The 59,272-nt window shown below is 37.7% G+C and overlaps 2 protein-coding genes and 1 pseudogene across 2 annotated transcripts; 1 reads left to right on the top strand and 2 right to left on the bottom strand.

Moving 5' to 3' along the window:
• The first annotated feature begins 2,307 nt into the window (after positions 1-2,307).
• On the top strand, positions 2,308-3,246 carry LOC114083582 (olfactory receptor 2AE1-like). Its single transcript, XM_027924867.2, has one exon. It carries the CDS (start codon positions 2,308-2,310, stop codon positions 3,244-3,246), a length of 939 nt encoding a protein of 312 aa, XP_027780668.2.
• A 782-nt stretch (positions 3,247-4,028) lies between these two features.
• Positions 4,029-27,161, bottom strand: LOC139702887 (cytochrome P450 3A4-like; annotated as a pseudogene).
• Positions 27,162-32,381: 5,220 nt separating this feature from the next.
• Positions 32,382-33,320, bottom strand: LOC114106091 (olfactory receptor 2AE1). The gene has a single exon (XM_027952881.2). It carries the CDS (start codon positions 33,318-33,320, stop codon positions 32,382-32,384), a length of 939 nt encoding a protein of 312 aa, XP_027808682.2.
• Between the last annotated feature and the right edge of the window lie 25,952 nt (positions 33,321-59,272).

Genomic DNA, 59,272 nt, shown 5'->3' with positions numbered 1-59,272 from the left:
AAATGTTGGTGGTTCATCGACATCAATCTTATAGGGAGAGAACACACTCTCATTTCTATCCATTGAATGCTTGGGGGTCTGATCCTATGAATTCTTGCTGTGGGAGAAGCAGTACCATAAATTAGATGCAGACATGGAGCATGTATCACATCCTGGAGGACACTGCCCAGCATTGAGAGGTGTTGCCACCTAGGTGTTGCTTGAGGCAGAGTCTTACATGGGTATTTCACCATTCTATCAGGTTCTGTGTTTCAGGAAGATGGAGGACCTATGTTAAGTATAACAAATCCCATGAACACAGGCCACATTGCACACTTGTTTGCTATGAATCGAGCTCCTTGTTCAGGAGCAATGCTGCATGGAATACCCTTATGGTGAATAAAGCATTCTGTGAGTCCAGAGATGGTAGTTCTGGCAGCAGCACTTCAGGAGAGGAAGCAAAATCCATACCCAGAGTGAGTGTCCAGTCGAGGTAAAAAAAAGGAGTGTCCCTTTCATGTTGAATGTGGTTCAATGTCATCAATGTGCTATGGAGGGGCTGGCTGATCACCCCAGGGAATGGTGCGATGCTGGGAACTCACGATGGTCTTTGCTGTTAGCCATGGATATTCAGCAGTGGCTTCAGACAGATTGGCCTTGGTGTGTATATCCATCATACTCAATCCAGGAATAATCTTTCTCCCTGATGCCATGTCCAGTTTGTTCATGGATCTATTGAGCAGATGCCAGGACTGAGTGAGGAAACAGGGGCTGATATCCAAACTACTGGTTAACCATCTTTTGGATAAGAAGATCTATCCCATGGGTGGTAGTAAATAGTATTTCTTTGTTGTTTCCATAAGAATTTTTTCATATATATCATCCAGAAAATTTTGAAGTTCCAGGATATTAAAGGGAACACATGTATCAGAGCAATGAATATCTCCCCAAGGAAAAATAAAGAACTTTGGATTTTCTCCTGGAGAAAGGGTTAATGTGTTTGCCTTCATGCTGGATGTATTGTATTTAGTTACACAGGTATCATTTTTGTATTTGGAGGTTACCCTGACTGATGGAGGTGTTCATGTGTACCAAAAGGGCAGAAAATGGATTGCAGTGACTTTGCGATGTGTGAGATTAGCTAGGATGAACTACATCTCACCAAATTCCCTCTAATCCATCATTTCTGTTTAAGGTGGGTCTCAAGAAGAGCTTCCTGGGAGATTAGAGGGCAGAAGGGAAGCAGCCATCCTGCAGTACTAATACATTTTTGCTGGTCTGCTGGCTCACACCTCACTGGTATGGAGCAGTGGCTGGGTCTGCAGTTGCTCTACCTTCCCCAGGATTCTCCTTTAGGCTCTTGGAATTCTGGGCTAGGGGTGTGCATTCAGCTTCATTAGAAATCTGACCTAAATTTCCCATGTGCCTGTATGAACATACCATATGGATTTCATCTTCATGTATAACCACAAGTAACTAATAAAAAAAAACCATAAATAAATACAGATCAGCAGAGTAGAGGGAAGGCATCAGAGGAAGGGAGGAGGAGAGGGAAAGGGGAAGTATGGGGACTGAATTGAAGCCTATTTTATGCTTTTTAATTATGTCAAAAGAAACCCTAATAGTTTGTAGAATTCAAAAGGGCCAATATAAAAAGAAGAACCTTAATCCCTAATTCCATAGGCAAGCAGACTGACTCTTTTTGTTTTCTCTTGCGGGGTCACAGCTCATGCTTTGGGATTTTGTCTGTCTCTTGTCTGCCCGGCTTTGTACTATTTTCCCTTTCTACTGCTTGTCCTGTAGACTTTAAGTTTCCACAGCAGACTTAAACATGACAGCTGTACACCAACTCCTTAACCAGCTTCCACAAAGAAATAAGGCCAAAGTTCTGTAACACAACCCTTAACAATTACATGCATAACTAGAAATATCTTAGTGGTTCAGCTGCTCGTGTTAGAACCTGCCTGGTAAAATAAGAAACATAATCCAACAACCATACAAACACAGACACACACTAACACAAATCACACATATGATTACACACACATATGCCTATATTTAGTAAGAAGAGTCATAAATTCTGGCCCTTAATAGAGTCTTGGAATTTCAAATGACCATGATCGTGATGACAAATTTTAGGTTTGTCTTCTTTTGAAAAAAATTGAATTTCAATAATTTCAGTTTCTGGATACTTACAAAGAGAGAAAAAGCTCTTCATAAATGTTTTCTTGCATCAAGAGAGCTTATCACCCTGTACACAGGATCCCATATTTCTGGCATCACACTTTGTCTCCACTCCCTGTTTCCCCCAAGGACTTTGAAGGGAGCATGTGGCTGAGGAATCAGACGTCTCTGGCAGACTTCATCCTTGAAGGGCTCTTCGATGACTCCCCGACCCACCTTTTCCTTTTCTGCCTGACCATGGTGGTCTACCTTGTTGCACTGAGTGGCAATACCCTCACCATCCTCCTCATCTGTGTGGATCGTGGGCTTCACACCCCCATGTACTTCCTGCTCAGCCAGCTCTCCCTCATGGACCTGATGCACGTCTGCACAACCATCCCCAAGATGGCTACCAACTACCTCTCTGGCAGCAAGTCCATCTCCTTCGTGGGCTGTGCCACCCAGCACTTCCTCTATTTGTCTCTGGGTGGCGCTGAGTGTGTTCTGCTAGCTCTCATGCCCTATGACAGGTATGTTGCCATCTGTCATCCTCTGCGTTACACTGTGCTCATGAGCAGGAAGGTGGCACTGATGATGGCCCTCACCTCATGGTTGGGGGCATCTCTGAACTCCCTAATTCACACAGTCATCTTGATGCACTTTCCCTTCTGTGGATCTCGGAAAATACACCACTTCTACTGTGAGTATCCAGCTGTTGTGAAGTTGGTATGTGGTGATGTCACCGTCTATGAGACCACAGTGTATATCTGTAGCATCGTGTTTCTCCTCCTCCCCATCATCCTGGTTTCTACATCCTATGGCTTCATCCTGCACAGTGTCATTGAGATGCATTCAGCTGGGAGTAAGAGAAATGCTTTTGCCACTTGTAGCTCCCACTTCATTGTGGTCTCTCTCTGGTTTGGTGCCTGCATCTTCTCATACATGAGGCCCAGGTCCCAGCGCACTCCACTGCAAGACAAAGTTGGTTCTGTGTTCTATAGCATCATTACTCCCACACTGAATCCTCTGATTTATACTCTCCGGAATAAGGATGTAGCTAAGGCTCTGAGGAGAGTGTTGAGGAGAGGTATTATCACCCAATGACTACACCTGTAGTTGGCCCAAGTATAGAGTGTTATTATGGGTAAACCTCTAAGAATTTTCAAGAATCCAGATCCATGACGTACTTTGACTATCCCAAGAATAAAGTGGTTTACGTATACCTTCACTATTTTAACTTAGTTGCAGGAATTCAAGTAGCATTGTGTATGTGTCTATAATCTTTCAGAGTATTATGGAAAAACCTTTACAAATCCCATTTAAAGTAGACATACGAAGTTCAGTGATACTCTAAAAATATTAAGATAAATATATAAAGACCTTTTCTATCATTATTTTTTATTGATAATACATATGTAAATCATGACAGCAAAGACTATTTAGGGAGTATAAAATTAGAATGTGTTGATTAATATTAGAAACCTGTGAAGTAAAGCCTGTTTTGAAAGAAAGAGTTGATGATAAAATATGTGTACTCAGATCTTTTGAGTTACTGAAGCAGTTTTTAAGAATTTATAAGGGCAAATATGAAGAGGTGAGGGTGCAGAGGTGGGTGGATAGAATCCCAAAAAAAAACAGAGAGGCTGAGTCTTCATATCTGGCACACAGATGGTTACCTCCTTTCCATCACACAACACATAATACTGTGCACAGACACTGAACAAGCCCAGCCAAGGTCCAGCATCCCTAGTAACTCAGGAGCAGCATGCACCCATAAATCCATCTTCAATACCAATTTTTATTCACAGAGAAAATCAATATGTCTTTTGTTCTGAGATACATCTTCTTTGAAGAACAGAGCAGAGATTTTTAGGGAGATTTAGACTCTACTTTCCAGGCTCATCTCTTGACACAACCTTTAGAACAATGGGTTTTTCTGGTTGAAGAAATGGTGTCTTGCTTAATTTCAGAGGAATCTGCAAACATTAAGCAAGTATATTTAGATGTAGTAAATGAAACCCGAACAACAGAAAAGAATCGGAAAAGGTACATTTCAGACAATAAAGCTATACAAACATATAAAAACTACTTTCAGCCTCATGTGTCTGGGATTCCTTACATTTATTCTTTAAGCTTTGACAATATTGTAGAATGAAAGCATACATGCCTCTGTCCATTTAAAGAAGTATTTCATGAGCATCTATTCTCTACCATCGCTGAGATAAAATAATGTTGGCTTGTGTTCTTTTTAATTTAAATTTTAGGAAAACAGGTGATGATGAGCCTGAGTGGTAGAACATTTGCCTAGCATGTGTGATGCCCTTGGTTCCCCAGCAACACAAATAAAAAATTTTCAGCAAAATAGATGAATTTAACTAATTTAAATTAGCTTTTTGGTATTATTTCAAACCCTTTTTTTAAAGCGAAGTAAAGTGAACTTCATGGATGTTTGCTCAGGTTGCTTCATGGATGGGTTTCATAGGTAACCCTGGTCAGGTTTTATAATTTGAACTCTATGAGCAGTCCTTCCCTTCTAAGAGTCCAGGCATGCCTCTTGATAGAACCCATGAAGTTTAAAGATGGAAAAGACCTTCAGGGAACAACATGCTTTCTCCCCCTAAAGTTTCTCTTCCTCTTTGAAGTGCAAATGGGGAACATTTGAGTCCTACATAGTTTTGAGTATCCCTTTAGTCCCATTCTCACCAAGTCATTCCTTTAGTGTTGGGGGTACCTCCAACAGAGTAATCTTCTACACCCAAGAGAGAGAAGGGAAGACAATTGTCATGGAGATTGAGAAGTTCCAATCTGGGAAATATTAGGAGCTTGCAGAAAGTACCTGCCCCATCTCAGATGTACTAGAGACCTACTTTCTCCAAGATTTAAGTTCCTTCCTGCTTACAGGGTAGCTACCTGACTACCCTGACTCCTCAAATAAAATGGTCACCACTTCTGTCTCCTCCTTTCCCATATGGAACATGAACAAATGGGAAAGAAATTGCATAATAAATGATCAGTCCCTAGAAATAAGCCATACAGAACCTTGTTTTTTGTGACTCAATGAAAAGTGTATTCTTCGCAGGAGAGATTCCACATAGTTCCATAAATGTAACACATTACTATTCTTAAATTTCAGATAGTTTGCAAATATTTTCTGCATAGAGAGAAACACAAACATTAGATTAGGTTGACATTAGATTAGAAGAGAAAGAGGGTGAGAGAGAGAGAGAGAGAGAGAGAGAGAGAGAGAGAAATGTCATTTGTTAAATTTTAAAATTAAAAAAAGCAAAAAATTGACAGCCAAGTACTCTAAATCAATGATGAGTCTCTCCTTAAATATTTCCTGAATCCTTCCATGAACAAGTTTCCCTCTAAGTCACCATTGAGAGTTCATGAAGGGCAAAAATGAGGTGATGTAGTTAAGTGGTAATGATGTAGTTAATATACAGAAAAAAATGGGCCTCCAAATGGGATGCGTTTGGGACAAAATGTTAACTTAGATGATCATAAAAGTTTGGAGTAACCAATATCAAAAGAGAGGAATGAATGGGTCTTGCATTGATGGGAGGACTCCTTAGAGGAGTTTGGGGATTGAACTAGAAGTTGAAAGATGAGAATAGAATGAGGAAAATGGGGAAATAAGATTCAAAGAGTTAATATTGAAATGTAAAATTAGTTTTTCTGCAACAGGACTCCAGGAAGGTTGGATCAATTAGGAAAACGCTGAACTGCATAAATCCTTCCTATCTTTAAGAAATGATTGATGTCAATGTTTCTCAACTTTGTCTGAGAATGAGACAATAGGGAGCTTTTAGAGTCAAACTCTAGGCAAGTGATTTTAGAATTTTGGAGATGACCCAAATATCTTGTATTTTTAAAATTCTATGTTGATTTCAATGTTCAGACAATAGTTGAGAAAAACTGTCACAAAATTTCCATAAGTTTTGTTGAGGAAAACAGCACTTGACATCATCAAAACATGATTTTCATAGTTCAGGATTGATTATGTAAAGCAGCCTCATCTTCATTTGAATTATAATCGAGTTTATACTTTGATAAAGTTCAAAAACACTGCACATAAGCATGTCAACCTAATCTCAATAGACTCTACCTGATCTTTAAACTCTTGTTTTTATAAAGCCACAGATATAGAGCTCCAAAACTGAAGAAGCCTAACATCGCACAAGTGTCTCAAAAGAGATTCTTTGAATGAGCAGATACTTTTCTTTAAGTAGGTTCCTCAACTAAAAGAAACTACCCACAAGACCTTACTTTTTCATAAAGTGTCCTGACCTGTGTTTCCTTGCAAGGATGGAAGGAGAAGTTCTGCAGTAATCTGTTGAGAGCAAGTTTCATGTTCATGAGAGCAAACCTCATGCCAATGCAGTTTCTGGGTCCATTTCCAAAGGGCATGTATATGTAAGGATTGATGCTGTCCTTGTTCTTCTTACTGAACCTGATTCCACAATAGTAGATGAAAACAAGTTATTGAGACATAAATCTATATAAGCTACATAATTGGGGTTGTCTCCTAAACATTTATAACCAGCAAAACACAGGATTCTTTTGTGGAATGGTCATTGAAATCCTGCTGTGACTGCTTATAAAAATTGAAACCTACAAAACTTTTTCATTCTCCTTACACTAGAGGAGCTCTCTGTCTTGTTAAGATGTGATGGATGCTATTTAAAAGAAAATGTCTTTAAGTACTGAAATTATATTCAGGATTGTGTACCATACACACTCTGAAAAATTAGAAAATGAGCTTATAAATGAAGAAAAGTGTGTTCCTGCCTCAACTCCCACTCCTGCATTTCATATTTTTATTGATGAAGGAGGAGAAAATGCTCCCACTATAATTACCTCTCTTCTCTATACTCCTTTTTTTCTCGATCTTCTTTTCTCCCTTCCTTCCTCTCTCGCTTCCCTTTCCCAATTCCTCTCTTCCTCTACCTCCTCCTCATTCTTCTTTTTTTCTCTTTCTCCTTCTGTCTCTGCCTCTCTCCCCATAGAATATCCTATCACTGTCTTCTGAGTCTGTCTCATCAGGTTACAAATAATTCCTTGAATGTTGAACCCAGATTTTATTCAAATCGAGTCCTAGTTATTGGATTGCTTTAAGGAGAAAGTGATAATGACAGTGTGATTCTTTAAAAGTATTCCTATATATTTGAGAGAATTTTGGCAAATTTACAGGTGATTGTGATTCAAAGTAAAATGGAATCTATTAGAGGGTGAGGTGGTGTGTGAAAGGTCTGCTGAGGTTGGTGGATAGTTGTTTGGGCAGATGATGAGCAGATGTTGAAGCATTTTTCCAGACTACTGTCTGTAGATTATGCTTGCATGTATGTCAAGTGTCCTCCATACTGTACATCTTTGTAATTTTCCTCATCCTGGTCTAGTCCCTGATGCACCTTAAGCACTTAGTATCTTATTATGCCTCAGTGAATCAAAGAGATGTGTAATCTCTGATTTTGTATCTGTGAAGTTCAAAAGTTCAAAGTGCTAAAATTGGAGGAAACTGGCACTGAGGAACTCATAACCAACAAGACAAGGTCACTCTAATCAAGAAGTGTAAAGTTAGGGGCCAAGAGAAGTCTTGATCCCATGCCACCTGACCCACCAGACACTGCCCTGAAAACTTTCTCTATTTTGCTCTTCAGTACAACAACAGGAAAACAGTAACTCTTTCCAGAGTGCAAACTGTGAGGTTGGATCCAAATATTCAGAAGACCAAGGTCAAGACATATCTAAGGATGAAGATCTCAGGTGTCTTTGGGGCAGGTTACTTGGCTTTGAAAGAGTTATCAACTGTGGAGAGTATGAGAAGCTGGCCCAGAACACTCCAGAGACAAGACTCAGAGGATCTGAGCTCTCTCCATCCTCAGTGAGGCTGCTTGAACCATCTGGGGTGTGGGGGGAATTCTCAGGCCTTAACTTGTATTTAACAATTGTGCTGGAGGAACCAGGAACCAATGTTTAATCAAATGGAAGACAGAAGTGCTTACTAAAGGCAGTAGAAAATTCAAGGAGCTAAAGTGAACAGGACAAAAACCCTAAAACGATTAAAAAATGTAAGCACCTAAAATAAGAGAGTGGTCAAATGGCAGAAAAGTTTATAGATTACTGTTAAATAAAATAAAAAACAGTTCAACATCAAATATAATGTAATAGCATTTCAGCCCTTAAAAGCTACACATTTATATAAAAATGTCCATACTGACATTTATCACATTAATAATAGATAGGGCTTATCTTGATGTTCTATGGCCTTAAAAGGCTATAGTCATTTATTTTTTTCTAGTGCTTGTTTTCTAAATTTCAAACAATTATCACTTTGAAAAAGACTTAAAATTTTCTTAAAACAAGAAAATTTTAAAATCACATGTATTTCATCTGCACTAAGAGACCTCAGAATATGTGTGAAACAGCCTCTTAAGGGTGGATTTCCTTTCTCAGGAGCCCTGTACCTTTCAGGGTAGAACTTTTCAGGTTCTGGCCAGTACGTGGAGTTTTGATGAAGACTATATGTTGGTATAGCCACGATTGTTCCTTTGGGAATGAGCACCCCATTGAGTTCAACACCTTTTTTTACAGACTCTCACAATTCTCTCAACAATTGGATATATTCTGAGAGTTTCATTCACCACCATGTCCAGATACTTCATCTCAAATAGTACATCGTATGTGACAGGTGCCTGGCAAGAAAGAAATTTTTGTAAATTAAGATTTGGAAATGACTTAAAACTCTGTTGACACAGTACACTGATGTTTTCAGAGCTCCTCAAATAACTCATATTGGTAAAATACCATAGCATTTAGAAAGCATTTAATAACCATCATGATTTTAGAACTGCCCAATGGCACACTGAGATGCCCAGAGATTGTACCTCTCCTCTCCCCTCCAGGTGCCATTCATTCACCTTATTGGGCAAAGTCTCATCAATCTCCTGCTGAAGCTTCTTCTGGACATCAGGGTGGGTGGCCAGTACATACATAATAAATGAAAGAGTGCTGCTAGTGGTGTCATAGCCAGCCAAAATAAAGATAATAGACTGGGCTGCAATCTCCAGATCAGATAGACCTAAAAGGAGAGGAAAGACAATTTAGTCTAAGCAGGTCCATGCACATTTTACAGTTTACATGAACATAAATCAGAATGATGATCCAAAATCCCATGAGGAAAAACTGGAAGAGCAATTCATAATGTTCCTAATTCTGCCACCCCCACCACCAACACAACTGGGTCATTTCAAGGGATAGTATGGATGTCAAACATACACAGTATTTTTCAAGTGTGCCTTGCATAATCAAGAAAGTTATTTAGCTATAAATATTGGGTAGCACTCTTCCCCTGGGGAAAAATAAACTTACTCTATCTAAAATGTAGGTTGAATAACCTTTAAAGTATTTGCAATACTGGCATCTTTGCAGGGAAAATAAAGGCCATGATTGACAGAACTATACTGAGCCACAGAGAAATTTTTCTACACAAAATGTGGTCCATGGACCAGCAGCATCAACAGCTTCAAGGAGTTTATTAGAAACACAGAAGCTCAAGCATTGCTCTAGAGATACCAAATTGAAATCTGAACTTTCATGAGATGTGGTCAACTCTGTCCACAAACTAGCCTAAGAATAATCAGGTAATAGAAGACCTGGGGCACCAGTCTTCAAAATGGATGATCTCAGGATGTGCAGAAACTAAACAGAGAAAAAACCCAGAAGAGTAGTAATTAACTGGAGTCTAATGAGTGGTATTAAAATCACACAAGAAATAATGTATTGATACAGGGCATTAGGCAGAAATGCACTTAGTATCTTATCATAGGAGGATGGGTTTCAGTGAGTGGAATTAGCATTGCTTATCAATCTTGGGCTGAATGTCATCTTCCCTAGTACATGTCCCCTCTATTTGCTCAACTTCATAATCATCAAACAGCCTTTGTGATAGAAGGTGTTGTTTCTTTTGACTTTTCTCCTGAAAAGTCACATTCAAGCATTCATCTCATCGATTGGAGAAATGATTAGGATTTGTTGATACTTGAATACCTTAAAAAAAACATGGTATACATTCCAACCATATAATTCATAACAAAAATTAATGCAAAATGAGTGTGAGAAAGATCTACATGGAATTCTAGCTTACACAAGCTTTCTACGATGCTATTGTGGGAAAACCTCAAACCGTGTTTTCCCTACTGCTGGCACAAACCCAATGATACTGAAATGAAATTGGATTATAAACTTAAGTTACAGCTGTTCAGTACAATCTGGTAGCCACTAACCATATGTGTCTATCTAAATTTAAATTTTAATGAATTAAATCTAAATAACAATAGAAAGTTCACTTCTTCAGTAATACTACCTACATGTCAAATGCTCGTAGCCACGTGTCTAGTGCTTACTGTATGAACAATACGTATATTGAGTACTTCCTTCGCCACAGAAAATTGTAGTGGAAGCAGGGAGAGGAGTACTGTTTACACCATGCATATGGACTCACATAGAAATATTTATATTGCTCAGTCTGCACAAATATATTTTATTTTCATATCTCTGTTCAGAGAGAGGATCTAGAAGAAACTACAGTAGAAATGGTCACATTACATTTCCAGATTTTGGTTTCTAATACTGTCTCTCAGTTAAAGGAGCCAGGGCTTCTGGAAAAATGGGTGGTTCCAGGCCTGATCAGAGGAAATAGACAAGGAACTTAGAGTTTCTTGCACCAGAAAGCAAGAATGTTCTCCCAAAACAATATGAGAAAACATATGCAATACTGTGTATGTTTCTATAATGTGGGGATATATGTCATTATATAGGTATCAAAACTGATAGAATGTACAAACTCAAGAACCCTTATGTTAACCTATGAACTTAGGGGTAAGGTGACTTATCTGTGATGGTTCATTGATTATGGCAAATATATCATTTTGGTGAGGGGTGTTTGTAATGGGGGCAACATATGAATTTAGAGAAATAATGGATATGGGAAATCTCTATGCCTTCTCCTCAGTTTTGTTATAAAACTAAAAGTTCCATAAAATATAGTCAATTTTAACAATCAAAATATAAGATGAGGAAGAGGAGATGTAGGAAGAACAGAAGGAGGAGAGAGAAGTTGTGAAAAGACTTAAGCCCAAGAGAATTTGACCATCAAAATAAAAAAATGATAGCAAGAGAATAAATTCATAGTATATAATATCATACTGACATAAATAAGAATGGAAGTCTCTTACAATCTAATACCAAGTCATATATGTACAGTAGATGATAGGATGATAAAGACTGCAGTTTGTAAACATCATAATACAAATGCTTTCTATCAAAAATCATACATGTATAATAAAACTAGTTGGTGAAAGTATGCTGAGGAATAGGATGCTTACACAGTGTCAGAGGTTTCCCCCACAACATTCTTATGAATTACATTGGAAAAGTTAATCTTAATATCAGATGAAGCTAGTGAACACATTTTCACCCAGTACTGCCAGTGACCCTCACCACTATTGGGATAGTGAACCTCCTGATTGGATGTACAAATGCAAATATCCAGGCAGAGATTCTGATTCAGTGCATCTGAATGAGGCTGCAGATCAGCATTTGTTCTGATGTCGATGGTAAAAAGACAACTGACTAACTTCAAGACTGAAATGCTTTCTCCTAGTTTCCCTTCAATTTTTGAGCCTTGTTACACCTGTATGATTCTAGACAGTACATATGGGCACCATTTGCCATATCCAAATGTGTATCTTCCTGCAATTTGGTGGAAATCTCTTTTCTCTAGAAAACGTGTGTATTTTCAGGATAATTTGCTTATTTGAATTTCCCTGTCAGTAGACCATGAAACGTTCTTGGTTACCTTTGTAGGACTCCTTGTCTTGGGAATTCTGGGAATCAATCATTAACTGGAGAAAATCAATGCAGTGCTGGAAGCAGAAATGGAAATGGAAATGACTAAATCAGTCATAAAGTCAGAAGTAAATCTGGAATGTAGCGTTTCACCTCCCTTCTTAGAATATGGCTCCTTTAAAGTCCAGAAGTCTGGTAGGTTTGCACAACCCACCAGTGAACAAAACATGCATGTATAAACCATGGAAAACAGGATATATTTGCTATGGTGTCCAATATCTGTTGGTCTTTGCTCTCCCTAATGCTGGGTTTGTCTCCTTCTCCTGTCACACCTGATTGCCCAGGAAGTGGTCCTGGACTTCAATTCTTTTAGTTTGCCTTAATTCTTATTCAATGGCCACACTGAATACACTTGGTATTTTCAAAGATGATTACTAGCTTTTGTTTGTGTATCATCAAATTCTCCACACATTAGGTACATGATTCAATCTTCAGTCACATTTGGGGACGGCTGTCCTGCCTCCCTGACCTGGAGACATTCTTTTGCCGACCTCCAGGCAAAGCAGAAGGCAAAGCTGGGTTAACCTATCACCTTGAAGGTCACTGAAGAGCACGGCCTGATTGTGGACAGGAAAGGACTCAGATTTAACATACACATACTTCACCAGGTGCCCAATAGGACCTTCCTTTGAAGAATGTGTCAACTAAGATGTAAAGGGCTTCGAATTGTAATGATTGTTCACCAATCTAAGATTAGGGGAATACTTTTTAACAGTAAAATCATTTTGAAATAGGATTTTTATTTTGACAGTTTACTGAATGGCAGGTGAATGATAAGGTTTTTATTTGAATGATATTTATCTCAAGACATAACATCACATCTGTTATTGTATCAAACATTGTCAGTCTTACTCATTATCAGTTTGCCTTTTTAAAATTTCATCTTCATTCTAACCAAAATGTAAAAATTCTCCAGTGCAAATCTTAAAGTTTTCCATCAACTTTAAAAAATGTACAGAGAGGGGCTGGGGAATGAAGCTCAGTGATAACAGTATTTGTCTAGCATATATGAGGCCTTGGGTTCAATCCCCAGCACCACTTACAAAATTACATGTATATTTGTATATGCACAAGTCAGATGTACACAGCAAATAAATGATCAGAAAGCGAACATCGTCATGTCACCAACACCAGGTTTTACCTTTTCTTTATCTTCTAGGCGTTTTTGTTTCATCCTCATTACAGCACTTAAAAAAAATCCAGAACCCTTTTTGAAAACCTGCAGACATTTAATGCTTGAAACACTGGTCTAAGGAATGGAAATAGCACTAGAAAGAAAGTGAAAGAAAAAATAAAGAGAAACCTTGATGAAAAGGCAACATCCCAGGAGCATCGATCATTTTCTAAAAAATCATCATTTTCTAAAAATCATCAGTTTTCTCAACCAGCAGCCATTCCCTCTGTGGCCAGGACCTGATGTCTGGTTCATGGCTGAGCAAGGGCACTTCATACATGGGGTTGCAGCCACCATAGCAGGGGATCAGTGGCCCCATCAATGCCACTGGACTGAGCAAAGGAAGAGGATTAAATTCCCTGGCCCCTTACCCTTTTATGTATTGGAATAGGGTCTCTGGGTAAACCAGTCCATAGTCTGTGCTATAATTAATTATGCATTCAAGGAAAAGTAGGCAGGATAGGTACAATTTGGCCTATTTTCCTCAGCTGTCAAGAAATGAAACCAGAAATCAATAACAGATGGAAAATCAGGAAACTCAGACAGAAGTGCAAATTAACCATAAAACTTCTAGATACAGTTGTCAAGCATCAAAGATGGTATCCAAAGGCAACTAGAAGTTGTTTTTAGGTGAATTAAGGTGAAGACATGTTATATCACACTTAGGAGAAGTAGCAAAAGCAGCGCTCATAAACATATAGCTACAGATGTATAAGTTTTATAAAAGATAGCTCTCAAGTCAATAGTCTAAGTTAAATCATAAAATGGTGAAAAGAGGAAATTAAACAAAAGGCAAACATAAGGAAAAAAATCATAAAAACCCAAGTTGAAACAAATGAAATAGAAAAGATATAAAATCGACGAAAACAAAAGGTGTCTATAAGTCACCTTACCCCTTTGAAAATGTCATAAAAATCGCCAAACCATTAGCCAGATTGACCAAGAAATACAAAGGGATAACAGTTTCATATGATGATATTTCTTCTCAATATGTACTAGAAGAGGGCATCTGGATCAGAAGGTATATCTACTTTTATTTTGGGGGGGACCTTCACACTCTTTTCCAGAATGGTGTACATTTCCACCTACAATATGTAAGAGAACTTTTTCTCCACATCTAGCCAGCATTTGTTATTTTTTCATTCATTCTTTCTTTTTTTGATAATGGTCATTCTAACCAGGGTGAGATGATGTCTTATTGTAGTTTTGATTTGCATTTCCCTGACACCAAGTGATATTGAAGAGTTTTTTCATGTATTTTTAAGTCATTTGTATTTGTTTTTTTGAGAAATAACTATTTGGAGCATTTTCCTATTTTAAAACTGGATTCCTTGGGGGTTTTGGTCATTAAGTTTTCTAAAATTTGTTATATAATGGAAGTATATATCATTTATAAATGTAATACTCTATAGATATATAAAACATATTTTATATTAATCTATTTTTATCTAAATGATTGGAACATCTGTACATCCAGATTTATTTCTATACTTCTCTGAATACCTGAGATGTGCATTAAATCTAGGTATCCATCAATGCATGGATAAAGAAAATGATATATATATGTATATATATATATATATATATATATATATATATATATATATAATATTATGTATTATAATATAAAATTTATGTATTTCTAATATATATATACACACACACACACATACATATATGCCCAATGGAACATTCATTCATAAAGAAGAATAAAATCCTGTATTTTGTAGCAAAAAGTGGATGGAATTAGAGGACATTCAGCTTATGAACTAAACTAGACACATCAATACAAGTACCACATGTTCTTTCTCATATGTGGAAGGTAAAATATTTGACCTGAATGTATAATAGTGATTATTAAAGGTTGGGAAGGGTTATGGCAGAAGGTGGATAAAGAAAGGCTGTATTTCATTTGTGTATGCTGTATACATGTGTTGAGACATCATACGGAACCCCATTTATTTGCATAACTCATACATGTTAATTAAAAAATAAAATAAATATTAAAAAAGAAATGAATGCAATGAATAGCAAGAGAAATGAAAGGAAAAATTATTACTAACATTGGAGACAGATTTTGAAAGAATTCTAACAATTTGATTGTTCACATATCTTTGTGCAGAAAATCCTTAAAGACATAAACTATAGAAATTGATTGAGAATTAAATATACAACCTGAATAAAATTGTAAAATGTAACATGATTGCATTATAAATAGAAAATTATTCACAAATACAAGCCGAGATCTGGATTGTTTTAATAGTAGATTCTATGAAATAAAGAACTAATAACAATTATTCACAAACACTTCCAAAATTAAAAGAGCATTTCTAAATATATTCTAAAAGGCCAGTATTACCCTAATACTAACACAAAGCAAAGACAACAAGGAAAAGGTTGTGTACTACACCAAATCCATTAAACAAAAAGTCAACACAGAGGATTGTTTCAATTGATGCAGAAAAAAACATTTGATAAAAATCAAAACCAACCCTCCCCCCGGAAAAATAATCCTCAAAACCATTCTTTTGTGATAAAACACTCAACAAATTAGAACTAGGATGAAATTTTGTAAACCATGATAAAGGATATCTATGAAAACTTGTAGCTTAATATTTCACCCCAAATCAAGAACATGACAAGCATCTCTCTCTCACACCACTTCTCTTGGAGTATTGCAAGTAATAACAAGTTCACCAGCATTTAAATATGTAAGATCAGTACACAAAAATAAACTGCATTTCTATATACTGTAATAACCAACCCAAAAGAAAAACTAAGAAGTTAAAAAATAATTCTATATTCAATGTCATTAAAAAGAATAAAATACTTAGGAATCAATTTAACAAAGGTGCAAGACAAGCACAATAATAACTACAAAATACTGTTGAAATAAAAGAAAGAGGATCTACATGACTAGAAAAACATCTCTGGTTTGTGGATCAGAAAACTTAATATTACCCAAATGGAAATAGTATTGAAATTGATTCGCAGATCCTAATGCATTTGTAACAGAATCTTAGCTGGCTTCTTTGAGGAATTGACAAGTTGATTTAAAATTCACATAGAATTCAAAGGGACACAGAATAGCTAAAATGATGTTGGAAAATGAGATTAAAGTTGTAGGACTCACATTTCTTGATTTCAAAACCTACTCCAAAGCAAAAATAAAATGTGGTCCTGGAAGATGGGTAAACATATAGATAAATGGAATAGGATTTAGAGTCCAGAAATTAACCCACATGTCTATGGCCCATGGAATTTTGAGAAAGGTGCCATGGCCATTGAATGGGGCAGACACTCTTCAAAAAATGGTGCTTGAACAACTGGATAGCCACATGCAAAAGAATAGCATGATGTCCTCACCTGGCCCTGTATGTAAAACTTAAATTAAAATGGTTGGGCAACCTAAATATAAGAGCTAAACTACAATTTTTAGTAGTAAACCATAAAAAGTGTGTAAGTTCATATGGTTTCTATCAATTCTTAGATTTGATACTTAAAGCACAAACAATAAAAGGAAATGACATAAATCATATATCATTTAAATGTTAAGTTTCCAAGTCCTGTTGAGTTTTTAACATTTATATAAATGGCATCAAATTCAATGCATCTATGTCAATTGCTTTTCTTTTGTGAACACTACAGCTTTGAAATTAATACATTTTAATATTTTGAAATCCAGCTCATTCATTTTAATGGTTGGGATATGTAGTACCTCCCATGATAGGAATAAACTGCAAAAACCTAAAAACTTTGTGCTTCAATGGACACTATCAAGAAAGTAAAAAGATATCTATAGAATAGGAAAAACATGTTACAAATCATAATCTGGTAAGAAACTGTGTAAAGAATATATGAAGAAGTATTTTTTCAATTAAATTATTTAAAAATTTTTTTTTCTTTTATTTTTAATTTGTTCCAATTAGTTATACATGATAGTAGAATGCATTTTGACAGATTGTACACAAATGGAGCACAAGATTTCCTTCCTCTGGTTGTACATGGTACAGACTCACACCAGTAAAATTCTTAAACTTCAAAACAAAAAGACAAATGCTTCAGGTAATTGTGGGCAAAAGATATAGACAGATAATCTTAAAAATAGTGAATCTGACTTATCTTTCCTATGTACATAGATGAACACCTCATAGTGAATCTCCACATCATGTACATACACAAGCCTGGGATCCTAATTAGAATAAGGTATACTTTATGTTTTTATAGATATGTCATGCATATCTTAAAAGAACAAATAAAAAGTGATTAACATTGCTTGTTATCAGTAACCAACAGGAAAATGCAAATCAAAACTACATAAGATGCCATCTCACATCCACTACAATGTCTAAAATAAGAGATGGAAACAGGAAGTGTTAGGAAATAAGTGAAGTAATTGGAAACTTCATACATTTTTGGTAAGAATATTAAATGGTACAGCTATTATAGAAAACACTGACAGAAGTACTTTGTAAGGCAGAAATTTCACTCCTGAGTATGCACTCAGATGAAATTGAAAACTAGAGTTCACAAACAAGTTTCACACTAATGTTCATAATAGCCAAAAGGTGGAAATAACATAAATGTCTATCAACTGATGAAAAGATAACTAAATTGTAGTATATCTATACAATGGAATATTATTTGGCCATAAACATGAAGTACTGATATATATTTCACTTAGAAACAGAATGCTAAATGATATCACTTTGCATCTCAAAAGACCACATATTACATGTCTCCATTTTTATAATGTATACATCATATGCAAAGCTAAAGAGATAGAAAATAGAGTAGTGTTTGTTCAGGGTAAATGATTTTGAAAGCTGACAGTTAAAAGATAATGAGTTTTCTGAGTTTTGACAATGGTGATGGCTGCATGTATCATTTAACATGCTAAAAATTATGGAATTTTACATTTTAAGGAATCATATAGTATGTAAATAATATCTTAATGAAGTTGTTATTTTAAAAGAAAAAAGAAATGGTAATCCACATACTAATTATAAGAAAAAATGTTTGAAGGACATCTGAACCAAGGACCTTCTTGGCTTTTTTCACAAATGGATCTTGTGGATTGTTGAGGGAATTGACATTAACTCCAAAGGAGGTGCTAATGATTACGTCCATGTTGTAGCTCCCCAACATTCTGAGTAAAGAAAGAAATGTAAGATTTTAATCTGTATTGCTTTACTCTCCTACTACACATGCTGGAAGAAGTGATATGAGCACATTCACACACTTTCAGAAATATCTGTTGATAAAATGACTAGTCCATGTTCCTATCAAATGCCATGAGGCAGCTGCCCCTGTGCCAGGGGAGTTAGGGACACTAGGGTAGTGAGCTCAAGGAGTTCAGTCACAGAGAGACAGACACCCTTAATCAGACAAATTACACCAGTGAGTGGAGTGTAGATGATAAAAGTGATTAAGTACGGAGCTTCAGCAGGACCAGGGTGTTATAATTGACTCCTGCTAGGGGATCCAAGATAGGTGACCTTGACCTAGGTCCTGCCTAAGCACAGTCTGTACCCAGAGCTGATTCCTCTCTAGCACATCACATAACAGCAACACCCTGTTCTGAGAGGCAGAAACATTGTCCCCCACCTTCTCTGCACCCACTGCTATAGCTCCTGAGAGGTCCTGCACTCCAGGACCCAAAGTGGCCCCAAGGACAGAATCTCCCAAAAGGGAATGAGTAAGAATATCCTCAGTTAAAACATTGAAAATCTCCTCAAAATGTACTTGGATGAGCTCACAACTTGGTGAACATATTCTCTCAGATTTCCCAAGACAGTATCAGTGGTTGTTCATGGGTCAAAATAACCCATTTTATACAACAAATGATATGGTAGTTGTAATCCAATCCTTTCAGGACCTTATCTCCGTTGAGACTGGAGGAAGAAGTGGTGAGAATATTTCATATTTTGTATTTTGCTGATATTCTCAGTGCAACCATGAAGAGATTTGTTGTTCCATAGCCTGCATTGTATCTTTCTTTTTAAAATTTTTTTAAATAATTTTTTAGTTGTAGAGGACAGCATGCCTATATTTTATCAGTTTATTTTTATGTGGTGCTGAGGATTGAACTCAGTGCCTTACACATGCTAGGAAGTGCTCTCCCACTGAGCTACAACCCTAGCCCTGTGTTATATCTTTCTATCCCTGCTCAATAGGTACCAGAAACTTCCCCCCATCCAACATTCCCTAGGCTCTACCCTCAACTTCTGAGTGATCATGTTCTTCATTGTAAAACATGTGTTTTGACTTACATAATATCCACATTGATGATCAAGCAGATAAACTAATTCTGTTTTCTGTACACAGATGTCCCAGCACCCTGCCTCATCGTAGGAGCCTCTCCTCCTTGGGTGGCACATTGTGGTTGTGATAACCCCACACTTACTTTTGTCTAGTCAGGGGAGTAGCTCAACAGTGGTAATTTCAGTTCCCTGGCAGGCTGCTGGAAGGTCTTAAAACAGCTCAGAACCCCAGAGCTGCCTGCTACTTACTCCTTCACAGTGACAGGCTTGCCTTTCTTCACTTCCTGGCTCAGGTACTTCACCAATGCGTCTCCATATTGGTTAATGATGGGGAACATCTAAGCACAAACACAACTCCAACCACAGTTAGAGGAGAATCGAGTCCCCAAGGCTCTGGTTTTCCCAGGATTATAAAGTATGAGATATTTATAATGAATCAAATAATAACTCTTCTAGGACATAAAGACAAAAGTTGATTTGAAATTTTTAATTAGTTCTTTTTATTTATATATAACAATGTTTCCTTTTGAAATAATTATAAAAGCATGGAAAAATAATTTGTTCTAACTCAGTCCCAATACTTCCCCTTTCTCTCCTCTCTTCCTTCCCTCTGTTCCCTTCCTTCTACTCTATTGATCTTTCTGATATTTGCTTTTAGTTTTTTTTTTAATTAGGAATTTCAAACTTAGTGGAATATTCTTTGGAAAACGATGATGTTCTCACATATGTCCCATCCCCAAATCCTTATTTAAGTTTCTAATTAAAGTCCTCTTAGTTTATTACCTCCTTGAGTTTCCCACTGGAGAACACTGGCGACAGCAAGACTCGAAGTCTCTTCCACTCTTCATCCCTTGCTGCAAAGAGAGCTTTTTGCATAAATCCCAGTGACACAACTACCTGAAGTTCACAAAGAAAAAGACTTTTGTATGAGGTATGTTTTGGAAGTCTCCACATTGTAGAGAACTTGTTAAACAGGCATCAGTTTTTTTAATCAGTTATTTACTGAGTGTCTACTAGGGGGCAGGCCCTGTGCTAGATGCTCCATAAACTTTTATCCCAAATTCCTCTTCTCTTGTGAGGGTAGAGTGGGTATCCAGCCACCAGATGTGTGTTCAGTATTTATATTACAGCTGTTGTGTAAATACAAAGGCCCCTCATGGTAGGTAAACTGTTCTCCCAGGGGACAGAGAGCATTATGACCTAGGGCATCTTACACAGGCAGCACAGGAAAAAAATGATTGGTGGCAGTCATCCAGATAACCTTGGAAAACTAGGTTGCCCAGACCAGTTATGCTTTTCCATATATGTACAGCATGAATATCTTGCAAGGGATGCCAGGATATAGCCACTTAAAAATAGTAGCTAATAACTTAAAAGATTAGGAACTTCTTCTCAATTCTGAAAAAATAATGCAATTATATGGAAGTCCTTTTTTTTGATTCATCCTCCACTACACACACATGGAGGGACAGAAAGAAAAGGAAAGATAATTATGTTTCCCAGCTTGAGACTGGCCTGTCAATCCAACCTGCTCAAAGCTCTAATGCCATCCATTTTCCTGCAAATTCCATGATTTTGTCATTTTTTAATGAAGAGTAATACTCCATTGTGTATAAATGCCACATTTTTTTATCCATTCATCTGTTGAAGGGCATCTAGTTTGGTTCCACAGTCTTGCTATTGTGAATTGTGCTGCTATGAACATCGATGTAGCAGTGACTCTGTAGTATGCTCTTTGTAGGTCTTTAGGGAATAGACCGAGAAGGGGAATACCTGGGTCAAATGGTAGTTCCATTCCCAGCTTTCCAAGAAATCTCCATACTGCTTTCCATATTGGCCGCACCAATTTGCAGTCCCACCAGCAATGTACAAGTGTACCCTTTTCCCCACATCCTCGCCAGCACTTACTGTTGTTTGACTTCATAATGGCTGCCAATCTTACTGGAGTGAGATGATATCTTAGGATGGTTTTGATTTGCATTTCTCTGACTGCTAGAGATGGTGAGCATTTTTTCCTGTACTTGTTGATTGGTTGTATGTCCTCCTCTGAGAAGTGTCTGTTCAGGTCCTTGGCCCATTTGTTGATTGGGTTATTTGTTTTCTTATTGTTTAATTTTTTGAGTTCTTTGTATACTCTGGATATTAGGGCTCTATCTGAAGTGTGAGAAGTAAAAATTTGATCCCAGGATGTAGGGTCCCTATTTACCTCTCTTATTGTTTCTTTTGCTGAGAAAAAAACTTTTTAGTTTGAGTAAGTCCCATTTGTTGATTCTTGTTATTAACTCTTGTGCTATGGGTGTCCTATTGAGGAATTTGGATCCCAACCATACAGTATGTAGATCGTAGCCAACTTTTTCATCTATCAGACGGCGTGTCTTTGATTTGATATCAAGCTCCTTGATCCATTTTGAGTTAACTTTTGTGCATGGCGAGAGAAAGGGATTCAGTTTCATTTTGTTGCATATGGATTTCCAGTTTTCCCAGCACCATTTGTTGAAGATGCTATCCTTCCTCCATTGCATGCTTTTAGCCCCTTTATCAAATATAAAATAGTTGTAACTTTGTGGATTAGTCTCTGTGTCCTCTATTCTGTACCATTGGTCCACCCGCCTGTTTTGGTACCAGTACCATGCTGTTTTTGTTACTATTGCTCTGTAGTATAGTTTGAGATCTGGTATCGCTATACCACCTGATTCACACTTCCTGCTTAGAGTTGTTTTTGCTATTCTGGGTCTTTTATTTTTCCATATGAATTTCATGATTGCTTTATCTATTTCTACAAAAATACCATTGGGATTTTGATTGGCATTGCATTAAACCTATAGAGAACTTTTGGTAATATCACCATTTTGATGATGTTAGTTCTGCCTATCCATGAACAGGGTATATTTTTCCATCTTCTAAGATCTTCTTCTATTTCTCTCTTTAGGGTTCTGTAGTTTTCATTGTATAAGTCTTTCACCTCTTTTGTTAGGTTGATTCCCAAGTATTTTATTTTTTTTGAAGATATTATGAATGGAGTGGTTGTCCTCATTTCCATTTCAGAAGATTTGTCGATGATATACAGGAATGCCTTTGATTTATGCGTGTTGATTTTATATCCTGCCACTTTACTGAATTCATTTATTATTTCTAGTAGTTTTTTTGTAGACCCTTTTGGGTCTTCTAGGTATAGAATCATGTCATCCGCAAATAGTGATAATTTAAGTTCTTCTTTTCCTATTTTTATGCCTTTAATTTCTTTCGTCTGTCTAATTGCTCTGGCCAGTGTTTCGAGAACTATGTTGAACAGAAGTGGTGAGAGAGGGCATCCCTGTCTTCTTCCAGATTTTAGAGGGAATGCCTTCAATTTTTCTCCATTCAGAATGATGCTAGCCTGAGGCTTAGCATAGATAGCTCTTACAATATTGAGGTATGTTCCTGTTATCCCTAGTTTTTCTAGAGTTTTGAACATAAAGGGATGCTGTACTTTGTCAAATGCTTTTTCTGCATCTATCGAGATGATCATATGGTTCTTATCTTTAAGTCTATTGATGTGGTGAATAACATTTATTGATTTTTGTATATTGAACCATCTTTGCATCCCAGGGATGAATCCGACTTCATCATGGTGCACAATTTTTTTGATGTGTTTTTGTATCCGATTTGCCAGAATTTTATTGAGGATTTTTGCATCTAGGTTCATTAGAGATATTGGTCTGTAGTTTTCTTTCCTTGAAGTGTCTTTGTCTGGTTTAGGAATCAGAGTGATGTTGGCCTCGTAGAATGAATTTGGAAGTTCTCCCTCTTTTTCTATTTCCTGAAATAGCTTGAAAAGTATTGGTATTAGTTCTTCTTTAAAGGTTTTGTAAAACTCTGCTGTATACCCATCTGGTCCTGGGCTTATCTTAGTTGGTAGTCTTTTGATGTCTTCTTCTATTTCCTCAATTGATATTGGTCTGTTTAGGTTGTCTATATCCTCCTGACTCAATCTGGGCAGATCATATGACTTAAGAAATTTATCGATGCCTTCACTATCTTCTATTTTATTGGAGTATAAGGATTCAAAATAATTTCTAATTATCTTCTGTATTTCTGAATTGTCTGTTGTGATATTGCCTTTTTCATCCCGTATGCTAGTAATTTGAGTTCTCTCTCTTCTTCTCTTCATTAGCATGGCTAAGGGTCTGTCTATCTTATTTATTTTTTCAAAGAACCAATTTTTAGTTTTGTCAATTTTTTCAATAGTTTCTTTTGTTTCGATTTCATTCATTTCAGCTCTGATTTTAATTATTTCTTGCCTTCTACTTCTTTTGCTGTTGTTTTGCTCTTCTTTTTCTAGGATTTTGAGATGAAGTGTGAGATCATTTATTTGTTGTTTTTTTCTTTTTTTAAGGAATGAACTCCAAGCGATGAATTTTCCTCTTACAACTGCTTTCAATGTTTCCCATAGATTCCGATATGTTGTGTCTGTGTTTTCATTTATCTCTAAGAATTTTTTAATTTCCTCCTTGATGTCTTCTATAACCCATTGATCATTCAGTAACCTATTGTTCATTCTCCAAGTGATGCATGATTTTTCCTTCCTTCTTTTATCGTTGATTTCCAGTTTCATTCCATTATGATCAGATAAGATGCATGGTATTATCTCTACTCCTTTATAATGTCTAAGAGTTGCCCTGTGACATAATATATGATCTATTTTTGAGAAGGATCCACATGCTGCTGAGAAAAAAGTGTAACTGCTTGATGTTGGGTGGTATATTCTATATATGTCAATTAAGTCTAGGTTATTAATTGTATTATTGAGTTCTATAGTTTCTTTATTCAACTTTTGTTTGAAAGATCTGTCCAGCGGTGAGAGAGGTGTGTTGAAGTCTCCCATAATTATTGTATGGTGGTCTATTAGACTCTTGAACTTGAGAAGAATTTGTTTGATGAACATACCTGCACCATTTTGGGGGGAATATATATTTATGATTGTTATGTCTTGTTGGTATATGGTTCCCTTGAGCAGTATGTAGTGTCCCTCTTTATCTCTTTTGATTAACTTTGGCTTGAAATCTATTTTATTTGATGTGAGTCTGGACACTCCTGCTTGTTTCCGAAGTCCATATGAGTGATATGATTTTTCCCAAACTTTCACCTTCAGTCTATGTATGTCTTTTCCTATCAAATGCATCTCCTGTAGGCAGCATATTGTTGGATCTTTTTTTTTTTTTTTTGATCCATTCTACTAGCCTGTGTCTCTTAATTGGTGAGTTTAAGCCATTAACATTTAGGGTTATTATTGAGATATGGATTGTTCTTCCAGCCATATTTGTTTATTTATGTTACTTAACATGGTTTGGTTTTCCTCTTTGATTATTTTTTCCCTTTACTGTACTACCTCCCACTGTTGGTTTACATTGTTATTTTCCATTTCCTCTTCCTGTAATGTTTTGCTGAGGATGTTTTGAAGAGATGGTTTTCTAGCTGCAAATTCTTTTAACTTTTGTTCATCGTGGAAGGTTTTAATTTCATCTTCCATCCTGAAGCTTAATTTCGCTGGATACACAATTCTTGGTTGGAACCCATTTTCTTTCAGTGTTTGAAATATGTTGTTCCAGGATCTTCTAGCTTTCAGAGACTATGTTGAAAGATCAGCTGTTATCCTGATTGGTTTACCCCTAAATGTAATCTGCTTCCTTTCTCTTGTAGCTTTTAAAGTTCTCTCCTTATTCTGTATGTTGGGCATCTTCATTATAATGTGTCTAGGTGTGGATCTCTTATGATTTTGCACATTTGGCATCCTGTAGGCTTCTAGGATTTAGGATTCTGTCTCATTCTTCAAGTCTGGGAAGTTTTCTCGTATTATTTCATTGAATAGATTGCTCATTCCTTTGGTTTGGAGTTCTATACCTTCCTGTATCCCAATGACTCTTAAGTTTGGTCTGTTAATGTTATCCCATATTTCTTGGATGTTCTGCTCATGGTTTCTTAACAGTCTTGCTGAGCTGTCTATGTTCTTTTCAAGTTGAAATACTTTGTCTTCATTGTCTGATGTTCTATCTTCTAAGTGTTCTACTCTGCTGGTAGTATTCTCAATTGAGTTTTTAAGTTGGTTTATTGCTTCCTGCATTTCTAGGATTTCTGTTTGTTTGTTTTTTATAACCTCTATTGCCCTGTATAGTTGATCTTTTGCTTCCTGGATTTGTTTTTGTAATTCATCATCGAAGTGATCTTTCATTGTCTGATTTTGCTGTCTAATGTCTTCCTTGAGACTCCAGATCATCTGAAGCATGTATATCCTTAATTCTTTATCTGACATTCCATCTGCTGCAGATATTACTTCTTCTAAAGTTGAGTTGACCTGCATTGCTTGTGGTTCTTTCTTTCCTTGTCTTTTCATACTGCTCGCGTTTCTTTCTGCTTGTTGAAACTGTTGTGTTATTGAATTTTCTCCCTATATATTTATATTGCTCTTGTATAGTTGCAAAGTCTCCCTTTTGTGGAGAAAGACAATGTTAACAGTTCTCAATATCAATAGTACATCATCTAAGCACACGTTTTCCTTATTACTACATTTATAGCTAGACTCTGTGTCTACAAATGTTGGTTACGATTATCATTTACAAATATAGTCATTAGTTTCATGAAAGGCATACCATTTCTGGTAGCTTGAAGAAAACTGGGTTCCAGGTGTAGGATGTTATGTTTATGGGGAAAGGAGTGAGGGTATGGGGTTAATCTAACTTAGTAACTTTGGAGAGCTCTAACCAATAGATGCATAATTTATGGAAGAATGTATAGATTCAAATTCATATCTGTATTTATAAGATTACCCTATTTATGAATAGTAAAATTTAGGAGTTTGCTAGTGGGATAGAGGGAGGAAAACAGATAACAAGGAAAGGGAGAGAAAAAAGAGAGTGGGAAAAAGAAAATACAAGAAAAAAGAAAAGGAATAAAAAGGGGGAAGGGAGGAGGGGCATATAAAATTCCTCTATAGTATATTATTCTGGTGATTCAGTTGTTAAACACCTTTTTCATGTACAATTTTTGGTTTTACATATGTTGAGGTAGCGAAGACCCGAGGGGCAAGGGTAGAGGAGACTGGGTGAATGGCTGAAAAGAGAGAGAGAGGAGAGAGAAAAAGAAAGAAAAAAAGAAAAAAAAGTCTCTCCGAACTCTGTTTTCATTTCTTCCAGTTGGTGGCGTTGTCTATTCCTAGCTTGAGTCTCTGGGTTCAGGATGGTGGTGGTAGTCAGTGTGAGAGGACTTGAGCTTCCACCTGTGGCCTCTCTACTCTTATTCTCTGAGATGTAAACCAGGTGCCTGATCCACTGCAGAACCGCACTGGTAGCCACACCAGTTAACCGGTTGGTGGGTTTTAAGGGTTGGTGGGATTTTCCAAGATGAGTTCCATCAGTTTTTCTCATAAGGTGTTTGATGAGGTGGGGGTGTTGGGGAAACCTTATGTTTGTCAAGAGCTCGGTCAGGTGACCCCACGCACAGGCAGGCGGCAGGGCCCCTCCTCCAGTTGGAGTGGTCTGTCTACCTCACCGAGGGGAGGCTGGGCTCCTCCAACTGGGGAGGTCTGTCTACCGCTTAGGCGAGTCACTGGGCCTGTTCTCCAGGTCGCAGGTCTGCCTACCGTGCAGGCGCAGGCGGCGGCTGGGCGCCTCCTCCAATTGGGGTGCTCTGTCTACCATGCCGGCTGGCCGCTAGGCTCCTTCTCCAGGACGGCGGTCTGCCTACCTTGCGGGCGGTGGCTGGGCCCCTCCTCCAATTGGGGTGATCTGTCTACCACGCCGGCGGGCCGCTGGGCCTGTTCTCCCGGTCAGTCACAGGTCTGCCCAGCATTTTGTTTTCAAGTGAAATATATATCAGTACCTCAGATTTTATGACCAAATAATATTTCATTTTGTGTGTGTGTATTTATGTGTGTGTATGTATGTGTGTGTGTATGTGTGTGTGTGTGTGTATATATATATATCTCATCACAATTTGGTTATCCATTCATCAGTTGATGGACATTTGGGTGATTTCCACATTTTGGCCATTGGGAATAGTGCTATTATAAATAACAGTGTGAAACTTGTTTCTGAACTCTAGTATTCAATTTCATCTGGTGTATACTCAGGAGTGAAATTTCTGGCTTATGCAATAATTCTGTGTGTCACCTAATAAAGAATCACCAAAAATTGTTTCTATAATAGTTGTATCATTTTACTTTCTCACGAAAAATGTATGAGAGTTCCAATTACTTCACATCTTTTCTAAGACTTTATGTTTCCACCTCTAATTTTAGACATTGTTGTGGATTTAAGGTGACATCTCATGTGGTTTTGGTTTGTATTGGTTAATAGTACTGAGCAATGTTAGTTAATTTTTATTTGTTCTTTTTAGGTATACATGACAGAAGAGTATATTTTGATATATTTATACAAAAATAGAGTACATCTTATTCTAATTAGAATCCCAGTCTTGTGGATGTACATGATGTGGAGATTCACTGTGGTGTATTCATCTGTGTACATAGGAAAGTTAAGACAGATCCACTATTTTAAAGAAATATCTATCCATGGGCTGGGATTGTGGCTCAGTTGTAGAGCACTTGCCTGGCATGTGTGAGGCACTGTGTTCAATTCTCAGAACCACATGTAAGCAAATAAATAAAGGTCCATCCATATCTAATAAAAATATTTTTTTAAAAAATCTAACCACGTCTTTTGCCCATGTATACCCAAAGTATTTGTCTTTTCATTCTGGGGCATAAGAATCTTTATATATTCTTCACAGAGATCTTTATTATATTATGATTTGTAACAAGTTTGTCCTATTCTATAGATGTCTTTTCCCTTTCTTGATATTGTCCTTTGAAGCACAAAGTTTTTAGTTTTTTGCAATTTATTCCTTTCATGGAAGCTACTATATACCTCAACCATTAAAATGAATGAACTAGATTTCAAAATCTTAAATCTATTAATCTCAAAGCTATAAAGTTCGTAAAAGAAAAGAAATTGACAGAAGATGCATGCAATATGATGCTATTTATAAAAATGTTAAAAACTCAACATGTCACGGAAACTTCCATTTGAATGATGTGTGATTTATGTGTTTTCCTTTTATTGTTTGTGCTTTAAGTATCAAATCTCATACTCCATTGAGGCCATATGGAGTTACACAGTTGTAATTTTCTGTCAAGAATTGCATAGATTTAACTCTTATACTTAGGTATTTCAACCATTTTTGAGTTAAGTTCTACATACAGGGTCAGGTAAGGACAACACTTTATTGTTTTGCATGTAGCTATTCAGTTGTTCCAGTTTCATTGTTTGAAGAGAGTCTTCCCCATTCAGTGGCAATGGCACCTTTCTCAAAATTCCACAGGTTATAGACAGGTGGGTTTCTTTCTGAACTCCAAATCATATTCCATTTATCTACATGTTACCCATCTGCCAGTACCAATAATTCTGTGTTTCACTTAATAAAGAACCACCAAAACTCTTTTCTAAAATAGTTCTACCATTTTGCTTTATCACCAAAAATGTATTTTTGCTTTGCATTAAGTTTTGAAATAAAGAAATGTGAATCCTATACTTCGTTCTTGTTTTTCAAGATCATTTTGGCTATTTGGGATCCCTTTAAATTCAATTTAAATTTTAAATCAGTTTGTCAATTTCTACAAAGAAGTCAGCTAAGATTCTCTTACAAAGATCATTCAAACCTGCAAATTGATTTCAAGAGTATTGCCATTTGCTGATATTAAATTTTCTGATCCATGAACCTTGCATGTTTTTTGATAGTCATGTAGATCCTCTTTAATTTATTTCAACAGTGTTTTAGAGTTAGTATTGTACCTGTTTTTCACTTTTTTAGTTTTTTAAAATATTTTTATAATAGATGGACACAATATATTTTATTTTTATGTAGTGCTGAGGATCAAACCCAGTACTTCACAAGTGCTAGGCTAGCACTCTATCAACTGAGCTACAGCCCCAGCCCTGTTTTGCACTTTTGTCAATTTGATTCCTAAGTATTTGTTCTTTTCAATGATATCATAAATTGAATTATTTTATTCATTTCTTAATTTCCCTTTTGGAATGTTTATCACAGTGTAAAAAAACACAGTTTGTTTTGTATACTGATCTTGTATCCTTCCGTTTTCATTCTCAGGAAAAATTGAGAATCACTGATGTCAATAATTTCTTAACATTATGAAGGATTTATACAGTCCAGGGTAATCCTGATTGACCCCCAGTAGTCCTGTTACAGAAAAACTACTTCTTTTACATTTCCACAATAACTCTTTCTGAATTTTATTCCCCACTTCTTCTCATCCTTCAAATTCTATTTCAATATACAAACTCTTCCAAGGAATCCACCCCATCTAATGCAAGACTTATTCACTCCTCCATTTTGTTATTGGTTACTGCAAACTGTTTTCATCATCTAAGTTAATATTTTGTTATTAAAACATCCCATTTGTAGGCCTATATTTTATCTTTATTTTCTTTTAGTTTTCTAAATGTGGTGCTGAGACTTGAACCCAGTGCCTCAAACAGGCTATGCAAGCACTCTACCACTGAGCCACAACCACAGCCCCTGGAGGCCTATTTTTTCTGTATCTTAGTACATCATCCCACTTAACCACATCACCTTATTTATGCCTTACATAAACTCCCAGTGGTGACTTGTAGGGGACCTCACCCATGGCAAGCAGTCAGTAAATATTTAAGGAGTGACTTGTCATTGAATTAGATTTCATGGCTGTCTTTTTTTTTTTTTTTTTTTTGCTCTTTTTAATTTTAAAATTTTACAAATGACATTTCTCTCCCTCTGTGTGTGTGTTTGTGTGTGTGTGTGTGTGTGCATGCACACACGTGTTTCTCTGTATGCATAAAATATCTGCAAACTATTTGAAATTTAAAAATAGAAATTTGTTACATTTATGGAACAATGTGGAATCTCTTCTCTGAAAAATATAAAGTTGTAATTGAGTCATAAAAAGCAAGGACTTATATGGCTTATTTCTAGGGATTGTTTATTTAATATGCAAATCCTCCCCCATCAGTTAGTTTTCCATATGGGAAATGAGAGGAGAGATATGGTTATCATTTTCTTTGAGGATTCAGGGCAGCCATGTAGCTATGCTTCACGTATGTACATATAGGGAACTTAGATCTGATAGAAATAAGTCTCTAATACACCTGGGATGGGGTAGGTACTTTCTGCAAGCTCCTAGTCTTTCTCAGCTGGAATTTCTCAATCTCAATGACAATTTTCTTCTCTTCCCTCTCCCGGAATCAGAAGATTACTCTGCTGGAGGTACCCTGACAGTAAAGGAATGCCTTGGTGAGAATAGGGCAAAAGTGCTCCTCAAAACTCTGTAGGACTCAAAAGTTCCCCATTTGCATTTCTCTTGGAAGTAAAGACAAAGAGGAGCCTTGGAGGGAGGTAAGCATAATAGTCCCTGAAGGTCTTTTCCATCTTTAAACTGCATGGGTTCAATCAAGAGGCATGACTGGACTCTTTTAGAAGGGAAGGACTACTCATATACTTCAAATTATAAAACCTACTCAGGGTTTCCTGTGTAACCCATGCATGAAGGAACCTGAGCAAACATCCATGAAGTTCATTTTATTTAGCTTTACAGAGAGTTTGACTCTGGTTTAAATTTTTTAAATTCATCCATTTTACTTAAAATTTTTTCTTTGTGGTACCAGGGAACTCAGGGCCTCACGGTTGCTAGGCAAGTGTCAACCACTGAGCCTCATCCCCAGCTCTATTGTTACAAATTTAAATTTAAAAAAAACACAAGCCAGCATGATTTTATTCCAGGCATGGTAGTGAATAGATGCTCATGAAATATTTTGGTGAATGGACAGATGTATATATGCTTTCACTATCCAATCTTGAAAAAGTTTATAAAATAAATGGAAGGAATCCCAGACATACAAGGCTAAAAGTAGTTTTCATATGTTTGTACAGCTTAATTATCTGAAATGTACCTTTTCTAATTCCTTCTGTTTTTGGTGCTTCATTTACTACTTTTAAGTATGCTAGTTTAATGTTTTCAGATTCCTCTGAAATTCAGCAGGGAATCATTACTTCAGCCAGAAAAACCAATGTTCTAAAGATTGTGTCAAGAGAAAAGCCTGTAAAGTAGAATTTGAATCTCCCTAAAGATTCATGCTCTGTTCTTAAAGAAGGATGTATGTCAGAACAAAAGGCATCTTGATTTGCTCTATGAATAAAAAAATGAATTGAAGATAGATTTATGCTGCTCTTGAGTTACTAGTGATGCGGGGCTTGGTCAGTGTCTCTACACAGTACTCTGAGTTGTGTGATGGAAAGGAGGTGACCACCTCATTGCCAAACATGAAGACTCATCCTCTCTGGCTCTCTTGGGACTCTCTCCACCCCTCTCCATACCCTCACCTCTTTATTCCTTCCCTTATAAATTCATAAACACGGAATCAAGAACTATGAATGCCTATGAGTATAAATTTTGTATCATCTACCCTTTCCTTCAAAACACCCTTTACATCCCATGATTCTGATATTAAGCAACAAATTCTAATTTTACACTCCATAAATACCCTCTGGTGGCATGATTTACATACGTCTTGTTGATAAATAATAATAAAAAAGGTTCTTATATATTTATCTTAATATTTTTAGAGTGTCACTAACCATTATATGTCTTCTTTTAATGGGATTTGTAAAGATATTTCTCTAATACTCTGAATGACTGTAGACACATATACAATGCTGCTTGAATTCCTGCAAATAAGTTAAAATAGTGAAGTTATACATAAACCACTTTCTTCTTGGAGGAGTCAGAGAACATCAGGTATATGGATTCTTGAAAATTCTTAGAGATTTACCCAGAATAACATCAACATTTGGGACAAACATGGGTATAGTCATTGGGAGATAAAATCTCTCTTCAACACTCTCCTCAGAGCCTTAGCTACATCCTTATTCCGGAGAGTATAAATCAGAGGATTCAGTGTGGGAGTAATGATGCTATAGAACACAGAACCAACTTTGTCTTGCAGTGGAGTGCGCTGGGACCTGGGCCTCATGTATGAGAAGATGCAGGCACCAAACCAGAGAGAGACCACAGTGAAGTGGGAGCTGCAAGTGGCAAAAGCATTTCTCTTACTCCCAGCTGAACGCATCTCAATGACACTGTGCAGGATGAAGCCATAGGATGTAGAAACCAGGATGATGGGGAGGAGGAGAAGCACGATGGTGCTGATGTGCGCTGTGGTCTCATAGACGGTGACGTCAACACATACCAACTTCATGACAGCTGGATACTCACAGTAGAAGTGGTGTATTTTCCGAGATCCACAGAAAGGAAAGTGCATCAAGATGACTGTGTGAATTAGGGAGTTCAGAGATGCACCCAACCATGAGGTGACAGCCATCATCAGTACCACCTTCCTGCTCATGAGCACAGTGTAACGCAGAGGGTGACAGATGGCAACATACCTGTCATAGGACATGAGAGCTAGCAGAACACACTCAGCACCACCCAGAGACAAATAGAGGAAGTGCTGGGTGGCACAGCCCACAAAGGAGATGGACTTGCTGCCAGAGAGGTAGTTGGTAGCCATCTTGGGGATGGTTGTGCAGACATGCATCAGGTCCATGAGGGAGAGCTGGCTGAGCAGGAAGTACATGGGGGTATGAAGCCCATGATCCACACAGATGAGGAAGATGGTGAGGGTGTTGCTACTCAGTGCAACAAGGAAGACCACCAAGGTCAGGCAGAAAAGGAAAAGGTGGGTTGGGGAGTCATCAAAGAGCCCTTCAAGGAAGAAGTCTGACAGAGACGTCTGATTCCTCAGCCACATGGTCCCTTCTCATTCCCTAGGGAAACAGGGAGTGGAGACAAAGTGTGATGCCAGATATATGGGATCCTGCATACATGGCGATAAGCCCTTTTGATCAAATAATACATTTGTGAAGAGATTTTTTTTTCTATTTGTAATTATTGAAATATACTTTTTTCAAAACAAGCAGTAGAAAGGGAAGATAGTATAAAGCAGGGCAGACAAGAGGCATACTAAATCTGAAAGCATGAGCTGTAACCCCACAAGGGAAGACAAAAAAAAATGTCAGGTGTGCTTGCCTATGGAATCAGTGGCTGGGATTCTTTTTTATTGACTCTTTTTAGTTATGCAAAATATTTGGGTTTGTTTTGACATAATTCTAAAGCATAAAATATAATTTGCTTTAATTCAGTCCCCAGTACTTCCCCTTTCCCTCTCCTCCTCCCTTCCTCTGTTCCCTTCCCTCTACTCTACTGATCTATCTGCTATTGATTCATATTTTTTATTAGTTACTTGTGGTTATACATAAAGTTGAGATCCGTATGGTATGTTCATATAGGCACATGGAAAATTTAGGTCAGATTTCTAATGAAGCTGAATGCACACTCCTAGCCCAGAATTCCAAGAGCCTAAAGGAGAATCCTGGGGAAGGTAGAGCAACTGCAGGCCCAGCCACTGCTCCATGCCAATGAGGTGTGAGCCAGCAGACCAGCAAAAATGTATTAGTACTACAGGATGGCTGCTTCCCTTCTTCCCTCTAATCTTCCAGGAAGCTTCTCTAAGACCCACCTTAAACGATGGATTAGAGGGAATTTGGTGGGATTTAGTTCATCGTAGCCAACCTCATACATCACAAAGTCACAGCAGTCCATCTTCTACCAATTTGGCACACATACACATCACCTTCAGTCAGGTTAACCTCCAAATACAACAGTTACCTGCCTAACAAAATACAGGACATCCAGCATGAAGGCAAATGTTAACCCTTTCTCCAGGCGAAAATCCACAGTTCTTTAGTTCACCTATGGGAGACAGTCATTTTTCTGAAACATGTGACCCTTTTGTCTCCTGGAACTTCAAAATTATCTGGTTAAGATATATTAAGAATATTCATGTGGAAACAAGAAAGAAATCCTCATTACTCCTACCCACAGAATAGATCATCTTATCCAAAAAAGTATTTACCCATTCTTTAGCTATCAGCCGTTTCCTCACTCAGTTCTGGCATCTGCCCACAATAACCATGAACAAACCAGACAAGGCAGCAGGGGTAAAGATTATCCCTGGATTCAGCACAATGGACTTCCACTCACCAAGGCAAATCTGCCTGAAGCCATTGCTGAATACCCACTGCCAATAGCAAAGACCAACCTGAGTTGATAGCACCTTGATAGTATTGGACTACATTTAACATAAAATGGACACTTGTGGTTTATTTTTTGTTTGTTTTGTTTTGTTTTTGTTTTTTGTTTTGTGATTCCATTTTCTGAGAGTTGAGATTGCCCTGCTGCCACTTTAGGATCCTCATTATAACTGAATCAGCAGGTGAAGAAGTTCACCCTATGGCATGGAGTGATTGATTCTGACTAGGAAGGGGAAACTGAGTTGTTATAACTATATAATACAGAGGAGGAAGAGCAAGTGTGAAATGAGGACATTTTCTAAAGTTCGTCTTCAAACTCCCAGGTCCTGTAATGCAGAGCAATAGAAAACTAAAGCCCAAGTCAGATCATGCTGATAAGGGTTCAGATCCTTCAGAAAGGAAGATTTGGGTCACCCTACCAGACCAGGAACAATGACTATCTGTGAACCAAGGAAATATGGACTGGGAAGTGAAATAGGATAGTTATAAACAACAATAATGACCATGTGGGCAACCCTCAGGAACACAAACCACCATAGTTTGTGCATTTCTTCCTAATGCTGATAAGAATATTATCCATTAATATTATATAAATAAAGTGTTTATTTCATTTTCACCCTCTTATCAAGCATAAGAGGTATTAATAAAACCTAATATCATATTTCAGTATTTCAATTACTAGATATAAAAGGAGGAGTATGAATTAGGAATAGAATAAATTTCACACAAAATACAAAAAAAAAGGTTTTTTTTTTCCCTTAATGAAGAAAGGGTTGTATATTTTATATACTATTCTTGGAAAAAGATAACGATAGAATAGTCATATCAGACTAGGTAAAAGGATATTTTATGTTGTCTTTATTTAACTATTGATTATAATTTTTTAAAATGTGAATGGATGCTGTGTTGACACAAAACAAAGCAACAATACCTATGCCCTAGGTAGACTTGTGAGGATCATGACATTCATAAGAGTGAACACAAATAATTAAAAATATGTGAGTATTAAAAAAAACTTAAAACCTAAAAACAAAAAACACAGGACTGAATGCATTCTGATCAAATAGCAATTTTTTCCAGGAAATAAAGAGCTCACATTCATTTTTCCTGTGCCCTAGGGTCACTCTAGGATTTTTGTGGCAGTCATGTCATATTTCACACTCAGCTTCTGTGGACTAAGAGAATAATTTCAACACTGCTCCCCCTGATTACTCCAACTGAGTCAAGATGGTCTACAAACATCCTTTCTACCTAATTATCCATACACATCTCTCTTTCCTCATTAGTTTCTAACCATATCTGGAAATCTCCATAGTACAAGTTTTCCACCATCTGACTCTATTCCTCTTCCTCCCTTAGGCAACCCGCCTAATAATTTTCCAATCTTTCTTCTGGCCCTTAAATTACATTTTTTGGTTCAATGTTTTGTTTTGTTTTGTTTTGTTTTTCTGCCTTCTCAGGAAGCATCCTCATGAGCTAACCAAATGTCTCCCTCGATTTAAAGGATAATCTCACAATGCTCTAGTTTCTAATAAAACCTCAAGCTCCAGCACTATCTTACCTGTCATTTCCTCTGCAGAGATTTGTAGACAGAACAAGCACAGAAGTGAAATGGAGAAGGAAGAACAGTCATCCCAGCCATACTTTGGCCATTGGTCTTCCATACAAGCACTTGCTGAAGTATTCTTCAGACTCCTCCTCTAACCCTGGAAATTGCCATCTCCTAGTAGAATACCAGAGAGGACATTGGTCCAGCATAGTCATCATGATTTGCACTAATTACCCTAGTGATGGAGCATCACAGAAACAATAGGATATGGGGTTCTGTGACCCTCTCAATATCTGTGCTCATAGTTTGAGCCCCATGAGCCCAAAGCAGGACAGATTAAGTAACTGAATGCATTTGGCCCTTCCTGGTTGGAACATGGTATGGTATATATGTTTCCTCTGTCCCTGAACATATATTTGAACTACCTTTCATTACCAGATTGAGAGCCTGGGAAATAGGAATGGCCATTTATGTTACCTGAGTAAGATGCTAAACATAATACCAGCTTAATCTTCAATGCTCCCAGAGTCCAACAAAGATCCACTTTGCAGTCTCTGTGGTTTGGAATCACTAAGGTACCCTCTTTCTGGCTTTACCTTCATTCCCTACTTAGTAACATCCAAACATGTATATGTTATGCAGTTACTAAGCTCCTTCTGGACTACACAGATGTTTCCTCAACAGTAATCACAAGGGTTAGAAGAGGCCAGACTTGGCCTGACATGAGTCATTCATGAGAAAAGAGGAGCATACTCCATGAGAGATGAAATAGCCCCCTGGTCCTCAGGACCTATGATGTCAGCAGAAGTGAATAGAGATCTGAATCCCTAGTGGCATCAAGAATTCCCACCAGAACACACCCCGGATCTCTTCTGGGCACCATTACCCAAGATACCAATTACTCTGTGCTGTGTGCACTGAGGTGATAATCCCAGAGTTCTGTACTTGAAGTTTGTTTGCAGGGTTGGGGGACCTTGATAATTCTGGGACTCTGGCTCTGAAGATAGCATGGGAATACCCTCTCTAGGGGCCAATTAACAATGCGGAGTAACTATTCCTACACTCCCTGACTTGTTTTATTCATTACAGAACCCAGATCTCTGTAGCCCCTTTCCATGCTACCCTTTTGAGAAGACAATTTTTGAGAAAGATCGAGTCTCCCTTACCCAGTATGCCCTTTTAACGGTCTTCCTGAATATCTTTACACAGAAAAGAATTTAAGAAATGAAGGAAGTTAATTCCCACACTAACACTTGGTGATTCTCCAGAAATAAATATTACTACATAAATATAACATGTCAGGAAAATGTGGTATATAAACACAATGGAATATTACTGAGCCTTAAATAAGAATGAAATTATGGCATTTTCAGGTAAATAGTTGGAACTAGAGAATATCATGCTAAGTGAAATAAGCCAATCCCCCCCCCCAAAAAAAAAAGCCAAATATTTTCTCTGGTATGTGGATGCTGATCCATACTGGGACAGGTGGGTCTGGAAGACTGAAGGAACTTTGGTGTTTGTGTAGAGGGCAGTGAGGGGTGGGGTGGGGCTGTGAAGATGAGAACGATGGTAGAATGAGATAGACATTATTACCTTATATACACATATATACTGGAGTGACTCTGCACCATGTACAGTCAGAGGGATGAGAAGTTGTGCTGCATGTGTGTACAATATGTCAAAATGCATTCTACTTTTATGAATAACTAATTAGAACAAATTTTTTAAAAATCAGAGCACAGTATCATTAAAAAAAACATGTTAGGATATTTTATAACAATGTATTCATTACAGAATCCAGATCTCTGTAGCCTCTTTTCATGCTACCCTTTTCAGAAGACAGTCTGAGTATCTTCTTGCACAATGGCCACTTTTCTGTCTTTCCCATTTATTATATTATACAAATGATAGCAGGTAATTACCACTCTCAGTCTTGTTGGTACTCCAATTCTTATAAAGTACATTAAATAACATGTCAGGAGATTTTATATGGACAAATAAAAAGAAAAGTGCATTTCCCTACATTGCATTTACTCCCATGTTTCATTCACTCCCTGCCCTCCTCTTGTAATAAGGATATTTTGGAGTTTTTTTTCCTTAGTTTTATTTTTTTTTATTGGTTGTTCAAAACATTACAAAACTCTTGACATATCATATTTCATACATTAGATTCAAGTGGGTTATGAACTCCCATTTTTACCCCAAATACAGATTGCAGAATCACATCGGTTACACATCCACATTTTTACATAATGCCATATTAGTAACTGTTGTATTCTACTACCTTTCCTATCCTCTACTATCCCCCCTCCCCTGCCCTCCCATCTTCTCTCTCTACCCCATCTACTGTAATTCATTTCTCTCCTTGTTTTTTTTTCCCATTCCCCTCATAACCTCTTATATGTAATTTTGTATAACAATGAGGGTCTCCTTCCATTTCCATGCAGTTTCCCTTTTCTCTACCTTTCCCTCCCATCTCATGTCTCTGTTTAATGTTAATCTTTTCCTCCTGCTCTTCCTCCCTGCTCTGTTCTTAGTTGCTCTCATTATATCAAAGAAGACATTTGGCATTTGTTTTTTAGGGATTGGCTAGCTTCACTTAGCATAATCTGCTCTAGTACCATCCATTTCCCTGCAAAATCCATGATTTTGTCGTTTTTTAGTGCTGCATAATACTCCATTGTGTATAAATGCCACATTTTTTACTCCATTCATCTATTGAAGGGCATCTGGGTTGGTTCCACAGTCTAGCTATTGTGAATTGTGCTGCTATGAACATCGATGTGGCAGTATCCCTGTAGTATGCTCTTTTAAGGTCTTCAGGGAATAATCCGAGAAGGGCAATAGCTCAGTCAAATGGTGGTTCCATTCCCAGCTTTCCCAGGAATCTCCATACTGCTTTCCAAATTGGCTGCACCAATTTGCAGTCCCACCAGCAATGTACAAGAGTACCGTTTTCCCCACATCCTCACCAGCACTTGTTGTTGTGTGACTTCATAATGGCTGCCAATCTTACTGGAGTGAGATGGTATCTAAGGGTGGTTTTGATTTGCATTTCTCTGACTGCTAGAGATGGTGAGCATTTTTTCATGTACTTGTTGAATGATTGTATGTCCTCCTCTGAAAACTGTCTGTTCAGATCCTTGGCCCATTTGTTGATTGGGTTATTTGTTATCTTATTGTTTAATTTTTTGAGTTCTTTGTATACTCTGGATATTAGGGCTCTATCTGAACTGTGAGGAGTAAAAATTTGTTCCCAGGATGTAGGGTCCCTATTTACCTCTCTTATTGTTTGTTCTGCTGAGAAAAAACTTTTTAGTTTAAGTAAGTCCCATTTGTTGATTCTTGTTATTATCTCTTGTGCTATGGGTGTCCTATTAAGGAATTTGGAGCCCGACCCCACAATATGTAGATCAGAACCAACTTTTTCTTCTGTCAGACGCAGAGTCTTTGATTTGATATCAAGCTCCTTGATCCATTTTGAGTTAACTTTTGTGCATGGCGAGAGGAGGGGACTCAGTTCCATTTTGTTGCATATGGATTTCCAGTTTTCCCAGCACCATTTGTTGAAGATGCTATCCTTCCTCCATTGCATGCTTTTAGCCCCTTTATCAAATATAAGATAGTTGTAACTTTGTGGATTAGTCTCTGTGTCCTCTATTCTGTACCATTGGTCCACCCTCCTGTTTTGGTACCAGTACCATGCTGTTTTGTTACTATTGCTCTGTAATATAGTTTGAAATCTGATATCGCTATACCGCCTGATTCACACTTCCTGCTTAGAGTTGTTTTTGCAACTCTGGGTCTTTTATTTTTCCATATGAATTTCATGATTGCTTTATGTATTTCTACAAAAATGCCGTTGGGATTTTGATTGGCATTGCATTAAAACTATAGAGAACTTTTGGTAATATCACCATTTTGATGATGTTAGTTCTGCCTATCCATGAACAGGGTATATTTTTCCATCTTCTAAGATCTTCTTCTATTTCTCTCTTTAGGGTTCTGTAGTTTTCATTGCATAAATCTTTCACCTCTTTTGTTAGGTTGATTCCCAAGTATTTTATTTTTTTTGAAGATATTGTGAATGGGGTGTTTTTCCTCATTTCCATTTCAGAAGTTTTGTCACTGATATACAGAAATGCCTTTGATTTATGCATGTTGATTTTATATCCTGCCACTTTACTGAATTCATTTATTATTTCTAGTAGTTTTTTTGTAGACCCTTTTGGGTCTTCTAGGTATAGAATCATGTCATTCGCAAATAGTGATAATTTAAGTTCTTCTTTTCCTATTTTTATGCCTTTAATTTCTTTCGTCTGTCTAATTGCTCTGGCCAGTGTTTCGAGAACTATATTGAATAGAAGTGGTAATAGAGGGCATCCCTGTCTTGTTCCAGATTTTAGAGGGAATGCCTTCAAATTTTCTCCATTCAGAATGATGCTAGCCTGAGACTTAGCATAGATAGCCTTTACAATGTTGAGGTAAGTTCCTGTTATCCCTAGTTTTTCTAATGTTTTGAACATAAAGGATGCTGTACTTTGTCGAATGCTTTTTCTGCATCTATCGAGATGATCATATGGTTCTTATCTTTAAGTCTATTGATGTGGTTAATAACATTTATTGATTTTTGTATATTGAACCATCTTTGCATCCCAGGGATGAATCTGACTTCATCATGGTGCACAATTTTTTTGATGTGTTTTTGTATCCGATTCACCAGAATTTTATTGAGGATTTTTGCATCTAGGTTCATTAGAGATATTGGTCTGTAGTTTTCTTTCTTTGAGGTGCCTTTGTCCGGTTTTGGAATCAGGGTGATATTGGCCTCATAGAATGAATTTGGAAGAGCTCCCTCTTTTTCTATTTCCTGAAATAACTTGAACAGTATTCGTATTAATTCTTCTTTAAAGATTTTGTAAAACTCTGCTGTATACCCATCCGGTCCTGGGCTTTTCTTAGTTGGTAGTCTTTTGATTGCTTCTTCTATTTCATCCATTGATATTGGTCTGTTCAAATTGTGTGTATCCTCCTGACTCACTCTGCGCAAATCATATGACTTAAGAAATTTATCGATGTCTTCACTATTTTCTATTTTATTGGAATGTAGGTTTTCAAAATAATTCCTAATTATCTTCTGTATTTCTGTTGTATCTGTTGTAATGTTTCCTTTTTCATCCAGTATGTTAGTAATTTGAGTTCTTTCTCTCTTCTTCTTCTCTTCGTTAGCATGGCTAGGGGTCTGTCGATCTTATTTAATTTTTCGAAGAACCAACTTTTAGTTTTGTCAATTTTTTCAATAGTTTCTTTTGTTTCCATTTCGTTGATTTCTGCTCTGATTTTAATTATTTCTTACCTTCTGCTATATTTGCAGTTGTTTTGCTCTTCCTTTTCTAGGGCTTTGAGATGAAGTGTGAGCTCATTTATTTGTTGTTTTTTTCTTTTTTTGAGGAATGACCTCCAGGCGATGAATTTCCCTCTTAAAACTGCTTTCATTGTGTCCCATAGATTCCGATATGTTGTGTCTGTATTTTCATTTATCTCTAAGAATTTTTTTATTTCCTCCTTTATGTCTTCTGTAACCCATTGATCATTCAGTAACATATTGTTCATTTTCCATGTGATGTAGGATTTTTCCTTCCTTCTTTTATCACTGATTTCCAGTTTCATTCCATTATGATCAGATAAAATGCATGGTATTATCTCCACCCCTTTATATTTACTGAGGGTTGCCCTATGGCATAATATATGGCCTATTTTTGAGAAGGATCCATGTGCTGCTGAGAAAAAGGTATATCCACTTGATGATGGTTGATATATTCTATATATGTCAGTTAAGTCTAGGTTATTGATTGTGATATTGAGTTCTATAGTTTCTTTATTCAACTTTTGTTTGGAGGATCTGTCCAATGGAGAGAGCGGTGTGTTGAAGTCACCCATAATTATTGTGTTGTGGTCTATTTGATTCTGGAACTTGAGGAGAATTTGTTTTATGAACGTCACAGCACCATTATTTGGTGCATAAATATTGATAATTGTTATGTCTTGTTGGTGAATGGTTCCTTTTAACAGTATATAATGACCTTCCTTATCCCTTTTGATTAACTTAGTCTTGAAATCGATTTTATTCGATATGAGGATGGCCACCCCCTGCTTGCTTACGAGGACCGTGTGTGTGGTATGTTTTTTACCAACCTTCAGCCTGTGTATGTCTTTTCCAATCAGATGTGTCTCCTGGAGGCAGCATATTGTTGGATTTGTTTGTTTTTTTTTTAATCCATGTTACCAGGCTATGTCGCTTTATTGGAGAGTTTAGGCCATTAACGTTTAGAGTTATTATTGATAGATGGTTTGTACTTCCAGCCATGTTTGATTATTTATCTTTTTTTTTAATTTAGTTTGTTTCTCCATGATTAGCTTCCCCCCCCCCCGCCCTCTGTCTTTACTGAGGCACTTCCCACTGATGGTTTTGGTTATTGTTTTTCATTTCTTCCTCGTGTAGTGTTTTGCTCAAGATGCTTTGCAATGCTGGTTTTCTGGCTGCAAATTCTTTTAACTTTTGTTTATCATGAAAGATTTTTATTTCATTGTCATACCTGAAGCTTAATTTTGCTGGATACAAAATTCTTGGTTGGCATCCATTGTCTTTCAGTGTTTGAAATACGTTGTTCCAGGATCTTCTCGCTTTCAGCGTCTGTGATGAAAAACCATTGTTAACCTTATTGGTTTACCCCTGAATGTAATCTGCCTCCTTTCTCTTGTAGCTTTTAATATTTTCTCTTTGTTCTGTATATTGGATATATTCATAACAATGTGTCTTGGCGTTGGTCTACTGTGATTTTGTATGCTCGGTGTCCTGTATGTATCTACAATTTGTATATCCGCTTCCTTTTTTTATTTCTGGAAAGTTTTCTATAATTATCTCATTCAGCAGGTTGCTCATTCCCTTGGTTTGAACCTCTATACCTTCCTCTATCCCGATGACTCTTAAGTTTGGTTTTTTTATGTTATCCCATATCTCTTGGAGGTTTTTCTCGTGATTTTTTACCAGCCTCTCTGAGTTGGCTAGACTCTTTTCAAGATGATATATTTTGTCTTCATTATCTGACGTTCTGGCTTCTACTTGCTCCACTCTGTTAGTGATACTCTCATTTGAGTTTTTAATTTGGTTTATAGTTTCTTTCATTTCTAGAATTATTGTTTGATTTTTTTTATAATCTCTATCTCCTGATAAAGATGCTGAATTTCTTCTTTTATCTGTTTATGTAATTCATTTTCAATGTGTTCTTTCACTGTTTGAATTTGCTGTTGCATATCCTCTTTAAGGTTCCATTCCATCTGTCTAAGGTAATCCTTGAGTTCTTTATTTGACCATTTTTCTGATGCCTCTAGGTCCTCCTGAATATTTAGGCTGTCCTGCATTGTTTGTACTCCTTTTCTTCCTTGCTTTTTCATGCTGCTCATGTTACTTCTTGTTCTGTTTGACTGCTGAGTTACTGTTTACTCCTATAAATTTATTTGATGCTGTTGCCGCAGGTTTCAATGGAGTTATCTCCTCCGCCGCATTCTGGTGATGTCAGTTCTCTGCCATGGTGGTATCCCATGCAAATGGCGACAGTTTGTTCCCTTTGCCGGGTGACCAATGCAACGGGTGGGTCCTGACTGGCTCTACCAAGCCCCATTTCAATCCTGTGGCCACTGCCTATGAAGGCTCGGTTGGCATTAACCTCCATAGATTCAGAAGGGCCGACCAGTTGTTTCAGCGGGATCGTTTAGTGCTGAGTCACAGCAGTTTGTCTGCGAGAAGCAGGCAAACGGGAGCTTGAATTCAGCCGATCCGGACTCGGTGTGTGTTCTGAGAGGCCCAGACTGTTCGCACCAGATCCACGTCAGCTCAGCATTACCTAGTGATCCTGAGCAAACAGCATTTAGATGGTTTACGACTCCCTATGCCTGCACAGCTGAAGAGGTCAGAGACTTGATCTCTCTGCTCCCATCACCATGTTGGATCTCCTTCCTTAGTTTTAGATGGACATACATAATCTATTTCATTTTTATGTGGTTCTAAGGATCAAACCCAGTGCCCCACACATGCTAGGCAAGCCCTCTACCACTGAGCCACAGCCCCAGCACTCATCATAAGCATATTTGAGCTATTGTTTCTCTTTTCTCAACTTAGATATCAAAATGTCTTGCTTCACTGAGCTTACTTGACTCCATATTGTGGCTTGTTGTTTAAATAGATGAAATGTATTATCACTGTCTTCAAAACCTACAGACTATTACTTTTATCCCGTACCTTCCTTTATGCAAGAATATAATTAGCTTTAAATTAAGGCAGCTATGGCATTTATATGATTCATTCATTTGTTTGATAGACATTGTATGAGCACTTGCTGTGTACCATGCACTGGATTGATTACATAGTGATTAACAAGCATGAGGGGTCCTTTCCTCCTTAAGATTTACAGATACAACTATGTCAGCTTGTGTTAAGGATTTGTATTAATCAATGTCCATGCAAGTGACATGAAACAAAATTTTTTGTTATTTTAGTTATATATAACATTAAGATTCATTTTCACATATTTATAAAAGCATGAAATATAATTTGTCCTAATTCAGTCCCCAGTATTTTTCCCTTTCCCTTCCCTCCTCCCTCCCCATCTTCCCTATCCTCTACTCTACAGATCTTTCTGCTATTGAACTTTATGTTTTTTATAGTTAGTGTCTTGTGGATATATATGTGAGATTCACTGTGGTATATTCACATATGTGGTATATTCATATATGTATTTCACATATATTCATATATGTGAAAGTTAGGTCAGATTCACTCTGCTGTTCTTCCCTTATCATGTTCCTTCTCCCTCCCCCTCAGCCCCCTTTATCTATTCCACCTATCTTTCTTCTATTTTATGAAATCATTTTCCCTTTATCTTTTTTTTTCTCTTTTTCCCTCTTATTTTGGGCCAGCTTTCACAAATCAGAGAAAACATTCAGTCTTTGGCTTTCTGATTCTGGTTTAACTCACTTAGCATGATGGTCTCCAGTTCCATCCATTTACCAGCAAATACTATAATTTCAATCTCCTTTATGACTAATACTCCATTGGCTACAGATGGATATATATCACATTTTCACATTTTCTTTGTCCATTCATCTGTTGAAGGACACCTTGGTTGGTTCATAGCTTGATTGTTATGAATTGTGTTTCTACCAAACACTGATGTGGCTGTATCCATACAGCATGCTGACTTTATCTCTTTCAGATATATACCAAAAAGTGGGAGACATATGATGGTTCCATTCCTATATTGTTTTTTGTTTGTTTGTTTTTGTTTTTGTTTTTTGCTTTAATTTTCGATTTTTTTCTTTGGGTTTATTTATTTATTTATTTATTCTCATTAGGTATATATGACAGAAAAATGCATTTTTATTCATTGTACACAATTACAGCAAGCACAACTTTTCATTTCTCTGGCTGTACACAATGTAGCATCACACCATATGTGCAGTCTCACAGGTATCTAGGGTAATGATGTCCATCTCATTCCACCATGTTTCCTGCCCCCATGACCCCTCCCTTCTCTCCCTCCCCTTTGCCCAAAGTTCCTCCATTTTCCCCATGTCCCCCCATTAAGTATCAGCATCCACTTATCAGAGAGAATACAGCCTTTGGTTTGGGGGGATTGACTTACTTCACTTAGCATCATATTCTCCAACTCCATCCATTTACTTGCAAATGCCATAATTTTATTCTCTTTTAATGCTGAGTAATATTCTATTGTGTATATATAACACAGTTTCTATATGTTCTAGGTTGGTTCCACAGTTTAGCTATGGTGAATTGGGTTGCTATAAACTTTGGTGACTGTGTTACTATAGTATGCTGATTTTAAGTCCTTTGGGTATAGACCAAGGAGTGGGACAGTAGAATGTATTTTGACATATCGTACACAAATGGAGCACAACTTCTCACTCCTCTGACTGTACTTGGTACAGAGTCACTCCAGTATATATGTGTATATAAGGTAATAATGTCTGTCTCATTCTACCATCTTTCTCATCCCCACAGCCCCACCCCAGTCCTCACTTCCCTCTACACAAATGGTAATTCCATTCCAAGTTTTCTAAGGAATCTCCATACTGCTTTCCAGATTGGTTGCACCAATTAGCAGTCCCACCAGCAATGTATGAGTGTGCCTTTTCCCCCACATCCTCACCAGTACTTATTGTTGTTTGTATTCTTGATAACTGCCATTCTGACTGGCATAAGATGAAACCTTAGAATAGTTTGATTTGCACTTCTCTAATTACTAGAGATGTTGAACATTTTTTCATATATATGTTGATCAGTTATATATCTTCTGAGAAGTGTCTATTTAGCTCCTTAGTCCATTTATTGATTGGGTTGTTTGGTTTTTAGGTGTTAAGTATTTGAGTTCTTTATATATCCTGGAGATTAGTACTCTATCTGACGTGTGGCAGAAACTTGATCCCAAAATGTAGGCTCTCTGTTCACCTCATTGATTGTTTCCTTTGCTGAGACCATTCCTAGTTTTTTGAGAAATCTCCATATGGCCTTCCAGAGTAGTTGCATTAATTTTCAGTCCTACCAACAATGTATAAGTGTACCTTTTCCCCACATCCTTGTCAACACTTATTATTATTTGTACTCTTGATAATTACTATTCTGACTGGGGTGAGATAAAATCTCAATGTACTCTTGGTTAGCATGTCCCTTACTGCTAGAGATATTGAACATTTTTACATGTTTGTTGTCCAATTGTATTTCTTCTTTTGAGAAGTGTGTTTCGTTCTTTTGCCCATTTTTAATTGAGCTATTTGGGGAGGTTTGGGTGTCAAGATTTTTAAGTTCTTTTTATATCATGGATATTGATGCCCTGTCTGAATAACAGATGGCAAAAATCTCCCATTCTGCAAGGTTTCTCTTCACTCACTTGTTTCCTTTGCTATACAAAAATTTCATTTTTATGCCATGCCATTTATTGATTTTTTGGTTTTATGTCTTTTGCTTTAGGAGTCTTGTTAAAGAAGTCAGTTCCTGTGCCAACATGTTGGACTGTTGGGCCTACATTTTCTAGGAGTTGCAGTTTCCAGTCTAATTCCTAGGTCTTTGATCCACTTTGAGTTGACCTTTTCAGGATGAGAGATAGAGGTTAACTTTCATTTTTCTACATATGGATTTCCAATAACTCCAAAACCATTTGTTAAAAAGGCTATCTTTTCTCCAATGAATGTTTTTGGTACCTTCATCTAGTATCAGATAATTGTATTCATGTGGATTTGCCTCTCTATCTTCTATTCTATTTCATTGTTCTTCATTCTGTTTTGGTGCCAGTACCATGCTGTTTTGTTATTATAGCTCTGTAGCATATTTTGAGGTCTGGTATTGTGATGCCTCCAGCATCTTTTTTTGCTCAGGATTGCTTTGACTATTTTGGGTCTCTTATTTTTCCAAATGAATTTTAGAATTGCCTTTTCTAGATCTGTTAAGAATGTCATTGGTATTTTGATGGAAATTGGATTGAATCTCTATTGTGGTTTTGGTGATATTGTCATCTTAATAATATTAATTCTGCCTATCCATGGGACATCTTTCCATCTTCTAAGGTCTTCTTCAATCTCTTTCTTTAGCATTCTATACTTTTCATTGCAAAGGTTCCTGACATCCTTCATGATATTTAGTCCCACTTTTTTCAGGTTATTGTTTCTTTTACAGTGGTTCCTTATTGAAGTATAGGAAAGTGATTGATTTATATTGAAGTATAGGAAAGTGATTGATTTATATATGTTAATTTTGGATGCTGATACTTTACTAAAATTTTATCAGCTCTAGAAGTCTTGTGTTGGAGTTTTTGGGGTCTTCTAAATATATGATCATGTCAATAGCTAGCACAGATCATTTGAGCTCCTTTTCCTTTTTGTATTTCTTTAGTTTCCTTTTCTTGCCTGATTTCTCTGGCTAGAGTTTTAAGGACTGTATTGAATAGGAATGGTGATAGTGGACATCCTTGTCTTGTTCCTGTTTTTAAAGGAAGTGATTTCTGTTTTTCCTCCATTCAGTGTGATATTGCCTTTGGATTTGTCATGTATAGCCTTTACAATGGTGAGGTAAGTTCCTTTTATCCCTACTTTCTCTAATGTTTTAAACATTAATATGTGTTGTACTTTGTCAAATGATTTTTCTGCATTTATTGAGATAATCATGTGATTCTTATCCTTAAGTCTATTTATGTGGTGAATTACATTTATTGATTTGCATATATTGAACCAACCTCTCAGCCCTGGAATTAAACTCCCTTGATTGTCGTGTACAATCTTTTTAATATGTTTTTGTATCTAGTTTTCCAAAATATTTGGAGGGGGCAAGGAGGGACTGGGGATTGAACTCAGGGACACTTGACCACTGAGCCACATGCTCAGCCCTATTTTGTATTTTATTTAGAGACAGGGTCTCACTGAGCTGCTAAGCACCTCACTGTTACTGAAGCTGGCTTTGAAGTCACTATTCTCCTGTCTCCAGAGCCACTGGGATTACAGGCCTACATCACCACACCTGGCTTCCCAATATTTTCTTAAGAATTTTTTGCATCTGTGTTCATCAAGGATATCAGCCTGAAGTTTTCTTTCCTTGATGTGTGTTTGTCTGGTCAGGGTGATACTGGTCTCATAGAATGAATTTGGCAGTGATTCCCTCCTTTTCGATTTCATGGAATTATTTGAGGAGGACTGGTACTAATTCTTCTTTAAAGATTCGATAGAACTCAGCTATGACTCCATCTGGTCCTGGATTTCTCTTTATTGAAAGGCTTTTGATAGCTATTTCAATTTCATTACTTGATATTAATCTGTTTAAGTTTTTTAGATCCTCATGATTCATTTGAGTAGGTCATGTGTCTCTAGGAATTTGTCGATATCTTCAAGAAGTTCTAGCTTATTGGAGTATAAATTTTCAAAATAATTTATGATGATCCTCTGGCTTTCAGTGGTATCTGATAATATTTCCTTTTTCATCTCCAATTGTATTTATTTGAGTCTTTTCTCTCTTCATTTTGGTTAACTTGACTAGGGGGGTTATCATTCTTGCTTATCTTTTAAAAAAATCAACTCTTTGTTTTATTGATCCTTTGTATTTTTTTATTCTCCATCTCATTGGTTTTGGGCTCTGATTTTAATTCCTGTTTTCTACTGACTTTGGTGTTGGTTTGTTCTTCTTTTTCCAGGGCCTTGAGGTGTAATGTTAGATTATCTATGTGATATCTAATTTTTTAATGTATGAACTCAGGGCTAAAAATTTTTCTTAGATCTGCCTTCATACTGGCTCAGAGATTTTTATATTCTCATTTGTTTATAAGAATTTTTTTATATCTCCTCCAATTTCTTCTGCTGTCCATTTGTCATTAAAAGATGTATTATTTAATCTCCAGGTGTTAGAGTGGTTTCTATTTTTTATCTGGTCATTGATTTCTAATTTCACTCCATTATGTTCCAATAGGATGCAAGGAATTCTATTTTTTCATATTTGCTAAGATTTGCTTCATGACCTAAAATATCACATATTTTAGAAAATGTTCCATGCACTGCTGAGAGGAAGGTAAATTCAGTAATTGATGGATGAAATATTCTATAGATGTCTATTAGGTCCATTTAGTTAATAATATTTTTTAGGTCTGAGGAATCCTTACTTAGTTTATGTCTGGATGACCTATCTAGTAGTGAGAGGTGTGTTGAAGTCACCCAGTATTAAGTATAATATTTAATATTGAAGAGTTTGTTTTATATATATACACACACACATATACATATACCATTGTTTGGTGCGTGGGCTCTCTCTCGTCCAGTGAGGAGGTCCACGGAACAGGGTGGAGGAGAGTGTGGCTGCAGAGTCGCTAATCAAGATCTCCAGAAACAAAGCAGGAAGCAGGTCTGATTTTATTGCACAGTTACCATGTATATATACTCAGGCAGTAGCTAAGCGGGTTACAGGCAGCCACCAATGCAATGTCCTGCTAACTGTCCTTGCAGCAACCAATTGAGGAGTGGGCCATGGGGACTGCAACACATAGCCTCACGCCCAGGGCTTACCTAAGGGTTAAGAGGCCTGCTGCTCACTTGTCTAGGACGAGGGGAGTGGCCTGCAACTCAGATGCCCTACGCCCTTAACGTATGCCATGTATGCAGTACTCCATGCACTTGTCCCCACAGGTTGGGGCATAAATATTGAAATCATTACATCTTGTTGTTGGATAATTCCCTTAACCAATATGAAGTGATCTTTTTTGTCTCTTCTGTCAACTTTGTCTTGAAGTCCACTTTGTTATGAGATACAGACCAAGTTAAAAAGCAGAAAAAGATGATGGGGTGGGGTTGAGGTCCTAAAGACATGTGAGAGGGAGAATAGGGGGTAAGATGAGCAAATACAAACTAGGGCTAGGAAAACAAAGATAGAAAGAATGATTCCAATTAGTGTTTTAACCCATTAGAAGAAATTCATTCAAATGGGATGAAGTCACAATGTTAGTTATTACCGTAACAACTAACATTTAAGATAGAGAGTAATATATATTACCAAAGTTGATAATAGAGTTATTTATAGAAAACCATGCCAAAGTGAAGAAAATTCTTGTCAAATCTTGGTTCAGGTTTCATTAGTATTTGGGACATTAAAAATATATCTGTCATTCTTTGGCTTTGGATCCCTCCAGAAGTGCTGGGTACAGGAGCTACCCCTACTCCCTCCAGTTGCTATGGGCCTCCCACTGGCTGGTTCTGGTTTGTCAGCTCAGGGGCCTGTGGCTAATTGCTCAGAGGGTGTGGTATGTCTGTTGGTTATTTCTATTGTTTGCAGAGGTTCAAATACAGGCTCTGAGCTCTGGCTGTGATTGTGTGGGTCACCATGTACCTGCTCTCCTCTATAGGATTCTTTTCTTGGTGCCGCAGGGGCTGATGGATGTCTATAAACATGGGTCTGTGGTTGTGGATTCTCATAGGTGATCCGTGGTATGGCAATGTTAAACTTGGCTTACAAACCTCACTGAGGTGCTGTCATTACTACTGTGTAAAAGAACTCAGCTTTTTCATCTGGGTTCTAGTTTCCAGGTTGTGAATAATGGGTGCAGATTCCCTCTGCTGATTGTGACTGAGGCAAAGTCCAGCCAGTATCCCAACAGTTTCCTTTCACTCCACAGTTGTGGGCAAAAGTCAGGCTGGGAGGTGGGTCTGGTTGGAGGCCCTTGCTTTTTGTTGCCTGGGACCCAGGGAAATTTCTATCTTGACTGACCTCCCAATGGCTATGGTAAAGGTCTGGGCACTTTTCCTTTAAGCTTCTGAGGGACTTAGACACCTTCTTGTCACAGATTTCCACCAGATGAGGCCACGATCTAGGGATCTGTACCTCTGTGCCATTGGATATTCAGGCAGCTTCTCTCCAGGTCAGCCCCATGGAGGCCTGAGAAACTGATGTGACTCCATTTTGGGGGGAAAAAAACAGCCTCTACCTCAAGGCCTGTCCAAAGGGGGAGAGGGGGTGACCTTTGTTCTTGGAAAACCCACAGACCATTCCTAGGCACATAGCCACCCTGCAGAGTAGTTTGTCTGTAAATAATAGGAGAGATCTGCAGGACCAGGTTTCCCTGACTGAGCTAGTTCCTGGAAAGACCAAAGAATGTGTGAGGCCAAAGGCCTGACCATGATGACCCATAGCAACCCCCTAGCAACAACAAATCAGCATGAGACAGGGAAAATACCTGGAATGCCAGGTGAACTCCCCAGTAGTCTCGATGATTGATAACATGTTAGGAAACCATGTAGTGTAGCACATACACCCCTCGCAGATTAAAACAATCAGTTCAAACGAATCCACCTCTTGTACTAACCAATCACCCCTTCCCAACTTTTTTCCCACCAATGAATGTACCAATCAATGCTAAGAGTTGTTGTTTGATTTTCCCGTGGTGTGGAATGATTTGCTATGTGATGCTTAGAGTATCCCCAAAAACCTATAAAATCTCACTGAAGGACCGGGACTCACTCCTGGGAACCACTTGTTGGAAACAGTTGTGAGTCCAGGCTCAAGCTTGCAATAAAGACTCTTGTGTGCTTGCATCAGATTTGGCTCCTGGTGGTCTTTTGGGTCCCCCAAATCTGTAATTACAGGCCCATGATCAGGGGTACAGTCTCTCTGGGTTTCTTAGGACTAGCACAACTTCCCACCACTTCTCCCTCTACTCTCAGCCGGTGGCCAGCAGTTCTAAGGGTTCCCCTTTCCCATCCTCTGCTCAGATCTGAGCTCCATCACTCCCTGAATTGCAGGCATCTGCTCCATCTCTGCTGTGGCCTCAGTGGCAGCTGAGCAAAACACTAGGTTGAGTGAGCACTTCCTGAGCAGGGCTGTTTACCCTTTCCCCTTGTTCTCAGTGAAGGAGAGGGGGTTTCAACAAGTTTCAGCTAGTAGTGATCCTTCTACAAATTCTTCCTAGCCAGATTCTTAAAAAGAACCCATTACAAGAGAGCTCTGTACTAACTTGCTGCTGTCTGGAAGTAGGGAAATGCCATGTTTATTTAAGGGGATGACAGGTCAATTGTGGTCTCCCCAATATGGCTACAGTGTCACAGGGCTTCCTATTCACAATTTGGTTTTATACTGCTTGATCTGCTTCAAGGACACTGCTGTTCCTGTTACATTTTAATTTTTCCTAGTTTTCTTTCCAAATGTTGTTAAGGGGGTGAGCTTATGTGCTTTCCTATTCCCGCTTTCTCTCTGTTGCCCCTTCCTCTTCCCCTCACCCTGGTCCAGGTTAGGATTGGGGAACTCTGTGCTTGTTTTCTACTCTCATGCCCAATATTCAAATTCCTCCAGGTCTCAGAGTTTGTAATATTGGGTCTTGGTGCATTTATTTTGTTACTCATCTCTCAGATATGTTGTTTCTTTGTCTTCTTTCTTGTTATGAGGGGATCAGTAATCACTGCCTAGCCTATTTCCAATTTATTGTATCTTATGGAAAAAATCATAACAATGAGAAGAGTATGACTGATCTTAGAATCAAATAGATCCGGGAATTTGAATAATTCCAGAGCTTTTTTTAATCCACTTTTCATCTTGGCTTGGGTCTCTGTGTCAATCTCATTCTCCCAGGCATTTCTATATGAAAGGCACACATGGTATCTGGAAACTCTTAAGGCCATATTCATGGCTTAAAACCCAAAACTCCTCCTCCTGGCTAGAAAACACCAAGGAAAGAATTGGCACAACAGAGCTTTAGCTGATAGCCACTCCTTGAAGCAATCATTGTTCTCAATTATTGTACTAAACTGGATCAAATGGGAAAACTCCTTTCTCCAATGACTGTGGGAGGCCATCCTCGCACGTGATTTGAGTTACTTCCCTGGCTGGGTGAGAGGTGCTTAAACACAGCTGTGTCTGAGCCATTCCCCACTCTTTCCCAGGTCCCAGGGCTTGTCCATGCAGAGGCATGCCTGGCCACTGCCCTGAAGACCCAATCATCGCCCCTGACCTTGGGATGCTGCCTCCCTTAGCCTTCATTGGATGGGATTTTCCCTTGTGCCGCGTCCGGCCAAGGGAGCCGAGTCCGGCGAGGGACGGCGAGGTTAAAAGACACACAGGACACCAAGGTTCTTCATCCAGGAGTCAATACCCTTTATTGCTACCACACCTTTTTTATACCCCAAGCAGCAGAAATGGAAAACTACCCAAAAGCAGGAGGGAGGGGGGAGAAATTTAGTTTCAACATCTATTATTGTCAGGTACCGAAACCTCCCTTAACAATAAGTCCATCAGACCAGAAAAGGTCAAGGCATTCCCGTGGGATACATATGTCTCAGACGGATAAGCAGGAACAGAAAAACTGCAAGTTCGCCATGGCCTTGTGAGCTGGCCACACTGGCATGCAGAACAAACTAGTGGAGGTAGGGCTCCAGGGGCCAAGGTGGACCTGCTGCCAACACCCTTGAATTTTTTGTTCCCCAATAAAAGCTCACTCCCTGGCATGCGCGCGCTCTCTCTCTCTCTCTCTCTCTCTCTCTCTCCCTCTCTCTCTGTCTGTCTCTTCTGTAAACTTCACCACCGCATTAGGTGGCTGGAGGCGGGAGCTAGGAGAAGCCATCTTGGAGCTGGGTTAAAGGTAATGAGAGTCTGACTCTTTAATTTAAAACTCACTAGCAATTTCTTATGAACTGAACATTCTTTCATGAAGCTCGCACTGGTCGCATGGTAGAAGTGGCGCCCAACGTGGGGCTTGAACCCATGACCCTGAGATTAAGAGTCCCATGCTCTACCGACTGAGAAGTGACATTTAAGCTAAGATCTTTAAACTGGGGTAAAGTTTATCCAGGTAATAAAAGGCAAAGAAAGGTCCAGGTAAAGGCAAAGACATAAACAGGGCATCTGTTATCCTTGGGACAACATCAAGCCATCTAATATATATGTAATTGGAGCCCTGAAAGAGTAGAGACAGGAGGAACAGAAAAAAATCTGAAAAAATAATACTATTATCCAACTTGACTTAGGTGAAACTTACCAAATACTCCAATCTAAAAAAACAGAAAACATTTTTATATGTATGTGGAAAAGTTTATCAACATAAGCTATATTCTAGGCCATAATAAAAGGAGCAATAAATTTAAACTTTAAGCCATACAATGTATTCTCAGGCAAGTATAAAATTAGAAATCAATAATAGAAATATCTCCTGAAACTCCAAATATTGAGAGACTTCTAAATTACCCATAGGTCAAAAAAGAAATCAAAAGGAAAATAAAAAATGTGTTTTGTTTTGTACATTAAAACCACTTTGCTGGGCTGGAGTTGTAGCTCAGTGATAGAGCACTTGCCTAGCATGTGTGAGGCACTGGGTTCAATTCTTGGCACTGCATATAAATAAAATAAAAGTCCATTAAAAATAAATAAATAAAATGGATTATCTTTTTAAAAAAAACACTTTACTGGTATTTGATCCCTAGCACTACATAAAAATAAATAAACAAAGTAAAGGTATTGTGACCATCTACAACTAAAAATATTGAAGATAATAATAAATAAATAAAACCACTTTACTGAGGAAGGAGTAACATACAAAACATTGGACATATTAATAAATAAAAGTTGATGAGTTCAGAGATAAGTATACCCATGAAGTCACCATAAACTATGCTATAAATATATCCATCATCTCCAAAACTTTACTCTCATTCTCTTTATTTATCATTATAATTTCTGTATGTTAAAAAACACAATATAAGTTCTACTGTCTTAGCAAATTTTTAAGTATACAAAGTATAATTGATAACTATAGGCTCTATCTCGCCAGCCACCTGCACTGACAAGATGCACTGGGTTCACAAGAGCTGGGGCTGCAACATTAAGCTAAGAAAATGGTGAAAAAGCACAGGACACAGAAGAAATTTTCACATGGAGGGTGGACTGCCTGTGACCTTAAAGGTCAGCTTCCATGCTGGAAAGAGCACTAGAAAAGAGAGTGTGCACCCAGAATCTCTTTATGTTCATAGGGGAGACACACAGGAGTTTCAATAGAATGTTCTTCACCAAATAAGGCAGGGGATACAGTTTCAAAGGGGGTTGTCTAATCCCACTGGGTAACGCTCAACTCCAGGGCTAGAGCAAACTTCTTTGCAGAGTGAAGGTGGGGGCCACTCCATCGCATAGAGTAAGGTGTATGATACTAGACCAGCACCCCCTTACTCAAAGCTGAGAGAGGATGCTCAGCTTATGGGCAGGCAGCCTCCCACAGATGTATACACTGTATAGTAGAATTACTATGACATATTCATCTTGTATAACTGTAAATCTATACACTTTGGCTTTGTACAAAAGCCTCCCCAGCTCCCTGGCAACCACCATTCTACTGATCCTACGAGGATAGTTGTTTTAGCTTCCTCATACACATGTCATGTAGAATTTGTCCTTCTTTGGCTTATTTAATTTTGCATACTCTCTTCCATGTTCTTCTACATTTTTGAAAATGGAAGAATTTCTTTCTTTCTTTAGGGAAGAGTAATATTCCACTGTATATGCATACCACAATTTCTTTATCTATTATCCATCAGTAGACATTTAAGTTGCTTTCATGTTTTAGCCATTGTGAACATCTCTGCAATGAACATTAGAATGCAGATAATTTCCTCAGCATCCTGATTGCATTTCCTTTGAGTATACCCAATATTGGCATTACTGAATCATGAAATAGTGATATTTTTAATTTTTCAGAGAACTTCCATACTGTTTTTCACAGTGGCACACCATTTTGTATTTCCATCAACAGCACACAGGGTTTACTTTTCTCCATAACCATCCTAACAAGTGTGAGGTGATATCTTGCTGTGATTTTGATAGTCATTTCTGTGATAATTAGTGATGTTGAGTTTCATATACCTATTGGTCCTTTGTACGTCTTCTCTGAGAAATTTCCATTCAGATCCTTTGCCCATTTTTAATAGGATAATTGCTTTGATGTTCAGTTACAGGAGTTCCTTATATGTTTTAGATATCAACCTCGAATAAGGATTGCAAATATTTTCTCCCATTCTATAGGTTGCCCATTTTGTTGATTATTTCTTTTCCTGAGCAGAAGAGCTTTAGTTTAAGATCTCCTCAATTATCTGTTTTTGCTTTTTTCGTGGATTATAGTTAAACATAATAGTGGAGTTCATTTTGACCTAATCATACAAGCATAAAATATAATTTGTTCCACCTTAGTTCCCTATAGTGGCCTGAGAGTGAGAGTACATCCACTTTTCCTCCCCTCCTCCCTCATTTCCCTTTCTTTCCTCTATTTAAGTGTTTTTAATTAGCACTTCATAGATATTTTTGCTTTTGTTGCCAGTGCTATTGATGTCATATTCAAGAACTCACTGCTGGGGCTGGGGTGGTGGAGCACTTGCCTAGCATGTGTGAGGCACTGGGCTCAATTCTCAGCATCACATATAAATAAATGAAATAAAGATCCATCAACAGCTAAAAAAATTTTTAAAAAGAACTCACTGCAAAGACAAATATCAGGACGTTTTTCTCTGTTTATTTCTAAGGGATTTTCTTGAATATAAGTTGACTGTTGTCTTAGTCCATTTTGTGTTGATATAAGAGAATGCCACAGACTGAATAAATTTATAATAAAGTGGGAATCTATTGTGCTCATAGTGCTGGATGTTGAGAAGTCTAAGACAGAGGGACCAGAATCTGATGAGGGTCTTCTGGATGCAAACATCCCATAGTGGAATGAAGAAGAGAGATAAAGAAAGTGAGAGTAAGAGAGAAAAGTGGAAAAAAGGAAAGCCAAACTAAATCTTTTTGTAATCAACTCAATCCTGTGATGATGACATTAATCTAATCACTCCACCCTCATGGCATTAGTCTTATCAGTGTGTCAGCTTTCTGTTCCTGTGACAAACTACCTGAGAAAACTTTAAGGGGAAAAGATTTTGGGGGGGAATCACAGTTTCAGAGGTTTCAGTTCAGAGTTGCTTAATCCCACTGCTTTGGGCCTGTATCAAGGCAGAACACAATGGCAGGGAGCACTTGACAGAGGCAAACTGCTCACCTCGTAGCAGTCAGGAAACAGAAAGAGAGAGAATAGACACAGCCAGGGTCCAAATGTATCCTTCAAGGTCACATCTTCAATGACCTATTAACTCCAACTAGGCCATACCTCCTAAAATTTCCACCATATCCCAAGAGCACCACCAGCTAGTGACTAAACCTTCAACATATATGCCTTTGTGAGACAATCCATATCCAAACTACAACATTCTACTCCTGGGGCCCAAAGGCTCACATGCATCTTATGATGCAAAATAAATTTAGTCCATTTCCAAGAGTCCCAAGAGATTCAATAGTTTCAACATTGCTCAAATATCTATGCAAATTCTCCTCTGAGACTCAAGACAAATTTTTACCAGGCCACAGCCCACTTGCCTGTACTGGATTCGATTCTCAGCACCACATATAAATAAATAAAATAAATGTATATATATATATATATATATATATATATCTTTTTAAAAAATGTTATATAGGGGCTGCGGTTGTTGCTCAGTGGTGGAGTGCTTGCCTAGCATGTGTGAGGCACTGGGTTCAATTATCATCACCACATATAAATAAATGAATAAAATAAAGGTCCATCTATATCTAAAAAAATATTTTTTAAAATGTTTCATAATTCCAAGGCATAATGGCACAGGAGAAATATTCCAATTTCTAAAGTGAGTAATAGGGATATACAAAGGAAGGGTTGGACCAAAAACCCAATAGGACAAATAATAAAACCTATAGCTCCATTTCCAACAGCTGGGACACACAGTGGTGTTATGTGAGCTCCAACAGACTTGACAGGCGTGCCCCTGCAGCCTTGCTTGCTGCAGCTCACACTGCCACTCTCTGCTCATTACCTGTGGCTTTCCTTGGCAGACATTCCATATTTCTTGCATACCTGATTTCCTGAAGTCTCCACCGCCACTCTGGACTCATTCTCACAACTTCACACATTGCTCACTCACAGGCTGCCTAAAGGAACTCCAATTCTGTCACACACGTTGGCTGTCCTTCAAGGTTTTCCTTTGAGATCTTGGTGGAAGAATCCCCAACCCCAGAACACTTTCATTCTTCATGACTGCCAAAAAAAATGGCACCTCATGAACAATGCCAAAGTCTGCTGACAGCTTGAACTTTATTACTGTGGCCTGCTCTAACTTTGACTGAAAAAGCCTCTTCAGGGAAGAAGGGGCCTGTGTCCCCATGTACCTCTATACCCCCAATGATCTACTTCCTCCAGCCAAGCTCCACCTCCTAAGTACACATCACCTGAACATGGGAAAGGAAATCCTTTGGGAAAAAAATTCTTAGGGGGCCCTACGAGAGCAGGGTGTCCCAAGGTTTTCTTCTCAAACAAAAGTCTTTGATCTGAGTTTACACTTGTATACCCTTTCAGTCTGCTATGGGGAGCTGGTTCTTTCTAACTTCTGAGATCCCTCAAGCTATCTTTCTTATTGTCCTGGTACAAT

This window comes from Marmota flaviventris, chromosome 19 (assembly GCF_047511675.1).
Source record: "Marmota flaviventris isolate mMarFla1 chromosome 19, mMarFla1.hap1, whole genome shotgun sequence".
NCBI classification, from domain to species: domain Eukaryota; kingdom Metazoa; phylum Chordata; class Mammalia; order Rodentia; family Sciuridae; genus Marmota; species Marmota flaviventris.
This window is presented reverse-complemented; position numbering and strand designations above follow the sequence as displayed.

Coding starts and splice junctions, on each gene's coding strand:
- LOC114106091 (XM_027952881.2), bottom strand. CDS start 33,320: ATGTGGCTGAGGAATCAGACGTCTCTGTCAGACTTCTTCCTTGAAGGG.
- LOC114083582 (XM_027924867.2), top strand. CDS start 2,308: ATGTGGCTGAGGAATCAGACGTCTCTGGCAGACTTCATCCTTGAAGGG.